Source organism: Anabrus simplex, chromosome 1 (assembly GCF_040414725.1).
Source record: "Anabrus simplex isolate iqAnaSimp1 chromosome 1, ASM4041472v1, whole genome shotgun sequence".
Taxonomy (NCBI): domain Eukaryota; kingdom Metazoa; phylum Arthropoda; class Insecta; order Orthoptera; family Tettigoniidae; genus Anabrus; species Anabrus simplex.
The window spans coordinates 1,787,129,547-1,787,201,635 of NC_090265.1; positions in this window are offsets into that span (position 1 = coordinate 1,787,129,547).

Consider the following 72,089-nt stretch of genomic DNA (forward strand, 5'->3'; position numbering starts at 1 on the left):
CATCCTTTCTCTTTTCCCATGATTATCTCTTATGATCTTACGCTTCCGACGGTTTTACATTTGCGAGGCCTAGGGAGTCGTTCGTTTTCTCGCTCCTGGTTACCCTCTTCTTTCTTTTATCGGTGTATTTTGTTAGTAGAAGGATTGGAGTTCTTCTTAGCTTTCTTATTTTGATTAGAGTTTAGAGGGGTTGGTTCGACGCTCCTTCCATACTTGAGCCGGTACGTCCATTCTTCGAGAGTTATGAATTTTTCTTCTTCTTCCTCTGAGTGGAGGTGGAGCAAAATCATCTCCGCAATCTCTGCATTAAATGGAATAAAGTGTTTAGTTCTATACCCGGCTGACTTTACCCAGGATTTAACTTGCTACTCAATTTTAGTGTTCTTCAAATTTTTCGACTTCCTAATGGGATTTGATCCTCGTCCTTCAGGGTGAATCGAGCACTTCTTTTTTTTTCTCGGCTAGGGAGCTCCATTTATTCTTAAAAGGGGATAATTCGTCATTATAACTCCGTAAATGTGTAACTTAAAAGCCTACCTGTCTGTCGAACACACAATTTCAATATAAACTTTACACTATGACATACATGTAAAAATACCCACATTATTAAACAAGGAATAAAAATACTTACTCTTAAACAAAGACATGTTTCGTCCTTAAAATGACATTATTAGATTCTATCAAGTCATATAAAATATTTGAAAATATTTATGTTTATTTCTGTGAAAATATCTATGAATTTGAACTTACGAACTTCAACTGATTTCAAATTTGCTACTTATGTTAATGAAGCCCTGCATTATCACAGCTTCAGCGTACAATGCGAGGCGTTCTAAAAACCGTTGGTCTTGCATTGGCTCGAGTCCAACCGGCTGCCAGTCTTCTCTTCCCAATTACGTTATATTAAAAAAAGCCATGGTGCAACAGCCCCGTAATGTCATGGACTACCAGGCGAACAATGCTCAGCACGAAGGCTTGCAAATTATGAGGTGTCGTGTGGTCAGCAAGGTGGATCATCTCGGTGGTTATTTTTGGCTTCCTAGACCGCGGCAACCGTTTAACCGTCAGAGAGCTCCTCAAATTTCATCACGTAGGTTGAGTGGACCTCGAACCAGAACTCAGGGCCAGGTAAAAATCCCAGACCTGGGCGGGAATCGAACCGGGGGCTCCGGCGAAAGAGGCGACCATGTAGCCCCTACCCTCTGAGGCTGGCATAACATTATACTGTATTATTTTATTTATTATAATAAAATTATCGCTATAATAGGCAGATCATTATTTGCTCATTAAGAGCCCTAGCGTAGTTCTAAAGCATTAAATTCGAATAATAATAATAATAATAATAATAATAATAATAATAATAATAATAATAATAATAATAATAATAATAATGTCCTCCTCTGTGGTGTAGTGGCTAGTGTGATTAGCTGCCACCCCTGAAGGCATGGGTTCGATTTCCGGCTCTGCCACAAAATTGAAAATTTGTACGAGGACTGGGAGGGGGTACACCCAGCCTCGGGAGGCTAACTCAGTAGAAGGGGGTTCGACTCCCTCCTCAGCCATCCTCGAAGTGGTTTTCCGTGGTTTACCAATTCGTATCCAGGCAAATGCCGGGATGGTACCTAACTGAAGGACATGGCTGCTTCATTCCCTTTTCCTCAACTTTCCTTTCCAATCTTACCATCCCCTAACCAGGCCTCTGATCACCATAAAAGTGAGGCAACCTGGGCTAGTTAATGGTCTCCCTTTCCAGCTTTATCCCCCGACCCAAAGTTTCACGATCCAGGATGTTGCCCTTGAGGCGGTGGGGGTGGGATCCCTCGCTGTGTTCAAGGGAAAAGCCAACCCTGGATGGTAAATTGATTAAGAAAGAAAGAAAGGAAGAAAGAAAAAGAAAGAAAGAAAGAAAGAAAGGAAGAAAGAAAGAAAGAAAGGTAAAAATAATAATAAACATAGCAACGACAGTGATAAAACTAAGGGAACACAAATGGTAAAGCACGTGAAGGGGAAATATAGCTTGTCATTGACCTGACTAGGGTGGAGCGCGTGATGTAATGGAGGCACACTGGGCTGGCAGCCGGTTGGATTCGAGCAAACGAAAGAACAACGGTTTTTCGAACGCTTCGCACTGTTTTGTTGGAGTAGAGATAAAGCATGACTTCATTAAGGTATGTTACAAATTTCAATTTCTTATATGTCTGGACTGAAATAAACACAAATACTTCCAAATATGAATGTGACTTGATAGAATTTAATGATGTTCTTTTAGGAACGATACATGTCATTTTTTGTTTAATAATGTGTATTTTCATTCTTTGTTTTATAATGTGTTTTTATAGGTATGTTGTAGTGTAATATTGAACTTGTGTGTTCGAAAGAAAAGCTCAACAGCTTGTATATTACATTTAAGTGAGTCGACATTGGGAAATACGGGTTTGTTCTTAGAATGTCCGTAAATATGGCTTCTTAAAAACCTAAAAATTATAAGTTATTTAGTTTTTATTACCCTTATTATTAAGAAATACATCGACATTGGGAAATATCTCGGTGGCAATGGTCACTTACAGTGATAATAAAATTAAAACATAAATACCCACCAATAACAACTACAACAAGAAGAATACAACAAGCTATTCCATGGAAAGAAAAACTTTACCAGAAATACTACTAGTTGAACACTCTAAATCCAGCATCATCATATTCGAATTCACACACAACGTAAGTATTTCCAGTGCTTAACATTACAACTTACAATACTATAGGTTGAGCTTACTACTAGGTTAACATTATAAGTTATAATAAACCTAAGTTTAAACCTAACTACCCAACGACACCAACTACAACAAGTGTACAACAAGCAAGTCCATGGAAAGAAAATATTACAAGAAATACCACTAGTTTAACATTCTAAATACAGCATCATCATATATAAATTCACTCACAGTTTGATGATTTCACGGCCCGTGTTAATAGATATGATCATATTTCGGTTATTGTCGTGTACTAAGAGTACTTTAATAATCTATTGTTCTAGGAGATGCTGAGGGTCAGGTTTGATATTTCGCAGGCCTTATATTATTTGCTAGTAAACCCAGCGATATGGTGCTTGCGTATTAGAGCAAATACGACTAGACTGCGCTGGCATCGAATCCGTCAATTCGGGTTCTACCGAGGCCAACGTGAGAGACAGGCCACGGTCCACTAAAGTCACGGTGACAAGACCAGTCCCAGGAATGGCAGAGCGAAGCCGGTTATTACATGTGTTCTTGCGGTGTTATTGCTAGTTTATTGTGGATTATGGAAGGAAATAACGGAGATTTTGTGTTTATTTGAATATGATGGTGTTGTGCAACAGTTCCTTACATTCATAGTGTTGTGTGCGGAAGTGTAAGTAAGTATTTATTTACAAAAATGTGTATATAACCTCAACGTTCTTCACTTCATTCAGCAATGTTGGACTGCAATACACAAGTTGGATAAGTTAGAACTCCACTGCTGAGGATTTAGAGGTAATACATTTTATATCCTATTTAATTACAGCTATAAGAAAATGCCTCGTCGCTGTAGTGTCTTCGGCTGTCGGTCTAATTATGACAATGAAACTGAAAAAACATAGACTTTTTCCTTACCGACGGGTGAAAGCCGCCGTAAGCTATGGCTTAGTTACATTCCGACAGATTTTTCTAAACTGAAAAACCCAATAGTATGCATAAAACATTTTGATGAGTCGTGCATAATTCGAGTGGACAGGGTTACAGTTAAGGGGGAGCTGAGAGAGTTTCCAAGAATAATTCCGAAACTGAGTGAAACTGCTGTGCCAACTATTTTTCCAAAAAACACCTTCATATTGTTCGCCAGGCATGGCGTGGAACAAATGTAAGACTTGTAAATAGCTTACAATAGGCCTACCTTTCACCCTGGATTCAATAAGATATTCCTTACATGAATGTTGTAAATATAGGCCTAATTTTACATTAACCACTTTCATTAGCAATATTTGATTTCTATGACTGTGTATTTTTTACTGCAGTAAGATTTTTAGTTTTTGTCATCCAAGGCTAGTAAGAGACACTAAGTTTCATTTACTTTCTAATTCAATAGGGTGGTTCCAAGATAACTTTCAGAAAGGGAGCATAATTTAAATATTAAATATGATGCTGAAGCCAGGTATGGAGTGGAACAAATGTAAGACTTGTAAATAGCTTACAATAGGCCTACCTTTGACACTGGATTCAATAAGATATTCCTTACATGAATGTTAATTTTAGTTTTTGTTCAACCAAGTATAGTAAGAGACACTATGTTTCATTTGATCTGTAGTTCAGTAGTGTTCTTTTAGTAGGTTAAAATGCGCTGAAATGTATTTTATTTACAGCGCTACGATAGTCTCTCGCGTGAGCTTGGGGATGCATTCTCTACAGTAAGACCGGCTGAGTCACGTGACATTCAGTGTATGACGTGCGCGCCGCGGCCTGTCTTTCTCGTCGGCCTCGGGGTTCTACCATCTGAGCCACTCAGTCTGACAGGAAGGTACAGTTTCTGTAATCAGTCGTAACCTCCACTCGTTAAATTTCAGTTTTATTCAATTTATTACCGAGCCTCTGTAGCTCAGGCGGCAGCACGACTGCCTCTCATTGCTGGGTTCCGTAGTTCAAATCCCCGACAAAGCGGTGACGGGACAGGTTTTCATCCGCGTACTCCGGTTTTCTCTGTCATCATTAATTCCAGCAAAACTCTTCAATATCATTTCATCTGTCAGTTATTAATCAATGCCCCAGAGGAGTTCGATAGGCTTCTGCAGCCGGCACAGTTCCTATCCTCGCTGCTAGATCGGGCTTCATTCATTCCATGCCTGACCCGGCCAAATGACTAGAAACAGACTGTGGCTTTTCTCTTTTCTTTATTAAATTTATTACTTTGAACAAACGGATATTTCGAAGTAAATGAACGTAGATAACACACACGGCTTGATATTCTGATAGATCAAACATTGCGTGCGGCAAATGCAAAGTGTGAATAACAGGAGCATAAAGTGATGAGATCGTGTGTGAGAGCTACCAATTACATTGTTATGAGCGGGCATTGATTTTCTATCCCTCGCTATGACTGCACACAGATACACCATAACAGCTTCCAGAGCTATTTATTCTAATCAAGCTACACACGTTGACAAGCCTTGCGAGCAAACGGCGCGGAGGACGTCTGCTCCACGTAGATACCGGGATTGCAAGCGCAGTGAGGAAAAGAAATATCTCCACACTAGAGAAGTTCAGCAGGTGATGACGTCACTATATATTCAATTTCAATTGCTTGTTCCAGTGCAACACGTCAACTGTTCAGAAAAAGTTGAAGCTCAAATGTGCGGAACTATCATAGTTTAATTCTTTGAAGAATAGGAGAATTGCATTTCCAAAGAAATTTCCTCGAATTAATTATCTATGAAATGCGCAAAATTGCCACATTCCGGACAGGTTAGAGTGACCAGACCTCTTTTATCCGGATATATCCTCCTTCTTAGACCATCGTCGGGATCCGGGTCGATTATTAAAAACCCCGAAACGTCCTCCTTTTTCAACGAATCTGGTTATTTTGGAATATACTGTTTTTAGAAGTGTACTTGATTAGGCAATACATATACATTCGAGTATAAATGTAATTATGGATATACAGTGCATGGGATTATTCTATGCATGTCTTGCAGTATGATAACAGACACTATTTACCATTTTGTATATTGAATACTTCTCTCTCAGAAATACTGCTATGTTAATGTGTGTCAGCTAACAACGTGAGAAGCAAAAGGAGGTAACCGGGATTTAAAGGAATCCGGTTTTAAATGATCCGGCCCCGTAGTGTATGGGTAGCGTGCCTGCCTCACACCTGGAAGCATTTCGTAAAGTGGAGTGAATGAGAGTAAGAAGCAAGAATGAGAATACGAGCTGTACAGACATGCTTTATTTCGATTTATTTATTTATTTATTTATTTATTTATTTATTTATTTATTTATTTATTTATTTATTTATTTTCCTTATATATTTCTTTAATTTTGAAAACATTTCTTAGCAGGAGAGGTAGCGGTCCCCATACTTTTTTTTTTGCTAGTTGCTTTACGTCGCAGCGACACAGATAGGTCTTATGGCGACGATGGGACAGGAAAGGGCTAGGAGTGGGAAGGAAGCGGCCGTGGCCTTAATTAAGGTACAGCCCCAGCATTTGCCTGGTGTGAAAATGGGATACCAGGGAAAACCATTTTCCGGGCTGCCGACAGCTCATATTCCTAGGATATCTTCAACATTGAGTTGCTTGCCTGAAGGCTAGAATTGTGGATTTTCCGTTGCATTAGACTTATCCTCTCTAGACAGCTACTAAACTTCATTCTGTGTTGGTGCGACGACAGCTAGCATACTAGTGTGACTGTCTCACATAGTCCCTAGAGTTCCTTTGTAGTCAGTTACAATTGTGCAATTTTGTCGCATGAAACAACAATCACCACTCCCATTATCGTTGTCAAATAATTAAAATGTATAATAAAAAGGATATTCATACCAGCTCAGGATTCCTCTAAAATGTAGGGAACGTTAACAAATACCTACCCACAACAATTAAAGGACAGTTTTCACTGGATACATGAAAACTGATTTTATAATGCTCTAAAATATTCCTTATTTTCTTGCTGGACCTTTCGTTTTCTGAATCTGGGAATAGTTCTTCACGTCTTTTAGTTGCTCTTCATTTTTCACTCATGTTGCCTCACACACTTTTATTTACAACGAACACAACATGAAATTTCATAGAAGAGGATTAAAGAAAACATATTACAGAACATAAGAGAAGTTTACTTCACAATCAAAATAACCAACAAATTTCCCTCTCATCCAGAACACAAACCGAGGGCGCAGGATGTGGCCGGCTTGAAGAAGACCCATCGCTACAAGGTAATGGCAGAATTTACCTAAATATGTGATCGTGCCTTTGGGTAGTTTAAGGGGAATGTTTCAGCAGTTTTCTTAACATCTTTCCTTTTGGGCTTTAATGTAGGACCTTCTGCGCAGTCTTCGGAAACTATTTAAATTCCCTAATGGGAAATATTTAATGTAAGGGAGGACGAGTGGTGACCCTTATATCTCTCCCCTTCAACTTTTGAGCTGAGTGACTAAAGTTTTCAACCTATACATTTTGGAGATCTTGTTTCTGTTTTTCAATTTTATCCCTTTTAGTCACCCTTTTTAGTATGGTATTAGCCTCTGTGTCATTGGACCTTAAGCCCAGAATGTCCACTAAAGAGTGCTGGTGTTTCATCTCCCATGTCTTTTGTTAATTGTCTTTTGTGTGTAACCTTTTGTTTTTACTCTTAATGCCTTGTAGTATGGGTAGCTGTTCCCCGGAGTAATTTTTATAATTCTTAGGGTAACCATGTCTACGTTTCGGTTGCCTTTGAGAACAGTGCTTAAACTAATCGTGGGGCAACCAGTGTATGGACACCTTGAAATGGGATCACCCTAGGGGTAACTAAGTGTAACGGAGATTGTAAACAGCATTTGACTGCTTGACTGAGGTTAGCCTCCCCTGTATCCTGGAGCTGAGACTCCTATAATATTGTACCAGGCAGGAACAATTATGTTCTTTCGTATGTAAGTTAACGACTGGGAGTTTTTCCCATTTTGTTTTGTACCCGATTTAGAACTTCTAAGTAGGAGCTGATGAGCTTGTTATTAATATTTCAACTGTTCCTGGTTATGTCGTTGAATTACTCTCTCTGAATTTTAACAAAGGAAAGAAATAACATTTCCAAAGTTGCTCTATGTGATCACCTGCCCAAGCATTCAACCCAGACCATCCCTATTCTCCTGTGAGCCACGGAATCACAGTAACATGGACGGAGCATAATTATGATAATCTAGGCTGCCATATATTTTATTTCGATTCTACTATATTAAATAAGAGTAAACTCGTCTCCCCTTATTTTTGGAGGTTGTACAACTCTTTTCAGACACATCCCCAATGGAGGGGAGCTACATATATTTATTTTTAATCACATATTATTATTATGAATAATGAACGTGTAAATAATATAAAATGTTCTTATTTTGGAGTTCTAACTCCACTAACAGCATATTTTTTACAGCAGAGTCAAAATGAACTGAAACTTTGTTGCAAATGTACATGGACATTTCTGCGTCCTTATTTGTTCAAGTAGCAATCTCGGCGTTTATTCGTCGTTTGGATTTTATACTTCCTCAGATCTACGCCCCAAGGATTCAATCAGGATGTTTTCGCTGGCGCAACCACGTAAACATGAGGTCAACGGTTTGTGCCTCATTGAAATTTACACGTTCCCAGGCTCCTAGTCGCGATTACGTCATGAATAATCTGCCGCGGTGGAGAGAAGCTGTGAGTTCTCTTCTTGTTTATGCAGCAATTTAAGCCACATCCACCGTGATAGCGCAGCGCTGCCTTGAAACTCGGCTGAAGTAATAAACTGACAACACGTTCTGTGGAAAAACAGAATGAAGCTCACAATTTAGGAGATAACTTTGCTCTTTTCATGTGCAATTATGGGCATTCAGCACGAAGCAGAACTTTATACATAAACTTAACAAGACCTGCTCGTTAGAGTTATATATCGCATTAATCAATTCTAAAGAATTGTACTTACCCGTTTGATCAACTTATTGGTGACTAAGTATTGGAAAAAACATACAAGATACAATTCAACCCATATAAGCCTTTCACACTAACACAGTTTTGTTGAATTTTGTTCCTAAAATAGGCTACCGTACATATTTGAATTACAAGTTCTTTACAAAAAATGTACTACATTTCGTTCTGATATACGTGTTTCCGAAAGATACCAGCACAGTCTTATTTATTGAGCAAGTTTGTCCATTATTCGACACAGCGAATGATGTAGGTATCGTAACTAAAATATTTTAAATGGCTCGTAAGTAATTATTACGAGAAGGAATACGAACTATGGAAAATATTAAGATTTTAAACATAATACTGAAGCAATTTATTTGAAGAAGATTCGGTTAGATGTTTCAATTAATGTGTTTCTATCAGGCAATTGTTGCTCTCCTTGGAGAGGCACAGGTGCATACCCCATTTTATATAGCAAGGTTCAGTTCTACTTGAACGTCGACAAATGTTAGACCTGGAACCAGCTGGCCAAACACTTTAACTGGTGGGAGAGCGATATAGAAACTTAGGAGTATTCTTGTTGTAGGAATTTTTGACAAACAGGAAGGTATGGGGACGACCCGAAAGAACTCCACCTACCAAGCGGGACAGGAGGTAGAAGTGGAAGAACTAAACCAAAATGAAGAGATTAATTCAGGACAACATGGATGTTTTAAAACCAGCCTGTACCAGCTTCTCTCAACGTTATCTGCTTCTTTCGTCTGTTGTTAAGGTTTTCTTTCCGATACGACTACAAACTTGGGAGGGAAGCATATTAGTCCCATTTTCTGACAAGTGGTTGGGTGAGGTGAGGTGCAATATTATGCCTTGTTCTTACGACCGGTTAACCTACCTGTCACCATCGTCAGCCGAGTAGCTAATGAAAATGACATGAACGATGGTGGAAAAAACTGGGTAAGGAGGAGGAAAGGAATCGTCTGTGGCCTATGGATGGGCATTTGTCTGGAGGTGTAAAGGGGAAATTTACACAAGACTCTTCTCTGGATGGTCGACTGTGGGGTTCGAACCCACAATCTCCCGAATACCGAACTTAGATAACTACATGCCGGGCTGAGTGGCTCAGACAGCCAAGGCGCTGGCCTTCTGACCCCAACTTGGCAGATTCGATCCTGACCCAATCCGGTGGTATTTGAAGGGGCTCAAATAGGTCAGCCTCGTATCGGTAAGTAAAAGTACACCTACGGGACAAAATTTCGGCACCTCGGCATCTTCGAAAACTGTCAAAATTATTTAGTGGGACGTTAAATCAACAACATTATTATTAGTAATATCATTACATAAAATACAACATGGTGAAGGACGAGTGATGATGTGTCATTTCACACAAGTTTCAAAACATTATTTTAATTTATTCAATGAAAATTATCTTAAGATTATTCTTCTGTATGCTGCGCTTGTTTTTCCGGAATCTATGCCTATGTCCTCAGTGAAATCTTAATTTATTTGAAGGGTAACTCTCTGGTAGGGCTAGGTACTTAGGAGTTTGACGTACCCTCATATGTTTGTGTGCTGGCGAGCTTTCCTGAAAGTTATCTGTTTACTTTATCTCTCCTTAAGGTTTTCCTTCCGATACAACAGCCAACTTGGGAGGGATGCGTGATCAAGCGACGATTCCAGTTAATATTTCAACAGTGGGGAACACGTTAAATCAATAATCAGTAAAATCGAATGTCAATATAAAAGTTATATTTCAGTGACTTTGGAGTGCATCGAACTTAACAACAACACAATAATAATAATAATAATAATAATAATAATAATAATAATAATAATACGGAAATTACTCGGTCCACTAATAACTACAGAAATTTGAAAATCAAGAAGTAACGATAAAATGTATCAGAAGATAGAAAAAATAACAGAAACAATGCGGAAGGGGCGATTGATAGTCTTTCGGCAGTTGTATAGAATGGTTGACAACACGTTAACCAAACAGATCTTCAAATATTTTGGAGCAAGAAGTCAACAGCAATTTCGATTCATAAAATCAAGGAAGTTTTCGAAATAAACAATATGAGAGAAGAAGCGCCAACGGCGGTAGCCGTGTTGAAACACCGGATCCCGTGAGATCTCCGAAGTTAAGCAATATTGGGCGTGGTCAGGATTTGGATGGGTTACCACGCGCTGTTGTTGAGGGTTATAGAATGGAGGAGTGGAAAGGAAGTGGCTACCCTACCGTACGTACCGTACCTCAGTGGATTTTCGGACCTGCCGTCAGGCAGATTACACACATACCTTAGAGAATAAGCAGCAGTAACACACAGAGGGAGAGAATTTTAGAAAGAAAGTGTTAAAAATGGAACGATTCCAAAGTCGGTAGGGAAGAAAAACAGGCTCAAAACGGTCCAAGGGGTGGAAAAGCGAGCTGTTGGAGGAGTAGTGGAAAAAGAAGGAACAACAAAGGATGAAGCATTGAAATTGTCTCGTAGTCTTTTGAATAATTTAACGGAGAAATAATAATAATAATAATAATAATAATAATAATAATAATAATAATAATAATAATAATAATAATAATAATTGTACCGGGCGGTACACCTCCACGCCGCTAATTCAATCATTGCGCCAGTTGAAACTCCTCTACTGGAGGAAGCCTGAACTTTAACCACCATGTTAATTCTAAAGTTTCTCAGAAGATGTCGCTATTGTAAATTTTGAAGAGTTCTGAACTGTGTCTTTTTCGATTTATATTTGTTTTCTCTGTAGTGAGAAGTGTGAACATTCTCTTCTAGATGGCACTACTGAAGAACTACAATTGTGCACCCTAGTGCGAAGTGAAGGAACTGCTTTTTGAGAAATTTTGTGTTCATAAGTTTGTTCTTTGTTAAATTTCTTTCAGTCATTTTTTGGGTTGGCAGTATAACCCTTCTCTTTCCGCTTGTTTTGAATTTAGCCAATCCCGAATTTCTCTAATTAATTTTTGACCAATAACGTATGTCTTCTCCGATATGGATATGTTGCTTGATCCTAGCCAATAAAGTTGAGGGGGGTGTGGGTTCTCATTCATGAAACGTCTTGAATTTTCCGCGAGGATATATAAACTGCTGATTTTCTGGTCTCCTCGCCACTTCAGTAACATCTTTCCTAGTGTGATTATATAGCAGGGGGCGGGAAGCGCCCCTTTCTTCAGGCGGCAGTTCATCCATCAGGTAATGGCCTTTTAATAACTTCTTTGTTTGCTAGCTCAGCAGTTTAACCCTCGGGGCAGGTTCAAAACTTTTATCATGTAACCTTCCTTTAAAATGTAAAAGACACTTGGTATAAAGTTCTATCTCTTTAACTACAAATTGGGATAGAGAGTGCCTAACCCTCTCGAGCTCCCACTCATGGTGTTTTGAGGTGACTACGTTTTCATAACAGTTTCCCTTCTTTTGTAATGTAATAAAGTTTTCCTATCGTGTCACCTCCGTAGTATGGGATTAGCCCTTGCATAAGCGGCCTAGTGCCATATAGGTTTTAAAAAGGTGTATTAGGAGTGCAAGTTACGCCTCCATTCAACTCAGAATTTTGGGCCATGTAATTGACCTGTTTCTTTACTTAATATGCCTCAGTAGATTGGGTATTATTCCCCCTGTTCTTGCGTGCCTGGAGGGCAGCTTGAAGGTGAAGTTTGGTGTGGCCTTTGATGGGCTTAAACTTTGAGAGCGGTTTTGCCAAATGCTCCTTGGCATGATTGGGGTTTTCTGCCCCTTTGTTGAACCTTGTGTATAGGTAAAGTTGGGCTCATTGCTCAGGGATCGTGAATCTGGGGCTCGAAGCCCAAAATACATTAATAAACTGTAATTGTACATTCTTATCTTGTTGATATACAACTGTGATCCTGTTATACTTGTTACTTCTTGATCTCGAAAAGAAAATATAACCTTTGTTAAATTTTAAATTAATTTTAATTTCGTAAGTTGAGACCTATTCATCCCAGCACCTTCTTTCACCTCTAACTACCACGGATAACTCCGTAATAATAATAATAATAATAATAATAATAATAATAATAATAATAATAATAATAATAATAATAATAATAATAATAATGATAATGTGATCCTCCCTGGCTCAGGTAGCAGCGCGCCGGCCTCTCACCGCTGGGTTCCGTGGTTCAAATCCCGGTCACTCCATGTGAGATTTGTGCTGGACAAAGCGGAGGCGGGACAGGTTTTCCTCCGGGTACTGCGGTTTCCCTTTCATATTTCATTCAAGACATTGGCTGAGCAGCTTAGTTTAATTACTTTAAAGCGTCGATGAAAATTTTAATTTTTCTTCTGAATCATTCTATTCGATTATCGCGATCTCACGATTACTTTGCAATGGCTTCCATTTCTTCTCGCCATAGAGAGCAGTTTTTTTGCCGTTCTCGTGTATCTCTGAAGAATACTATTTACCTTGTTCGAGCCTTGCACTAACTCCTTCAACTGTCGTTTGAATTATCATCCTTTCAAGCCCATATTACCTTAAAAGATGCCCCAAAATACTTGGCAATGCGCTATTGCATTGTTGTACTTCTGCATACTTTCCGTTTGAGCTCATTTACTGTACCGTGAACGGATTATTACTCTTACAAGTACACGAAATTATCAGCATCCGCCCCAAAATTACAAACCTCGGGTCTGCCTTCTTTGAGGGCCCAGAATTCTGGTGCATACATGTATAACGAGAAAACTAGGGCTTTATTCAATCGTACTTTTGGTATCTTTGGTGATATTACGGCTTTTCCAGATCTTGTTTAGTTGTGCCATTTAAGTTTCATATGTATGACCTGAGATGTTATAAATCTTGCTAAGATAAACTCGTTTCGATAAATAGCCACCATGAAACACATAGATAGGAACCACGCACCACACCCTAGGCAGCTAGACACGTTATGGCAATACTACCATTGTGAAAATGAAAACCTTCAACCTGTTTTCCATTCAGTGACCGGGGCAGGGATGGAATGAAAGAAGCCCTCATCTTGTGGCGAGGACAGGAATCGTGCCGGCTGCCGTAGCCTGTCCCACTCCTCTGGGGCAATGATTAATGACCAACAGATAAAACGGCATGATATTGATGAGTGTTGCTGGAATGAAAGATGACAGGAAAAACTTGAGTACCTGGAGAAAAACCTGCCCCACCTCCACTTTGTCCAGCACAAATCTCACATGGAGTGACCGGAATTTGAACCATAGAACCTAGCCGTGAGAGGCCGACGCGCTGCCGCCTGAGTCACGGACGCTTTATACTATCATAGTCAAGAACAAACCATTCTGCACCGATCGAGTTGGCCGCGAGGTTAGCGACGCGCAGCTGTGAGATTGCATTCGGGACATAGTGGATTACAACCCCACCGATGGCAGCCGTGAAGTTCGTACTCCGTGGTTTCCCATTTTCACACGAGGAAATTTGGCGACTTAAAGCAAATTGTAAACATAAATAAAAAGTGTCCGTGTTTCAGGAAAAGTATGTGGAAATGATTTTTTAACTATGTCTTACTAAACGTAAACAATCATTTATAGAAATTTGTGCTTAACATCTGACTTCATAATTTATTCATGAAATTCTTATCTTATAGAACGAACATATGAACTTCTAAAGTGTTTGATTTGTAGAGTTCAATCTTCATTTAATTAACGTGATGGGAAAATGAGCACCAATAAAGAACACAGCGGCTGTCTCAACCCTATCTGAACCGTGAGCTTATAAGTCAGCCATGTTGAGGATTTTCTACATACTGTAACGCTCCGCTTCGTAGCCATTTGTGCATTTTATCGGCGCCACTAACCAGAGTGCTCGATCTCTTCTGCACTCATTTTATTTTTCCTAATTTACAGGAGCGGCTGTTCATGGCAGCTGCCCTTTTAGAAAGGGAATCTTAAAGTAGATTCTGTGGAGTCGGTGAATTTTAACTGCTTCTGAAGCGTGGCACAAGAATCCTTCACCCTCTCTAAAATATTATGTACATTGATATGCACATTCATATAAAAATGCAGAGATAATTTCCCAAGGTGTATTGTGAATGTTACTATATTCTCTAGCTAGGAGTGCTTTCCTTCTTTTTACAGTTCTCTTCTTTCTCTCCCTTTAGCTATCTCAGTCTTTCATTATATATATATTGCTAGGGGCTTTACGTCGCAGATATGTCTTATGGCGACGATGGGGTAGGAAAAGCCTAAGAGTTGGAAGGAAGCAGCCGTGGGCTTAATTAAGGTACAGCCCCAGCATTTGCCTGGTGTGAAAATGGGAAACCACGGAAAACCATTTTCCGGGCTGCCGACAGTGGGATTCGAACCCACTATCTCCCGGATGCAAGCTCACAGCCGCGCGCCCCTAACCGCACGGGCAACTCGCCCGGTCTTAAGTAATCTATCATGCAGTTGTCTTTGAAAAAGTTTCCACTGTTTAAATAGGAGGCAGCACACAATAAGCGAAGGAAGAAAGCTTTTATAAACATTGGTCGCAAACGCAATAGCTTCGGATTTATGGTCCGTTACCACTACAATAAATTATCACGATGTTCCAATAATTTATGGAGGGTCGTATGCAGCTGTGATACCTCCCTATTTACACGTTGGCCGTAAACCTACTAGCGTGTTGCGTTATGATGGGGCACCGACCCATTTTCATCATAAGGAAAGGCGACACCTAACACGGTTCTTGCATGAGCGATGGATTGGTCAGGCTGCGCCAATACTTAGGCCTTCCCGTTCTCCTGACTTAAAGAGGGCAAGGTTAAATAAGTAAAGTTTATGTTGCTCCATCTTAGGAACCAATAGAGACAAGTCTCTTCAATTTTTAAAGCTGATTTTTGCATATTATGATTGTGTGCTGAAGCAAAATTAAGAAATAAGATAAAAAATAATTTTTTCAAGATACAAAATTTTAGACACTTTATTTGTACATGCAAACCCTAACTTCATGTCTTTGCAAATAAAGATGCTATAATGATGCTTCAGTAGGAGTAGTGAGATTACACAAATTATAAAGCAGTTCCCAAAGTTTCATGAAGCTATCAAAAGTAGTTCTTCAGTTACAGGAAAATTAAGTGTGAAAAAGGTTATTTTGAGAAAATTAAGTTTAATTTAAAATGTAATCCAGTAATAGTTTTATATAAAAACCGAGAATTAATCATCACACACAGATTTTTCGCCATTGTACCCCAAAACGTTGCTTCTTTGGTGTTTGACTTGGCTGCACGACGTGCTTTGGCAATATCCTTAATTTGTCTGGATGTTGTAGTCCCTAACGGTATGACAGACCGCGCCGTTATTGAGATGCACTATCATTCTTGCTTCCATCATTAACACAGCATTCCTGACTCCCCATTTTGATGTTTTTAACCTAGCAAATACGTTCTCACGCACTCGAGTCCATATAATATTGTTGGACTCATCACAAGATCCTGAGTATTGCGCACACGTAATCAAATTCTGGGATATGGATGAACTAGGTCCATGTAGATAGGCATTGTCGCCTCCATAACAGCTTTAGGAAGAATTTTTTACGTTCGAAATACCCTACTCTATTAATAGGCGAAAACCACAGCCTTCTACGTGGACAATTAAGTAGCTTGACAGATATGCAAGTAATGGTATAACATTAAAAATGAAATACTTTTAAAGGACGAAAAGTGATAAATTTTATACCATTTTTCTCAGGAAACATTTAATAATATTGTAAGAGATATTTTTTTAATGTCAAAATAATCACATTTTTGCCTTTCAAACTCCTCTTAACCATTTAGAGTTTTGGCTTCGGGTACATGTAATGACCATGGTATATGCGGTACCCATAACTGATGTGGATACACTGTGACCGTTCTCGATACTGTAGATAACATATCGGGACACCCTGTAACAATAATATGCCGTTTTCCGCGTCGTTCTATGACGATTAGTCGCATAAATAGCAAACTCTAGCACTACACGGGACACGAACGACTCGCCAATTTTTTTTTTAGGGACGAAAGTCTCTTTGCTCGTAATGACCAAAGTGAGTCATACGCTAGCCAGCAATTGAAAATTTTCTCTCTCTTGTGGGAGTGCGTTAGAAGAAGCAAATATCACGTGACAGCCAGTGGGCTGTACTTAATTAAGTCGGGTTAACCAAGGGAAACGTAATTCCCTAAATTCATGTTGGTGTATTCAGTGATGCCAGCCAAAAACCTTCATTTGTTTCAAAATTTTCAACGGTGAGAATAATAATATTAATCACGTGACTCCTGACATACGCACCGACTATTTATAAGTAAGTGTTCGTCATAATCAGAGAATTTTTTAGTTAATTATGGCAGCAAAACATATTCCAATTAGTTAATGTACCATTAATTACGCGATGTGTATGGGTGCGGCGAATTACGAGAAGTCGTCATGAGTCTGGCCAAGCGAGCCTATGTTGGATTTTGTCGAGGCGTAGTGTCAACCATTGGAAAAGTGCCAGGTGACTCTTTGATGATTATGATCAAACCTACGATCCTACAGGAATAAGATTCGATCAGTAGGATATAGGAGGTCAGAGATGTAAATCAATTCCGACAAACGGTTATTACCGGAATGAGATATCCGAGAAGTAGGCGTCGATTTTTACCCTCTTCACCATAAAATAAGTTAGATTGACGACTATCTAGTTATTATCTACTGTGTTCTCGGACCATTCAGACGTGTCGTTCGCACGGTTAATTGAAGATGTGCAACATATTTATTTGTGGTGCAGTGTTACGATTGTAACATATAACTGGCGAAACACCATGTAAATTGTTACCTTGAGTACATTAATTACTCATATGCCACAGATTGTGAAGAGTTTGTATATTTACGATATTCCCTACTATGTTGTAATAATCGAAGTTAGTGAACCAGGAATAATCTACCTACAGTGAGCTGCGTGGTATCTCAACTGTGTGTGTGTGGCGCAATTGAAGTACAATTGGTCAAATACAGTGAAGTGTCGTGAATACGTAGTCAACATTACGACTATAGAGTAGAGACTACAGACTATAGATTAAGAATAACGGTTCACCTATAATAATAATAATAATAATAATAATAATAATAATAATAATAATAATAATAATAATAATAATAATAATAATAATAAACGGGCATCATCTGCCGAACGTGATGAGTGAATAGTCTAATATTTTTGAGGTATTGTAAACTAGGCAAAATTCAGAACCTTAACATCAAGTCACAGTGCCAATGTGCGTACGCGCTATTTCAATAACATTTAAGTGTTAATAGCTGTATATGCAAATTATAGGATCAGGGTAATGAAACTGTGGAACACTATCGTTACCGGGTTGGCTTACTTAAGTATATGAGTAATTCTAACCATACCTGATTGTAATGCATATCATCTAATTAACGCAACTATAATAATATTTTTCCTTATCGCATATATGAACGGATGATCGTCGATCTTGAGAGGAGAATCTACGAGTTGTGTACCTAGTCTTCGTCATAGTGGATTAGGAGTTTTCAAGACCATCCAACCCCTGCTCAAAATCTACGGCATGGAATATTTCATCATGGAGACGAATTCAAGACTCCACAACATCGAAGACGTCGCGATGGTAGTTCAAGTCAACATGGATGTGCCCATCTCGGAGAAGAATGATCACAATAGATAAGTACATTTCAAAAATAATTATGTTGAAAGTCATTGTCCACCTGTAAATAAGTAAAATTTGCATGTTAATAACGTAAAATGTAAATGATAAGGTAAGGTAAGGGTGTATTCTGCCCGAAGGCAGGTCCGAACCTCCGCAGAGGTGTGCTAGAGCCGGAGTTTATGTACGGGAGGGTGGCCAGTTCCTTTCCGCTCCTCCATTCCCTTACCCGCCACAAACAGCGCGTGGCAACCCATCCAAATCTTGACCACGCCCAATGTTGCTTAACTTCGAAGATCTCACGGGATTCGGAGTTTCAACACGGCTACGGCCGTTGGCAATGCAAGTGATGATCGCAGGCTATTTCAAGGGGATTATGGTTTCTTAGTTTAATGAAGTAGGAATTTGTTCACTGGTATAAAAACCAGCATTTTGTTTAACCCCTTGGAAAGATTAATGCATGTTAATTATAAGATTTTAGTATTGATATTTTTTCTACGTGACCCTGTGTATAAAATAAAGGGTGATAGACATAAAGCTGAAAATTACTGGCCAGTAAGTTTGACATGCATTGTATGTAAGCTTTGGGAAGGCATTCTTTCTGATTATATTAGACATGTTTGTGAAATTAATAACTGGTTCGACAGAAGGCAATTCGGTTTTAGGAAAGGTTATTCCACTGAAGCTCAACTTGTAGGATTCCAGCAAGATAGAGCAGATATCTTGGATTCTGGAGGTCAAATGGACTGTATCGCGATTGACATGTCTAAAGCATTTGATAGGGTGGATCATGGGAGACTACTGGCAAAAATGAGTGCAATTGGACTAGACAAAAGAGTGACTGAATGGGTTGCTATATTTCTAGAAAATAGATCTCAGAGAGTTAGAGTAGGTGAAGCTTTGTCTGACCCTGTAATAGTTGAGAGGGGAGTTCCTCAGGGCAGTGTTATCGGACCTGTATGTTTTCTTATATATATAAATGATATGAGTAAAGGAGTGGAATCGGAGGTAAGGCTTTTTGCGGATGATGTTATTCTCTATAGAGTGATGAATAAGTTACAAGATTGTGAGCAACTGCAACGTGACCTCGAAAATATTGTGAGATGGACAGCAGGCAATGGTATGTTGATAAACGGGGCTAAAAGTCAGGTTGTGAGTTTCACAAATAGGAAAAGTCCTCTCAGTTTTAATTACTGCGTTGATGGGGTGAAAGTTCCTTTTGGGGACATTGTAAGTATCTAGGTGTTAATATAAGGAAAGATCTTCACTGGGGTAATCACATAAATGGGATTGTAAATAAAGGGTACCGATCTCTGCACATGGTTATGAGGGTGTTTAGGGGTTGTAGTAAGGATGTAAAGGAGAGTGCATATAAGTCTCTGGTAAGACCCCAACTAGAGTATGGTTCCAGTGTATGGGACCCTCACCAGGATTACCTGATTCAAGAACTGGAAAAAATCCAAAGAAAAGCAGCTCGATTTGTTCTGGGTGATTTCCGACAAAAGAGTAGCGTTACAAAAATGTTGCAAAGTTTGGGTTGGGAAGAATTGAGAGAAAGAAGAAGAGCTGCTCGACTAAGTGGTACGTTCCGAGCTGTCAGCGGACAGATGGCGTGGATTGACATTAGTAGACGAATAGGTTTGAATGGCGTCTATAAAAGTAGGAAAGATCAAAATATGAAGATAAAGTTGGAATTCAAGAGGACAAACTGGGGCAAATATTCATTTATAGGAAGGGGGGTTAGGGATTGGAATAACTTACCAAGGGAGATGTTCAATAAATTTCCAATTTCTTTGAAATCATTTCGGAAAAGGCTAGGAAAGCAACAGATAGGGAATCTGCCACCTGGGCGACTGCCCTAAATGCAGATCAGTATTGATTGATTGATTGATTGATTATAATGAATGGGAGTACTATTTATTTAAATAATCTCGATTATTATCATGAGATGAGCTGTTGTGTATCCTCAGAAAGTACGTAGACTGCTTTATACTTCATGCGAAGACAGAGTATTTTAGAAGATACAATCATCATCATCATCTGTTTACCCTCCAGGTTCGGTTTTTCCCTCGGACTCAGCGAGGGATCACACCTCTACCGCCTCAAGGGCAGTGTCCTGGAGCTTCAGACTCTTGGTCGGGGGATGAAACTGGGGAGAATGACCAGTACCTCGCCCAGGCGGCCTCACCTGCTATGCTGAACAGGGGCCTTGCGAAGGATGGAGAAGATTGGAAGGGATAGACAAGGAAGAGGGAAGGAAGCGGCCGTGGCCTTAAGATAGGTACCATCCCGGCATTTGCCTGGAGGAGAAGTGGGAAACCACGGAAAACCACTTCCAGGATGGCTGAGGTGGGAATCGAACCCACCTCTACTCAGTTGACCTCCCGAGGCTGAGTGGACCCCGTTCCAGCCCTCGTACCACTTTTCAAATTTCGTGGCAGAGCCGGGAATCGAACCCGGGGGTGGCAGCTAATCACGCTAACCACTACACCACAGAGGCGGACTAGAAGGTACAATGCCGGATGCAAGTATGATTTTTAAATCGTGGATATAATATGTACATTTTTAAAATGTCCTGAAGGATAAATTCTTATACAAATATGTGTGTGTTTGGAACATCAAAGTGAGAACGATGGTCAGATAATACGTCGCTAATTGATAGTTTGAAGCAAAATGGAGATGTGTCAGAGATAATTTATGTAAAGTGTGAGGAGATATGCCACACTAATGACGACAAAATGAGGTTGAATAAAACCAACAAAATATGTTAGATTTGTACTCTAAGGGGCTACATTAGCCCGAATTTTAATATCGAGGCAGCTGAGGGGAGAGAGATATCCTTGCTTAACTGAGTTGAAAGGGAGACAGTGCAGATTACCGTTACGTTGAGTGAAATTGTCAGCTGAATATGTTTCGAAGAATCACGGTAGGGGTCTGAGGAGAATGACCAGACCGCAGGCTTCACAACTTTTGGGATGTTGACTGATTGTTCGTTTCTGGTAATACACGACAAACACTCACACACAGAATAGTTAATTGTAATTGTTGTAATTGAATTAACATATTAGGAAACGGAAGAATTCCTCCCAACTTTTATTTCATTTATTTGATACGATTTAGGTATTTTGAAACATGCATGCAATTGCAAGAAGACTACGGGTTCTATCCCATCTGAGGGCGACGAATAACATCACAGTCATTTTGGTGATGTAAGGATTACTCCTTCCATACATTTGTGAATGCATTAAAAGTGATATCGTGTGTGTTTATTTTCAGATAATTGTATTATTACATGTGAGATTATGGTATTATCGTCAATATGTTGTCCATAGGTTCAGCGTGGTTTCTGTATTATATTATTCCATGGTATTAGTCATAATCCCGGCGAAATACGCCTATCCAATTATTTACATCATTGTAAGTAATAATGAGGTTAGTTAGTAGGAGTTATAATGTGACTTTCAGATGTTATGGGATGTGCTTGTTATAGTTTGATCAACGCCTTAAATCACGTGATCATATAATGACATGATCACAGAAGATCATGATACAGCGAACTTTAACTCCTAAATATGAAGTCATGATAATGACATAATATGTAATTACAACTGTGCCTTTTATTGTGTATAATTAATTCACCGATCAATTAATGAGTGTTTCTAACAATAATGATGAGGGAAATGCCTCTCAAATATTATGGGTTTATTTGGTGCAGAATGCAAATTCTGAAAGGACAGATGAACATCGATTTAAATCCCTCATATATCTAATTAATGTTAAATTTTATGGCACAGTCCATATTAAAATTTGTGAGTGTCATTTTCTCAGTTTAATAAAATTTATGTTTGTAAAACCTTAAAAACATCATTATTCTAATTTAGTAGTGACGCTGTGTTCCTCTTATATTTAAAACCCTTACTTATAAATATTTCGTTTAATATCCATTATAAGGACGCACCAGCAGCCCGTTTGTTCTAAAATCTAGTCGCGGTTACTGTGAAGTAGGGGTGATGAGACTTCGATTCTAGGGTTGTTCTTCGAAGATCTCATAATGAACTTTCCATTCAGGTAATGCACTTACGAATGGACAGGTGCAACACTACGAGAACGCAGTTCATTGCCTGTCAACAGCCAGGAGTGTTCCAATGAATGCGTGCTTCCCTGCGACTTATGGAGGAAGGCTATTTTGCAATGGATGGCGGTTACATGGAGCATATGTTGTGAAGAGTAGATCAGAAATGATGGTCATTGATGATAGAGGTAAAAAAATAACCTTGTAAATCCCCTAAGGACTATCACCTCATACAATACAGGGACAGTGCTCAGTTTAACCCATCAGATGAGCAGGTCCTGAGGAGCATTATTATATTGGTTATTATCTAGTTTCTTTCGTGAGAACTTATTACCTCCGAGTCGGTGCAATTGTTTCTTTCGAGATCAACAATTCGCGAATACGTATTGTTGCATTCTTGACACTTGTACTGTTTTTCCCCAGGGAGGATTGCGATTCCATCTTTGTGAAAGCATACCAATGCACGTTTCGTTCTTGCATAGCTTTTCCTCATAATGTTTGTTGAGGCACCTTTTTAATTTCTTGAGCTTCTCCCCACGTGGAGATTCTCTACTGCATACTTTGCACTCGCGTGTCCTTTCTTCCCTATGACTTAAAAAATCACCCCTTCATTTTTTTCATTAGCTGCCTCTGTGGATCAGTGGTAGAGTGTCGGCCTCCGGATCCCAAGATAGCGGGTTCAAACCCGGTAGAGGTAGTCGGATTTTTGAGGGCGGAAAAAAGTCCATTCGACACTCCATGTCGTACAATGTCGGCATGTAAAATATCTCTGGTGACACATTTGGTGTTCACCGGACAAAAGTAATTAAAATCTCAGCCACAGACGCCCAAGAAAGATCCGGTTTACTCTGTCTGCCATCTAGTGGGCCTAGAGTAAAACGGAACGTCGAAATTGACGAGCAGACAGCCAGATGGCGTCAAATTGAAATGTCTGCACACGGTAGCTGAGGCCATACGATTATTATTATTACCCCTTCATTCGAACGTCGAAGCGTTGATGCTTCCCGAGTGATCAGAATATGACCTACATGATTCCCTCTACGTTGAGGCGTACCATCGCACGTTGTATATTGTCCTGAGGACGAAACCTTAACTCCGAAGATGTCGGGTTTGAGACCGATGTTTACAAGACTTTTTAATCTTGGACTGTTGCATGCTGTTTCCTCTATAAATATTTGAACCTTTTTTTAAGTACACCCTGTATACTCTGTTAAGTTCTACATGGGTGAACAAGTGGAATGAGACCTCCTGGCACAAAATGAGAATCGAACACCGTAACAACCAAGCTACTCTAGCTCATCCTCACACCGTGGTAATAATCAATAAGGTTTATTTTCATTTCCAAGCTAGTTACAAATTTTTCTCCTAGAGAAACTTTCGCTTGTAATTTGATTTTTCACATTCCAATGAAAGTATCTGAATAATAGTTTTAAAGACTATGTAATTGAAATTTTTCCACAGTTTCATACACGAACGCTGAAGTTCCGTTGATTAAAAACCTATTAAAATTAATAGAAGTTTAATGACTTTTCTCTGAGAGGCCCTGTACTTATCTCATCGAGTCATGTATTAAAGAGAAAGTTTCATATTTCCTACGAGATATTGAGTTCAAAAATCTAATAAGCCACTCTCAAGAACGAGCTGTAGGATGCACTTTAAGGTTTATTAAAATATGAGGGCATGTCATTAACAAGAAAATACAATTCTTTTACTATAGTTTAATGAAGCAAGCTATCATGTTGCCATGTCTTTTATCTTTATGCCCGTATTTAATTTAATTATATTTCCCTGAATCAATTTTCACTGGCTATGTTACTAACAATATGTACAATACAATGCATGGGATGTATGTGCATTAGTGTCACATATTTCGAGAACATATTAGGAGTATCTGTTCGAAAGGTTCGCCTTAAGGAAGTTATGGGATAAGCGCGAATAACATAAAATAAAAGGCATATGGAACGTACCCATGATTAGGGATGACCGAGCTCGATAGCTGCAGTCGCTTAAGTGTGGCGAGGATCCAGTATTCGGGAGATCGTGGGTTCGAACCCCACTGTCGGCAGCCCTGAAAATGATTTTCCGTGGTTTCCCATTTTCACATCAGGCAAATGCTGGGGCTGCACCTTAATTAAGGCCACGGCTGCTTCCTTCCCACTCCTAGCCCTTCCCTGTCCCATCGTCGCCATAAAACATATCTGTGTCGGTGCGACGTAAAGCAACTTGCAAAAAAAATTTTTAAAAAATGATTAGGGAGGGGACAAATGGTTACTTTCCAGTATCATGTTCCTGTGTATCCGTTACGCTGTAGTATTAGGCTGGAGTATTAGGATATAAAAGTAACTTAATACAAGTTGCAGGTCAACTTTTGGAAGGAAGATTCCTTATACCTGTTGCCTCTTGTAGCCCCTAACCGCACACTAGTAAGTACTTATAAATAGCAATACCATATGTTCATCTCGCTTTCTTCTCTCCCACTGTCCCTTTCGCCAGCTTGTCACTCACATTATTAACCATTCCTAGAAAAATGTTTGCAATTACTCATTTACATTCCGAGAACCAATACTTTGGAACATTCATTTATAAAAAGCACCGTGACTGCTACGAGATATTGAGTTCAAAAATCTAATAAACCACTCTCAATAACGAGCTGTAGGATACACTTTAAGGCTTATTAAAATGTGAAGGCATGCTATGTGCATTCATAGATGTCCAAGGATCTGTAGTTAAACAGACACTAGGACCACACTTTATAAAATATGTTGATGAACGAGTGTCATATACACTTTAGATGCCGCCGGAATAGGTCTTGAACGAGTACCCCTATCAGGCAAGACGTAAGCAGAGTTTAACTCAATACATTTCTGTTATTTTCTTTACGCCGTCGTACAGACACAGACTGATCTTACAGTGACGATGGGATTGGATAGGACATGACTAGAACGGAAACAACCGTGGCCTTAACTGAGGATCAGTCCCAGCATTTGCTTGATGTGAAAATGGGAAACCATCAAAAACCATCTTGAAAACTGCCGACAGTGGGGTCCGAATGCACCATCTCCCGAATAGAATTTAACAGCTATGTAACACAAACCGTGTGGGATTCCTTCTCTTTTGTAGTGGTAACAATTATGATAGCAGCTTTTGCTGCACTGCCTCACAGGTTGCAGTCGATGACGACATTTCAGGACGCATAGATTGACGTCATGACACTTGCGATAGTTTTTTACGACCTGATATTCGAGGACCATTTATATTATCAGAACTATATGAACCGGTAGAATTTTAAATTTTTTAAAAAATTATTACATCCACTCACTCATCGTCCATAACACGGAGTGAAACTCGAGATGCAAGGTGGGAAGACCACGTATAACTGTTCCGAGGAACTACGCTACTGTATATATCACCACCAGTGAGCCTATACGGTTCAGAAGTATTCTTTCAAAAATTTTATATAGATGGCACAGGAGTGATATTGGTCTGAAATTGTTCGGATCCGTAGGCTGCTTACCAGGTTTCAGGATTGCAACCACTTTAGTCTTCCTCCAGATTTTAGGGATTTGACATCGTTCCAGTCAGTTATTGAAAAGCTGTAGGACCCATTGTTTGGTAGCATTCCCAAAGTGTTGTATCTGCTACATACGCATGTCATCTAGACCGGCTGCCTTGACAGTTTTGCTCATTTTATGGCGTTTTCCATTAGATTGAACAGACTGGATGTTTCTTGCTCGATATATCTTTGAAGTTTTGGTGGTCTTTTTCGCTTAACTGTTTGCTGTTTAGTAGGAGCTGATGAGCTATCTGGTTAGAAGTAATGTTGCTATGTAGATGACTTTTCGTGGGGCCATTGTTCAGACGTCTAAGTAGCTTCCAACCTTCTCTGCTGTTTCTTGCCGTATCTAGTTCTTCCATCAACTTAACCCAACATTCTCTCTTTATTTCACCCCTGGAGTGGATTAGTTGTTGACCAGCCTGAATATTGTACTCACTGAAGGGATTTTCTTCATAGAGCAGTAGATACTCATTTAATTTATCTACTGTACTGGCGTCTAGACCCTATATGTACTGAGACTTACACCCTATTGGGATTGACGTGCGAGAGCATTCTTGCACGGCATCGATGAACACATCGTACACCTCTGGAACAGGTTCGATGTCTGCTACCATTGCATCTAAGCGCTTTGTGTACTTCAACCAGTCAGCTTTCTTAAAGTTGTACCGCCTTCTGAATGGCACAGAATGTGGATGAACTGCTGAAAAAATTGGCACATAATGGGTCTGTGTTGTGTGTTGGGTATAGGTTCGCAGGCAGACTTCACATACTGCTGTGATATAGAATCGCTGACAAAAATTAGATCTGGGTTGTATCCACGTCTCCATCGACGACTGTTGAAAGAAACGGGAAGTTTACTGTCGTTTATTAAGGACAGTTGACTAGATTGTGACCACGTAATCACAGCTTCACCGTCTTCATTGTCTTCTCTATATCCCCATAAGCAGCTATGCCTGTTGAAATCTCCCACGATGACACGAAATTCTCCTCTTGCCCTACAGCTGAATCAGTAAGGTGGAATGGAACGCTCGGTGGTTTATAGGCAGATGTTATGATACAGTTCGATAGCTCCACTATTAAGATTTCTATATCATTGTTGTCTGAAGATGAGGTGGATATTACGTTCAGCTCTGGCCTTGTGAATATAGCACTACCATAGTTTTCATGCGGCCTCTCGGCTATCAAACGCATTCCTAATACTCTTGGTCGACTTTGGTCGCTACTTCTGTGAGTTCTTGAACACAGGGAACGTCACACTTGTGTATTTGGTAAAGTTGTTGTAACAGGGTTTCCTTGTTTGATGTTATGCCTTCTATGTTAACGGATACTACTGTACGCTTTGGTCCTGAAAAGGACCACTTGTTGTGTTTATTAACCATTGAAATTGATCTTGGTACTTCTGAAGTGAGAGAATCAGCCGTCTAGGAAAAGTCCTAGTCCGTTGCGCAGGAGACACCCGAATGTATAACAATATCACATGCAAATACACCCTACTAGGAGGTTTCTCTCGTGTATAACACGAGAGGTGGAAACTTTTCTATTTCCAGAGCAGCCTGGATTTAGACCAGGAAGGAACTGCTGTACACAGATCCTTAATCTGACACCGCACATAGAAGATGGATTTCAGCGTGGTGATATTACTGGAGTGGCTTTTGTTGATTCTTCTTCAGCATATGATACTGTACAATACCAGATAGTTCTAAGGAAGTTTTACCATATTACTATGGATTTCAGGCTCACAACGATTATTGATACGCTGTTGCACAACCGACGTTTCTTTGTTGAATTCCAAGGACAGCAGAGTAGATGGAAAGTACAGAAGAACGGCCTCCTACAAGGCAGTCTCCTAGCACCTATGCTGTTTAACATATATACCAACCACCAACCTGTTCCGCCTCACACAAGGCGCTTTCTGTGCGCAGATGACCTGGCCCTGGCAACTCAGAGTAAAAACTTCGAGCAAGTGGAACAAAACCTTACTGCTGCTTTGAAGATGCTCTCAGATTATTATGAGGAAAATCACCTCAAGCCAAACCCATCGAAAACTAATGTGTGCGCCTTTCATTTAAAGAACAAAGAAACCCTACGGAAGCTGCGTGTGAATTGGAAAGTAATGGAGCTGGAACACAGCAATACTCCAGTTTACCTTGGTGCTACCCTGAATCGTTCGCTGACCTTCACCACACACTGCACCAAACGCAAGGCAAAAGTTTCATCACGAAACTGCCTATTGGGGTGCCCATCCCCAGACAGTAAGGACAACTGCCCTAGCACTCTGTTACTCTGCTGCTGAATATGCTAGTCCCGTGTGGTACAAATCAGCTCACGCAAAGAAAGTCGACATTGCCTTGAATGAAACATGCAAGCTAATTACAGGCTGTTTAAAACCAACACACACACACATAAGTTTTGTTCACTTGCAGGTATAGCCCCAGCTGATATTAGACGTGAGGTGGTCGCTAATATTGAGAAACAAAAGGTTTGCAGTATCTCAGCCCATTCCCTTTATTAACATCAGCCACCACCAGCTCGACTGAAATCCAGGAAGAGTTTTCTACAGTCTTCTGTTCCACTTGATTCTCACCCAAAAAAAGTCCAGGGTTAAGCTGTAGAAACAAAGGTATCCAGATCATCCGGAACGTGTTGAAACTGAAGAGAAGTTGAAACCTGGTCACGAAGAGGGATGGTGTATATGGAAGTCGTTAAACAGACTGCGGACCGGCGTTGCAAAATCTAAGGACAATCTTGTGAAATGGGGCATCGTGCATGGTGGGGACTCATTATGCGAATGTGGGGAGGAACAGACTTCGAGGCACCTCTTGCACTGTCGTCTATGCCCAGATTCATGTACAGGGTTGGAACTGGCACTGGCTGGAAACAATGCCATCAATGTAGCCAAATACTGGTCACAACTTGTGTAAATTATGTATATATTGTAGATATTTTCATGTAATACTTCCTTTCTCCTTTCTCCTTTTTTATTTTTATGTATATTCTTCCATTTGTTATACTTCATATGCAAATTTTTCAAGTGCTTCATTCATAACTATGTACGATTAATTTGTTCATGTACATCTTTCATATTCAGTACATATATTCACTATCACTTCCTTGTATATACTGGTACCTCTGACACGAATAAATAAATACCAGCAAGCCTAATACAAAGCACTTCGAATAACTAACGATTATCTGTAATCGGCCAGCAAGTAACAGGGTAGGAACACCAGTACTGCTACTCGCTCGCGCCTGCGCAGGAGTGCATGCTTAAAGCGAGCTGCATTGCTTCTTAATATCCGTTAGCCAATCAGAAGCTCCCTACCCTTCTCTTCGTTTCGCTCACACAGTTACTTTTGTAATAGGGTCTCGGGAGGAACATAATATTTTTGGAAAATAATGACTTAATCTCTGAACGGTGAAATAGACTTCTTGAACACACACTCCTCATATTTCTAAACACAAAACAGCAACAAAGTTACAAAATTATGAGCTGTGTTTCAAAAAATACTTAGTTTCAGAGTTATCAAGAACAGGATCCTTGCTTTGAACCTTGGTTATCAATCAGACCAAATTGCTTTCATGTTGTAGGAACCGTTTCATTTTATCAAGTCGTAAGATTTGTTTTCTATTCTTGTACTGGCCTATGGACCTCTGGAGTTGTTTAATCTCTGTGAATATTTGAAAAAATAATTTTACACAACTCACTTGTCCCATTCTGACGTTTGGAGAAAGCGTATGCCGAATGGATTTGAACAAAGACGAGACAGTTTCTTGCGGGGTACACTAAATCATGAAAAACAGGTTCAGGGGATGGATCATCTCAGATTTTTGTAATATATTTTCCTGTATCAACTGCCAGACAAGGAAGTTGAAGCATCGGAACGGGGATAAGCAAACGAAATAAAACTTGACGTGTTGAGAGGGTATGTGATGTTATTTCAGTGATTACAAAATCGAGTCAAATTTACTAAGAACTTGCAGTTCGAGCCCAGTTGTCAGTGTGATGTTGCGCCCCTCTGGCCTGGATGCATGCACTAATACGTTTGGAAAGGGTGTCATAAAGCCGTTCTATCCTCTCCTGAGGCAAGCTGTCCCACAACGGTTGTAACAGGTCCTTGATATCCTGGATACTGGCACTAGGACGGATTTGACGTCCGATCTGTTCCTGCACGTGTTCTAACGCGGACAGATCTGGTGATCTCGCTGGCCACCTCAACATCACGCAGACTGCGTAGGACATGTGGATTTGGCGCTGCTTTACGGCTGAATACCCTTCCTGACGCTACTATTGCGTGTTTTTGTGCAAATTGGTAATGTGGTGTGCTATCTAAATATGAAGAGGGGAAGGATGGGGAAGACACAAATACTTAGTCTCCGAGCCACAAGAATTAATCAGAAGTGATTAAAATCCTCGACGCAGCTGGGAATCGAACCCCAGACCCTCTCAACCGAAAGGCAGTACGCTGACCATTGAGGCAAGGAGTCAGACTGGAGGACCACTCTATAAATAATTCATGGCATTCTTGGTTAGTAGGCTTATGTTAGTTTGATGGATACTTGATTCAGTGTTTAATAATGCTTTTGGTTTTCTTCTTACGTTTAATCTTCTCCATTCTGTTATAAATAGTTTCTTACCAACTAGAAACATTGTCACTCAATGAAATATGGGACAAAAAATGGATATTTGCAGATGAAATGTTTATAGGTATAGTGGTGGTTCTCGAAAGCCTGACGTTCTGATCGCTTTAATTGATGTTTGTTGATCCAAAGAGCAGGCGCTGATCCTGTGGGAAATCTCTAAGTTGAATATGTTCTAAGGTCACGATCCGTCTCGTTATTCCTCACTTAAAGTTTATGAGTAGTTGAAGATCTCCCCGTCGGGCCGAGTGGCTCAGACGGTTGAGGCACTGGCTTTCTGGCCCTAACATGGCATGTTCGATCCTGGCTCAGTCCGGTGGCATTTGAAGGTCCTCAAATACGTCAGCCTTGTGTCGGTAGATTTACTGGCGCGTGAAGGAACTCCTAGGGACGAACTTCCGGTACCTTGGCGTTTCCAAAAGTCGTTAAAAGTAGTTAGCGGGACGCACAAACAATCTCTATATTAAAAGAGTTTTCGCAGCTCCGTTCTACTGGACCGATTTGCTTTATTCTTGTTTTATTCTCTCCAAAATTACCTGCCGGTGAATCGTGAGACATTGATAGGACTCTACGTTTAGCAAACTTTGAGTAATTATAGAATCAAATCATTTAAAAGATCTCTCCAATAACTGAGGGCGAAGGCATACCCTGGCCCGCAATATACTCTCTGCTTAGCAGGTTGCTAAGCGACTAACACTGTCATTAATATTCTGATATTATGTGATTTTCATCCTTTGTAATGTGATTGCATGCAGCTATGTTCTATTGCTACCTGTCAAGCCAGGATATATACAGTTCCTCTAATCAGGGAAGAATACTATTCCCTCCTAGATACTCTTTGATTCTCTAACCTTTCCAAGCCCTGCAAATATATTCAAAAGATGGCTGAGCATTCCTAATTACTTACATGTTGCTAAGAGAAAGAAAGTCTACATACAGACCCCAACATGACATACGCCTTAGATATTATGTGGAACACCTATCGAAGTTTATCCTAGCTACACTAGAGAGAGTAAAGGCCATGCATTTCAAAAAAGTTCTCCGTCTGGCCAAAGAAAAACCAGTTCCTCCGAGACTAACCCATGCCTTCTACGACACAATACCAATCTTTACATCAAGAACTGCAGGGCAGAAAAGCGAATACATGGATTGATTTTTACCAAACAGACGGCATGATATCGTCAGAATTCTGCGGTATACCACAATGCGCTTCTTATTAAATTTTCATAAAAACATTGAAAAGGGCAGGCCAAAAAATATCACTACGACAGGCTTATCAAGACGAGTTATCTGACCTGTTTATAACGATCGCTGCGTAGGAGCACGGGTCCCCTAGTAACATTATATTTATCATTTTGCAATCGGCTATACATCGCATCGGCTATACATCGCATCGACTCAGACAGTTCTTATGCTGACGATAGGATAGGTCAGGGATAGGATAAGGGAGGAAGTGATCTTGGCCTTAATTAAGGTGGTCCGGTGTGAAAATTAGAAACTATCTTCAAAGAGCAGGGCTCGAACATACCTTCTCTGGAAGATAAGTTAACAGCTACACTACCAGATCTACGCAATGAAGACGTAGAAAAACCGAGTAAAAGACGGAGTGTAGCCGGAACAGGTCATTGGGCCTCATCCTTGTCAGGAAGAAGTAGAAGAAGAAGTGTCCAGTGAAAGTAAACACCTTGCTCTTCTCACCTGCTCGTGTTTACGTCTGTTAGCGGAAGCCGAGTCTTTGGACCACTCGTATTGATCCCAACCTCAGCCAACCCCCGACCAAGAGAAGTGCTGTGGGCTGGGGTAGAGGGAGTTGGATAATAGAGGAAATAGTAAACCCAACGGAATTCAATAGTAGTCGCGAGATCACTAATAGAAGCCGACACTTTCACATAAAAGTGACTGTGGAAGCTATTTTCTTGCTGCAACAAATCATCGAAATTGCACGGCGAGAGATGGTGAGAATTCTAATGGCAACCCCTTTCAGTGCTGCATTCACCTTTAATATTTCATTCCTGCTCAACTATATATCTCTGTTTTTGTGTATAATGGAATGAAATTCTGGACGTAGAGTTACTCTTTACAGCGCTAAAGAATTTCTACCACAACTTTGCAGTAAAGGAGAATTTCGACCCGTTCAATAAATTTAAAATTACAGAATGTAATAACAATGGCGAGGATAGAGTCATTCGCTTGGCATCGATATAGTGAAATAACATTTTTAATATTAATATATATTTGCCCCATATTATATATAATATTCTTTTGGTGGATATTACATATCCTGCCCTGTGGTGTAGGGGTAGCGTGCCTGCCTCTTACCCGCAGGCCCCGGTTTCTATTCCCGGCCAGGTCAGGGACCTTTACCAGGATCTGAGGGCTGGTTCGAAGTACACTCAGTCTACGTTATTATAATTGAGGAGCTATCTGCGGTGAGATAGCGGCCCCGGTCTAGAAGTCCAATAATAACGGCCGACAGGATTCGTCGTGCTGACCACATGACACCTCGTAATCTACAGGCCTTCGGGCTGAGCAGCGGTCACTTCGTAGGCCAAGGCCCTTCAGGGCTGTAGTGCCATACGGTTAGGTTAGGATATTACATAACATTTGTTTCCTTTTAATCATTTTAATTCCCTGCAGTAACATTTCTTTGCAATGTAACTCGCTGACTCTTGTAGAGTTTTGTCTGTACATTGATCAGAATTTAAAAAGAATGGTATTTCTGTATCGGTCGTGTCTACAGTAACAAGGAAATGCACTTTTTGATTTTCCGTAATGTCTGTCTGTGTACCTGTATGAATGTATGTACGCTCATCACGAGAAAACGGCTGAAGAGAATTTAATGAATATCGGTATGTAAAGTCGGGGAATAAGTTGCTACAATCTAGGCCATAAATAATTTTATTCATACTGAGTGAAGTGGTAGTTTAACTAAAATTTAATTCTCAAATAATTATATTATTATTGCTAATGTCGATAAATATTACGTAATTAAAGGTATACAGAATTATATTTGCTATCATTCATGTCTTATACATTTTTACCTTACCGACTATGATAACAGAGATATTCATGAATTGGTATTTTTGTTGCTAAGTCCAGCGCCGAGTATTTGGTATAACAGCTTGCCTGAATATTGGCGGGAAGTAGTTGGAGTGTTATATCTCTCTCTTCTTTAGCATGCCATTGCTCTGGTTCATAAATTTTCTGATACTTCTGGTACTTAAGACACTAGTTCATAGTAGTATTCCAGCTGCTGGATCCCTACTGTGAGGCAGTGATAGGAATGAGCACTGTGCACATTTAACGGAATAATGGCAGAGGAGTGTTCACGACTCTCTGCGGCCTAGTCAATCCAGTATTGAGGCTTTGGACTGTTAGAAATACACCTTTGTAATGTTCGTTAAAAGTGAAAAAATGTGTAGTTTTTCATTTGATTGAGTATTTTGTGTGATAACGTTGCTTTTAATCGCTAAATTCCTACTGACGTTATTGCAATGTCCTATGTTGACTTCAGTTGCTAAAAACACAAAGACAGTCTTTCTGAGAATTCCGTAGCGAAACACAGGTACATACCATGTGAGTCAGCCGCCCCTTCCAATGTAGTTTTATGCAACCCGCAATATTCATTCCGACCTGATAACATCTGCTCTGCCGGTATGCTCAGACAACAGATACGAATGCCTACGTATTCACTGCCTGCTTATACTCGTATTAAACAATGGAAGGCATCCTTTACCTGACTGAGTGACTGATTCAAAAGTACTGGACATAAAGAAATTAAATTTTGGGGAAACATTTATGTTACAGCGTAGTTGCTCACTAAGAAAGTATTTTTGGATATTCCGTCGCTAAAGGGGTTGATAGGGCTGAATGTTTAGAATGAGTATATATCTCCAAAACTTTGCAGTTTAAAGAATTGAAAAAAGCTGTTGAATTTTATAAATGAATACATATACAGTAGACTCTATCTAAAAACTTAACACGTTATAGACGTGAAAATTGGTTTTTGGAATCTCCTTTAAAAGCAAAGAAACGCATATCTTTGTTTTCCGGTTTCATGTTCAGAAAAAATATAGCGTTTAATTTTTGCTGGTAAAATTGTCATGTCCTTCCCAGTGTGTTTCAGATATGCAGTTACTGCAAGTTTTTTTACTTCCTCAGTCGCTGCATGTTTTCCTGTCTGCAGATGTTCCATGTACCACTGTTCAGAGTTTCGAACACCTCATTTCCAGTTGCTTGTATGTGGTGTTCGGTTTCGGACACCGTCATGGCTGTTAGCCCATTTCATACCGTCAGATTCGGACTCTGAGTATCGCCCATTGCTACTCGGATCACTTGTGGGTTCCATATCATTTCATTTGCTCGTAATAGCTGAGAGTTCTGGGGGCTCCGCTTCTGTGCTTGAAAAGAGGTCGCTTTTAACGTGAAGAACAGGCGCATTTGGTACCCGCTCGTAGCCTAGAAAAGATGTGCTACCCGATGGAATATAACGGCATTTTATCCACTGAGGGACCACGCCACCGCCCGAAGACGTTGGTCCTGTTCGGGAGTCGGAATACTTCCCGCCACCCAACACTGGGCGTGAGTGTGATTTAACAACATTGAAGTGTCAGTCATGGGAACTCTTCTGGACCTACGTGTAAAACAAAGGGGTTCACTAGGACCTGCATGTGACTTAGAAGTATTCATCTGGATGAAACTGTGAGGCTCTCCTAGGCGGGAACCGGATTCAGAAGCGGATTTGTATGATGCTGAAATAGCATACCTCAGCCACATATAAATAGTAATTTCATATATTACACTAAAATCAACCAGTGGATACAATGAACAAAAAGTCGGTTGGGAAAACAAGAGCCAACATTCAGACTCTTATCCATGGTGTATCTTATGTGCTTTAGACTGACAATTTATGATATCCAATTTTCAAGGATCACAGTCAGTGTAAATCTGCATTGAAAACTATTCTGCTGCGTAAACATTCTCATTTGAAATATCCGAATTCCAGATATAAGAAACGCCTTGCTGATTAAGGTGAAAGACAACGAATACACTAAACAAGATTATTAAATTTCACTTAAGGAAAATAAAATGGTCATAAATATATTTTCTAATAAAATGTGTGACGTGATGTTACCTAGCAACCGTGGAGGCTGTGATGTGACATACATATCCACGGCCTGTGCAGGGCTCAAGGTACTGTTGCTAGGTAACATCACGTCACAAATTTACTATTCCGTTACGGATACTGTATTTTCAGATAACCCCCACCTTTAAGACGTATTTATATCAAAGGTGGCCAGAACTGGATATCAATATTGTAATCTGTGCGCTTACGCCGGTTAGAGCGGATTAGAGGAGCGCAAAGAAAATGCAAGAACATACAGTAGTTTCTAAGTAAATAGGCTAAGATAAAATTGTTGAGGTGTTGAAAGAGTCCAAAGATCTGGAAGGTGTATCCGTCGCTCAGGTAAGTGTTCAGAGGTAAAATTAGAAGGGAACAAATATCTCTTAGTTTTCAAATTGCCGTTGTGACATTTACTGATACATAAAGGAACTGCTGAAGGACACATTTCTGGCACCCCAGAGTCTCTGAAGACCTAAACATAAGTAGAGGAATTATTATTATTATTATTATTATTATTATTATTATTATTATTATTATTATTATTATTATTATTATTATTATTATTATTATTATTATTATTATTATTTACGATAAGGCCTGCGAAGGAGCACGTGTCATTTTAAATTCATTCCTACCTGTTGTTTTCTCTCCCGTGCTTTCCACTATTCGTTCTTCATTGCACTATGCTTTATTCTCCTCTTCTCGGACCACTCTGGACCGGGCTTTGTTTCCATTCTCCCTTGGAATGCTTTCATTCTTAAAACATTCTTTTTTTAAAATGTCTCTTTCAATAGTTTCCTCTTCTATTATATTATTTCTTTCTAAATTGTTCTTCATCTCTTGAATCCAGCTTTTTCTCCCTAAGGTACTTGCATATCTGTTTTGTCAATCTGTTATCATCCATTCTTTTTTATATTGGCTTTACGTCGCAATGACACACACAGGTCTTACGGCGACGATGGGATAGTTCTAGGAGAGGGAAAGAACGGCCCTGGCCTTAATTAAGGTACAGCCTCAGCATCTGTCTGGTGTGAAAATGGGAAACCACCGAAAATCATCTTCCGGGCTGCCGACAGTGGGGTTCTAATCCACTATCTCACGAATGAAATTTCACAACTACACACTCCTAACCGAACCATCAACTCCCTCGGCGTATCACCCATTCTATAGATAGGTCCAAAAATATATAGGCATCTCATTTTTCTTATTTTTTCTGTTATATTGTCTACGTTCTGATATATATTTCTTCTTACTTCTTTATTTCCATTGTTCTGTTGCTTTCTCCTTATTTCTACAACTTGCTTTACGTTGCACTGAAACAGTTAAGTCTTATGGCAAACGAATGACGGAATTCTGGGCTCAAAAAAAGCCAAGTTCACTGATAAATGTGACGAGACAGCATGGTCCTCGATACTCCCAGCAAACAGATATATAAACAAATAAATAATAATCTATATATAAACAAAATTGATGAAAACTAAAGTCAGTCAGTTCGGTCATTCTATCCGGTCGATTTCCTTCATTCCTTTTTAACTGAAAGATATTCAGGCACTATAAATCACTCAACGTTCGCCTTCCTCAAATTGTTTGATTTTTCAATTTTTGTCCCTTTGAAGCTATGATATCTTTGGCTCTAATTGCGGTCCGGAGTTTGTTTTGATCTAAGAATACTCAGTGGATCAAGATCTTTCATTTCAGCTCTTAACTATTCAAATTGGTTGATTCTGAGGAAAGTTATGAGTGCACATTCAATTTGACGTCTCATTTCTTCAACATTTTGTTCTGATTGAAGCAATTAAATCTTTCGTTCTAATTGAGATACGCAGTTCGTTTTGGTCTAAAAACACCCAGTGGATCAAGCGCTTTCTTTTGAGGTAATAATTACTTAAATTGCTAGATTCTGAGAAAAGTTATGAGTACATTTGTCTCCATGACGAAGATCTTTCAAGGACTTTTCAACAATTCAGGCGCGTAGTGTTGTTCCAACGAACGTTTAATTCAATTTCTTTGTGTGATGTATTTTCAAGTGTTTTTTTGACATAATATTACATTCTATTACTGCAGCAGATCATGTGCTTTATTTCATTAAGTCGGAACTTTGCAAATACATCCGTGAGGATAATAACGAACAACACCATACATTGTACATTGCCGGCGGAGCCAGCGGGAAACTGCTAGTAATAGTAATAATAATAATAGTGTACGCCTCTGTGATGTAGTAGTTACTTTGATTACCTGTCACCCCTAGAGGCACAGATTCGATTCCCGGCTCTGCTACGAAATTTGAACAGTGATACGAGGGCTGGAAGAGGGGCCACTCAGCCTCAGGATATCAGCTGAGTAGAGGTGGTTCGATTCCCTCTACAGCCATCTTAAAAGTGGTTTTCCGTGGTTTCCTATTTCTCCTCCAAGCAAATGCCGTAAAGGCACCTAACTTGAGGCACCGGCCGCTTCCTTCCCTTTTCCTTGCCTATCCCTTCCAATCTTCCCATCCTCCCAGAAGGCTTCTGTTCGGCAACGTGAGGACACTTGGTTCTCCTCCCCAGTTGTATCCCCACGACCCAAATTCTCACGCTCTAGGACACTGTCCTTGGGGCGATAGAGGTGGGATCCCTCACTGACTCCGAGAGAAAGCCAACCCTGGTCAGAAAACAGATTAAGACAGAGAGAAATAATAATAATAATAATATTAATAATGATCATCATCATCATCATCATCATAAAAACATCGTTATGCTCCTGTTGGTGAGGAGGAAAATTGCATCCGTGCCTGTCGTCAGAAGCGACTAAAAGGGTTGATATCTCAGGGGTTGTCATGTACGTTCTGAGCGTGATGTTGCAACCATTGTGTCACTAATTAGGCGTTATTTACGTGCACTAGTGCCAAGCTACTCATTTTCAAGTTTCATAACCGAATTCCCGTCGTCAGTTTTGTTCCCCTACGACTTTCAAGCCGTCCGTGCCTACTTCTTCCCTTGAGGCCATATCTTGTGTGTAGCGGAACAGAGTGTTCGTACCTCACGTTCGGCTGTTTTTATCCCTATGAATTGACTTAGTACTCATTTCTTGTGGCTCTGAAAACAGCGGAGTCTCCGTGGCTCACGCGACAGCGCGCTGTTCTCTCAACACTGGGTTCCGTGGTTCAAATCCCAGTCACTCCATGTGAGATTTGTGCTGGACAAAGCGGAAGTGGGACAGGTTTTTTCTCCGGTTACTCTGGTTTTCCCTGTCATCTTTCATTCCAGCAACACTCTCCAATTTCATTTCATCTGTCATTCATTAATCATTGCCCCAGAGGAGTGCGACAGTCTTCGGCAGCCGGCACAATTCCTATCCTCGCCGCTAGATGTTAGCTTCATCCATTCCATTCCTGACCCAATCGAATGACTGGAGTCAGGCCGTGGATTTTTTTTTCACTGAGAACACCCTCAGATGATATGTCTCTACTGAAGTGTAAACTTCCTTTCTAACCTGTTCGCCTTCCTGTCTGGGAAGCTAACCCACGTCCTTCTGGACGGCCCGCTTAAATCAGAACTGAGCACATGAGGCAAATTCAATTCAAAGCGTGACACAGATTTTTTAATTCACTGTTGAATATATTAGGTAAAGCTTTATTGAAATACTGGCATCCACAAGTAAAGATTAGAAACCTCTCTAACTCCTTTTGTTTCCACATTTCTGTGTTCTTTACCACAGATGAAAAAAAGGGGGGGGGGGTAAAGTAACTCCTTATAAAGCCGAACGTGCTGATAAAACACTTGGTATTAACTTGCAGAAGTTGGTAGTGGTAGATTTCAAAACAAACCCAGACTTCCAGTCACTGGCGGACTCAATTAAAAAGTTTCCCTCCCTTTCACAAACACCACCCAAGTTTGTGTAAGACTTAGAATCATTTTCCACAAATTCTAAAATTAAGTGTTATTGAGGAGAAAGGCATTGTCTTCAGGAAACCATTATCCCACTTCGTTCGTTCTAACAGTAAAGACTACGTCAGTAATGGGGAGTGTTACTTGCAGGATTGTTACTGGTAACCAAATGAAGAAGACTTGGCTTGGTAAAATCAAACTGGTCTACCATATTCGTGTCATAAAGTTTGTGACGAACTGGATATCAGATTCCACGCAAAACATTGGAAATATTGCTTTAGGAATTTACTACGAGACCTTAGCGTATACAATAGCAAACGAGTTCTTAGGCTAGAAGAATAAGGTTTGTGGTTCTTCGCAACTCCTCGGTCATAAATAGTGTGGAAGCATGATTATCATATGAAAATTCGTCGTTCTTTCTTTCTTTCTTTCTTTCTTTCTTTCTTTCTTTCTTTCTTTCTTAACCACTTTACCATCCAGGGTTGGTTTTTTACTCGGACTCACCTCTACCGCCTCAAGGGTAGTGTCCTGAAACATGAGACTGTGGGTCGCGAGTATAACACTGGGGAGGAGGACAAGTGCCTCACCTGCTATGCTTAAAACGGGGCTTGGGAATGGGGGGATGGGAAGACTGGAAGGGATAGGCAAGGAATAGGAAAGGAAGCGACCGTGCCCTTAAGTTAGGAACCATCCTGGACTTTGCCTGGAGGAGAAGTGTGAAAAGCACTTTGAGGATGGCTGAGGTGGGAATCGAACTCCTCTCTACTCATGTGACATCTCGAGGCTGAGTGGACCCCATTCCAGCCTTCGTAACACTACAAATCTCGTGCCAGAGCCGGGAATCGAACCCGGGCGTCCGTGGGTGTCAGGAAATCACTCTAACCACTACTCCACAGAGGCGGACGTATGAAAATTGTAAGTGGATATGTTTTTTCGCTTCTTGGTGGTTTCTTGCAACGGGTGGATAGAAATGGTTAGGACTTGGAAGGTGGTGGCCGTAGCCTTAATTAATGGAGATGGGATATCACGGAAAACCATCTTCAGAACTGCTCTTGGTGGATTCGAACTCACTAGCTCCCGAATGCAAGCTCACAGCTGCGCGGCCAAACGTTCGATGGTAGTGGCTTACCGTTGCAGTAACTCAGATAGGTTTGGTGTGATTGTAGGCTAGCAAAGAGTAAAGGAAGTGACCGTAGCCTGAATTAAGCTTCAGCCCCGATACTTTTCTAGAGTGAAAATGTACAACTTTGGAATAGCATCTTCAGAACCAGCGACGTAGAGGCTCGATCTTACCATCTCCCAAATACAAGCTTACACTTTGGGGATCCGTGCCAGTTCACCAGCTCTCTGGTATTTTTCTCCTTTCTTCCAGTGCGTTTGAACTGGTTAATTTGGTCTGAGTGCCTCCCCTTCTTCCTGTCTTTCCAAAATCATTTCATGAATTCTCTGAGGTGTTTTTCCATTCTTCAGTCCGTTATTTTCCAGTGGTCTTTTCAGCTTTCACTATGAATGTGTGATTTGCAACCAGAATTCCAAAGACTTTACGATATTTTATGCTATGTAGCGTTTATTTCCTGAAAATCCTGCTTAATTTCTTCCAACCAGTTGATCTTGACGTTCTTTGAATTGATTAAGGTTAATAGTTTTTTAGAAAATCTATTATTGCCCATTACCTCGTATTCTTCTTATTCTTATCCTTACTAGTTCAAGTGGGACCACTTTGGACCACGCTTGTTCAACTGTTGGACTCAAGTATTGGCGCGTTTTCTGCCGGTGTAACTCTTTCTTTTTTCCATCTGTTCAGTGGGTGCCTTTCTTCCGGGGATCTTCCTGAAATCCATGGACTTCTTCCAGGGTGTGTGGTAGAGACCGTCTATCTTGAAGGTCCAAAATTCCTAGTTCTTCAACGTCCTTCTCATTTTTTGTAAGCAAGTAGTACGAATAATTTATTTTCTCATGTAATTATTATTATACCCACACGTTATCCTTCTACATGGATACAATTTACTCCTCGATAAAGTTCGGCGTTCAGAACGGCATTCTTTCGAACTTGTGTTCGCCATGCTCCTGCCTATACCTATAACCCATTGTTCTTAACGAATACTTTCCAATTTTTCATCCATTCTGACATTCGTCAGAACCAATTTTTTAACTTCTCTCCATCTGCAGCCCACTCTTCGTTACCTCCATAAGATTTCTTCAGCTTATGGCAGGTCTTTCTGCTGTTGCTGGACCCACCGCGGCTCATTTCGGTTTCGGCTCGGGGCCGGATACTCTTTCTAATATTAAAGTCCGGCCTCAACCCGGTTTGATACCTCATTCCGTGTTGTAAATTAGTGGCTAAGCCACTGAGCTGATCACCTCCATATTTTCTTTATTTCCACATTTCTGATTTCTGATTTTACCTCCAATTTACAATTCAAATCGGATCTAGACAGCATAGCTCTGTGGTTTAATGTACATAAGATGTGTATAAATGTTAAGAAGTGTAAATATATAAGACAACCACTCCAGAACCAGCCTACACTATGTGGAATCCAACCACCGCCTTCTAACTCTATCAAACTGATCGGTGAACCTAAAATGGAGTAACCACGTGGAGGAAGTGAAGTGTAGGGCATACTGAGCACTAGGTTTCGTCCGTCGATGTCTCTCGGGAGGAAAAGAAGTAAAGTCCTAATAACGGCTATATATTTCCCTGGTGTGGCCCATACTACTATAAGGTTTTCCTTCCTGGCACCCAACGAAGACGGAAAAAAAGAGTAAACTAGATGTGCGATGACGAGCGGAACGTATAATAAACAAACATATACCTCTAAACACAGTCAGGCCATTCTCACCAGTGAACTCGTTAAGTAAAGAAAGAGACGTAGCATTCCTTAAGAAATCCCTGGCAGACAACACACACCCGTCCCCTTTCCATCGCCTGCAGCTTAATTTCCGCTCTGTTAAGAGGGGTCAATGAATTACTCTTGTCCCCCTCCCCTCGCAGGAGAACCTCATTTTTAAAATGGATTTTATGCACGTTTTGCTCGTCTCTGGAATCTTCTATCATGTGAAATAAAATTCCTTTCCTTTTCTCACTTTCTCCGCGCACTAAAGAAAATGTACATACACTTTTTTTTAAATGTGATGTAAATAATGTGTATACATTCTGATGTGTGAAAGAATAGTCGAATGTGGGCGAATGAGTATGGTGGTGGTGTGATTTCTGTTTTAAGAGGAAGTACTACTAAGCATCCATCATCAGTACAACACTAACCAGATAGATAAAAATGGAAGGGATCCGATACTTCGAAAAATGGAGATACCGGTCAAAGAAAGACAAGGGCCACGAAGGGCGTGAAAATAAAATATTCCTCAGGCCTCGAGTGCTTTAATACCGTCGGGGTCGAAAAAGAACAAGAGTTGACCAAGGGAGGTCGGATAGGACAGATGAAAGTGAAGAGCCTGTCACAAACAATTGGACGCAATACGAAGACTCAGCTCAGCTCCCCGTGATCGCCAATCAACGCTCCCATGTTGAGAGCCCCTAGGGCCCGTTTTGTCGCCTCGTACAACAGACAGGGGTACTGTGGGTGTTATTCTACCGCCCCCACGCATAGAGGAATGCGGGTGTGAGAGTGGCTGTCAATTGAGTGGGTATGAGTGAGGGTGTAAGTTTCTTACTCTAATATGTACAGCATAAAAAAAGATCATTGTTATTCTAAGAGTACAGTGTTTTGAGTATGAATATGTAAATTTAAAATTGTCTACACGTATGTAAATATTCAGTATAGTTTATGTAAACGCACATGTGGTGATGGAGGCACTTCCGTGCGTGTGGGACTTGGCATTTCTCCATCTACCGCCCCTACCATGTACAATTTAAGGAAAACATCTTTCTAGTTAGTAATTTCCTCATCTGATTAAAATAAAGCCTGAAGTCGTATTTTCAACATGAGAATTTAGAATCATTCCGTTCATGGAGGTTATCGGTATTTAAACCATTCTCCACTCTGAGCTCGACATTACTTCATACGTTGGATAGAATTCTCATTACGAGAAAGCTATGCGCTGTTCGCTGGAAGTTATTCAGTGAACGTGGTTAATACTTGGCTCGCCGTTGTCTCTTCGCAAACTACTGCGTGACAGCAGCTTGGGCCATCTCGGCGGCATGTTTGTTACTAACCTTGCTCCCTAGTTTGGCAGCTAATGTATTCCAGCAACACTGCTAAGTTTAGAGTTTAACTTGAGAACTTGAATATGACAACAGCCTTGATCATTACTGGAAATGTCGAAGTTTCAACCTCTGCTACTGGCATCTTTAGGATGTCACACATATTTTTGACGTTGGTGAACTCATGCTTGCAAAATTTGAGTGTTGGAGACTGTCTCTTGCGTGTAGAGTGCACGTCTTGGACGTTATATAATAATAATGACAATAATAATAATAATTGTACCGGAAGGTACACCTCGACCCTGCACATTTAAAAGAAGCGCTTTAAGGAAGGCTATCGCTCATACAAATCATGAAATAGCTAGTGCATGAATTTGGGACATTAATCAGAAGATGTCACTCATAAATAACAGAGTATTGTGTAATTTTAAAGTTTCCTAAACTGATTGGATTTATTTGTTTTGTTTTGGCATACATAAAGATGTTTGAACTTTTCTCTATAGATCTCCTTACAAATAACTGAGGTCATGCACTCTAGTGTAAGGTGGAAGAATTAGTGATTTAGAGAAGTTTGGTGTTTATAGGTTTTCTCAAGTAAATTGACTTTCATTCATTTTGATTCTTCAAGGTTTGCAACAGTTCCTTCTCTTCCCGACAGCTTTGGAGTCTGGCCAATCACAAATTTTCTGTAATTTATTTCAGCCTATCAGAGGCTTCTTGTAGCTTTTGGGTGAACCAATTAAAATGAGAGTGTGTGTCTGGATTTAGTCCAGAACCTTCTCGAATGCTCCTCTCGGATATATAAGCTGTGGCTTTTTCAAGCTACCTTGTCTTATTGGTCATTGAATTACTGAATGTGTGTGTTAAGACAGGAGGCGGGGTGCCTCATTCTTCGTCAGGTAGAACATCAGCCCAGGTAATGGCCACCAATAGTATATCTCTGTAGCTATCACCGCAAGCTTACCCGAGTAGAAGGTTTCAACCTTTAATGATGTAACATTCAATTTTCTAAACATGCAAATTTTCTTCTTTCTATTTCGAAAACTTCATATAATTCCTAGCGACTTTAGCGTTAAATCGGGGATAGAGTGTGCGTTACCCTCTCTAGCTCCCCTTCAATTTATACTGAGGTGGCTACGATTGTATAACTGTTTCTCTTCCTGTAAATCATTAATTAACCTTCCTTCTAGTCACCTCAATAGCTTGGGATTAGCCTCTACAACAGCGGGCCGCGAGCCCAAGTAGGGTTTTATACTTTGTTTTCTTTGAGCGCAAGTGTACGCCTCAATACACTTTGAGGGCCTGTAATTTAACCTCTTATTCTTTTCCACGAAGGCCCAGTTGTTTGGGTAATAGATACCCCTGTGTACAAAAATTGTAAATTGTAGGTTGGGCCTAGAGAGGCCAGAAGTGTAAGATTTTTGTGTAATGTTGCCTTGAGTAGGCTGTAAGAAATTGGGAGCACAGCCTCCTAGGTTGTTTTACTCCAAGGGATACCAGAGGAAAGGACAATCTACGGCTGAGTTAAAATTTTGTCGACTGAACACCAACTGTGTCACCACAGAGCCGACATCGTCCTATAACTAGTGTCGAAAGAACATTTTTCACCCTTCATATATCTGACTACAACTTTCAGGTTTGAAGCCACAAACTTGGAACTCCGAGGCCGACGTTATGCCATTGATTCACAAATGTGGCTCTAATTGCCTTTATTTACAAAAGTGAGGTTCTTTAAATAACTGTTCCAATTCACAGCTATTAATGTCCTCCAAATTCTCGGTCGAAGGGTCTTCCTCTAAAAAATACGGTAAGTTTCCCCTCATCCTTCTTCATCAACGTCCTTGTCTCAGACCCGATATATATTTGAACTCTATTCGAAGCAATTATAAATCTGGTTGTATCAGTAAGAAAGTGAATGTTCAATACCTCTCGCAGTTCATAACAATATTTGTTAGTCATATGAACCATTTTCTTGCTTTATACTTTGTTATTATATATTAATTCCACTTTTAAACATTGCTGATGTGATAAAGAGAGGGAATCAAAACCCTGAGATTTGTGGATGATATCGTTATTTTAATTCACTCTGCAGAAGACCTGGTGAAATTTCCAAATGGCATGGGCAGAGTCCTGGGGAAGGAATCATCATCATTAGTAGTTATGCTCATTACTGAGCGTCGTGACCTCATAACTCCATCATTTCCGTGTTGCAACCTTGAAGAAATGTCTCCATCCCGAGCGGTTTTCAAATTTCATTAATATGATCTGAAGTGGTAGACCAGTGATCATCTTCGCCCGATCTATCCATCTACTTGCTGTTCTTCTACATGGTCTACTGCCTCCCATTTTGCCTTGTAAAATGATCTTTTCCAAGTTCTCTCCGTCTCGTCTGAAAATGTGGCCAAGGAACTGGAGGTAACACTCACTCACACGGGAAGATAGGCGTTTCTTGACGCAGAGTTCGTCCAGAATGGAAACATTAGTTCTTCTTTCTGTCCAGGGTACACGTGGCATTCTCCGCCAACACCACATCTCAAAGGCATCAATCCGCTTTTTGTCTTTGGCATTCATGGTCCAGGTCTCACAGCCGCACAAAAAGACGGAGAACACTAGTGATTCTACCAAGCGCATCTTCGTAGCTTTTGATATTGCCCTGTTCTGCCAGATCTTAGTAATTTTAACCATCGCAGCACGACCTAGGACAATACGTGTTTTTACCTCTTTATCACAGCTTCCCGTGTCATTGATGACTGACCCCAGGTATGCAAATTCCTTTACTATCTTCAGGTCCTTTAGGCATACTGCAAGTTGGATTTGACCTCGCCGATCAACTACTATTAGTTTGGTCCTTTTGATGTTTATCCCTAGACCATACTGAAGACTAGTGTTCTTCACCCTTGTAAGCAGGATAGAAAGTTCCTCTTCACTAAAGCGGTGAGGGAAATGTCATCTGCAAATCGCAGGTTGTCAATTTTTCTGCCACCAATAGAGATTCCGCCATTCCATCCATTGAGAGCTCTTTTGATGACACACTCTGTTTAGGTGTAGTAGAGTTGAGGTGATAATATACAACCTTGCCTTACTCCATTTCTCACATTGAAAATGCCTGAGAGATCACCAGCCACCTTTATGGTTGCTGCGTGGTTTTTATACAGGCCTTTCAATAACGATATTAAATGCAGTGGAATCCCAAATTTCTTTAGCACCTCCCACAACTTGTCCCACATAACGCAATAAAAGGCCTTTTTTGTAGTCCAGGAAATAAATAAAGGCAGGGACACAAAACTCGCGACATTTCTCAGTTATCTGTCTCATTTTAGGATAGACTCTTGTGTTCCTTTACCCGCAACAAAGCCTGCTTGTTCCATGGATATCTGAGGTTGCAGGAATGGTTTTAGGCGTTGATTTATTTTGTAGAGCATAACTTAGCTTGCATGGGATGTTAATGCAATAGTACCATAATTGGAAAATTCCTTATAGACCCCTTTCTGTGAAGAGGGATTAGTATTGATGTTGTCCAGTCCTTGGGCCATTCACCAGTCTTCCACACCATATTACGTACCGAATGTAAAACACGCATGCCCTGCTCCCCCATCACTTTCAGAATTTCTCCCGAAATACCATCCATACCAGGGACTTTCCTTTTCTTCAAATGATTGACTGCATTCACAATTTCAGTGAAACAAGTAGGTTCTTTGTCATAACTCGTAGACATTTCCTGTTCGGCAGAATTATTTCCTTTGCAATACAGCAATTCACAGTACTATTTCCACCTTCTATTGCTTTGTTCTTATCAGTAATAAGGTTGCCATCTTTATCTTCAATTACCAATGTGCGTGGTTTGAATTCACGGGTAATACTGTTGACGTTTTAAAAAGATCACGTGTTTGATTCAGCCTTTGATGTTGGTCTATTTCATCAGAAATACTGGTGAGATACCGTGTCTTCTCAGTTCTGCAATTGAGCTGTACTTCACGGCAAAGTTCAAAGTTTGGTTTGGTTTGAATGCCATGTTTCTTCAGTATGCTCCTCTCTTCTATCAGCAGTAGAGTGGTGTTCGATATCCAGGGGTGCTTAGCTTGGGGAGAATTAGTAAATGGTTCAGTGAGAGAAGAGCTAATGATTGTCTTGCGGTTGCCCCATGTTTGGGAGGCTGATCCTTCCTCCTGTACTTGCTGGAGGTTTGGCCTTATTCTATCTCCAAAATCTTGGGCAACATTTTTGTCAGTAAAGCGAACCTGTGTCACTCTCTTATTCTTTGTCAATTTCAGTTTGATCCACATTTCCATGGATAGTATAAAGTGGTCACTATCACATTCTGCTCCACGATAGGTCTTGCATTCCAGTACAGTAGTCTGCCTTCGTTGATTCACCAAAATGAAATCAATCTGATTTCGAACCCTGTCGCCAGGAGAAATCCATGTGTATCGACGCTGTGGGTAATGCTGGAAGAGAATATTTCAGACAGACAGGTTATTACCAATACAGAACTCCAATAGACGCTCACTACGCACATTTCTCACACCTAGACCGTGCCTTCCACACACACACACACACACACACACACACACACACACACACACACACACACACACACACACACACACACATGTCTCAAATGATTGTCTTTAATATTCACAACTATCTTCGCATTAAAATCACCCTGAATGACTAATATTTTCTTCTGATGAATCTTTCTGATTGTGTGTTCCAGCAACTCGTAGAATTCATCGATTTCTTCATTCAGTGCAATTGCAGTACGAGCATAAACTTAAATGACGTTGATCCTACACGGAGAAGCACTCATCTTAGTGGAGATGACTTTTTCAGAGACAGGCTTGTATCCCACGACAGGACTGGCTAGTATTTTAGGAATCACTACAGCGGCACCATTCTGACACAGGTCCTCACTTCCAGAAAAATATATGGTATTACCTGAGTGAGTGACAAAGTGGCCACAACCTTTCCAATGTGTCTCGCTGAATCCAAGTATGTCCAGATCATGTAGGCTCATTGCTCTTTCAACGATAGCCAGTTTTCCTGTCTGTAAGAGACCTCGTACATTCCAGGTTGCAATCTTTCTACCAAGCGCGAGGTTGGTTTGGACTGATCTGCTCGTTCAGAGACTCCTAGCAACCATGTCTTCCCCGGAGAAATAACTCGGGACACTGGTTTATGACTGAGTAAAGCCATGAGGTTGTCTTGGAAAAATTACTAGTGGTGCTTTCCCGTTGCCTTAAACAACCTTCCACTGGGTTGCTCCGCTTAACAGGGGCACCACGTGTAGGTAGGAAGGTTAATTGAGGTGAGAGAGGCTAAGAAAACTCTCTTGTTGTGTTCTTATAATCGCATCACACCTCAATTTAGCCAGAGTCTCAAGGTGGTCGCTCTCCTTAGGTCAGTTCCCAGGGCCCTGGGGAAGGAATACAAGATGAAAATAAATAAGTCCAAGCAAAAGTACTGGAGTGCGATCGAACAAAGTCAGGTGATGCAGGAAATATTAGATTAGGAAATGAAGTCTTGAAGGAAGTAGATCAATATTCTTACTTGGGTAGTAAAATAACTAACGATGGTAGACGTAAGGGGGACATAAAATACAGACTAGCACAGGCAAATAATGCCTTCTTTAAGAAAACAAATTTGCTCGCTTCGAACATTGATATAGGAATTAGAAGAAATTCGCCTGGAATATGGCATTGTATGGAAGCGAAGCATGGACGATAACTAGCTCAGAAAGAAAGAGAATAGAAGCTTCTGAAATGTGGTGTTACAGAAGAATGCTGAAGGTGAGATGGATAGATCGAATCACGAACGAAGAGATAGTGAATCGAATTGGTGAGAGATCGTTTTGGCTAAATTTGACCAGAAGAAGGGATAGAATGATTGAACACATCTTAAGGCACCCAGAACTTGTGCACTTGGTTTTTAAAGGAAGTGTAGTTGGTAAGAGCGGAAGGGGTAGACCAAGGTATGAATATAACGAGCAGATTACAACAGATGTAGGATGCAGCAATTACGTACAAATGAAAATATTTGCACAGGATAGGGTGGTATGGAAAGCTGCATCAAACCAGTCTATGGACTGCTGTCTCAAACAACATGAGTAATCTAAAGTTATCCACACTTTATGATTAATAACGTACGGTTTCGGCCATTATACCTTAATCAAATGTTTATTTTCGTTATAAATACCACTTAACGTACTTGACATTTTCATGTTTTCACTGTAGTGACAGTGATAATCATCCCAGAACATATCACTGTCTCGGGAGTGGAACGCTCAGACTTCGTCATTCCACAACATCAGAGCTCTCCTGCCCACTTCCTTTATGAACACATCGTAAGAAAACAGAAAGTTGCATTCAGTGTCATACAGCGTCCAGAATTTCTTTCTTAGCTCTTTTCCACAGTTTTTGTATTGGATCGACCTTCCTACAAACTTCCAGTAATTCTAACAACCATATGCACATATTTTTATGTAAATTGTGAATCCACTGTCAATATTACACAGCCTGGAACTGTGGCTTTGTAGTCATGTTTTAATCCTGCATTTAAATGACAAAATTAAATTTGCATTCTCTGCCTCTGTCTGCGGCAGAAGAGAAATCCATTCGGATTATATTTTTCTACGGAGCACTCTCAGCTGTACAATACAATATTCGGGTGTCCTGGGATACACTGCATATTGCCTATGCTTGACAATGGCTGATAATGCAAAGAGAAAACGAATACATGAATCGTATTCCCGACATCGCATTTCTTTGTTTTTGCATTCTTTCCTGGAACACCAGCATAACAGTAAGTCATAGATTATATTGTCATATCCCTGTACAGTTATTATTGCAGTCGAGAACAAATATTACATTGCCCGCCCCGGTCGAACCGCATTGTCAGAGGACGGTAAAGCAGAAGATTGTATAGAGATAGGACAATATACGGTGTATATTTTGCTGGCAGCAACTGAACCGTAATGTTAGTTTATTGATTAAGTTTCAGTAAAATTAAATTCTACTCATGGAATATCGTAGGAGAAACAATGAAGCATAGCTCCCAAATTGCGTGTAAATATTTAGTCGTTAATTTAGTATTATCAATTTTTAAGCTCACCGGACAAATATTAAATTAATGACGTTTGAAGAAATCATAACCAGCATCATATAATACTGTGTAACTCTGCCTCTGGGCTTGATAACCGCCTGCATTTGGTTAGGAAGTGAGTCCAAGACGTCGCATCCAGGTTAAGCCACTCGCTGAGGATTTGATCGCGCACCTCTCCCAAATTGACGGATGCTGATGTCGGTGTTTTCCACAGAATTTCAGCAACACCGGATCCTGTGACATCTCCGAAGTTAAGCAACATTGGGCGGTGTCAAGGTTTGGATGGATTGCCGCGCGCTGTTGGTGGGGGTAAGAGAATGGAGGAGCCGAAAGGAAATGGCCACTCCACCGTACGTAAACTCCGGCTCAGGCACACCTCTGCGCAGGCTCGGACCTGCCTTCGGGCAGAATACACCATTACCTTTCCACAGATTTCCAATAGGGTTCAAATCCGGTGATTTTGCAGGCCAACCGAGATGTAATACGTTAGGGTAGAGTTCATAAAATCAGTCACATGTGCGTCCAGCCCGATGTATTTTCTGTTGTCTATACTAATATTATAAAGAGGAAAAATGTGTTTGTTTGTAACGAATAGACTCAAAAACTACCGAACCGAATAAAAAAATTTCTTCACCTATAGAAAGCTGCATTGCCAGTGAGTAACATGGGCTGTATTTTATTTTCAAAACAATTCAAGGTGGGGGGCACGGTGGAGAGATATAAAAATAATAGGCTAATATCCCCGCGGTCCTCAGTAGGCCCAAACGACAAGAAGAAGAATAGGCTAATATAGGCAAAATATCGAATTTGTCCTATAAGGGCGAGACAAAGCTCAATTTAATCCTCTTGACGCAAAGAACAAAACTCGGTAAGCCTTACGGGCCCGAAAACCGTGTTTTAAGGCCCTAAAACCAACTGTTACGGAGATATTGGCACCACACTACCCCTGCTCTAGGAATCGGATAAAAGAAATGGAACTGCCGTAACCATGGCAACGTCAGCTCCAGGATTCTAGAGCAGCGAGATTATGTACTGTATGTACGTTTGGGCATAGCTGCCAACTAAAATTGGTAACGACTTACTATCTGGACAAAATATACTGTTGTGTAAGGCACTCATGCGACACCTTTGGGGGGGGGGCGGATGGAAAGGGGGTGAAGTATAGAAATCTTACTATATATAAAAATGGATGTATGTGTGTGTATAAATGACACATCTCCTCCTAAACCATTGAATCAATTTCAGCCAAACTTGGTACACGTATTACTATCGGGAGACGAGCACTGTGGGGGTGAGCCATCCCTAACGCCCTTAAGGGAGGGGGTCAGGGGGGTAGTTTTAAAAATAAACGAGATGAGTGTCGAATTCATAGTTTTCGGGGTCGCTGACTTGAAAAGTAAAACTCCAGAATTTTTTAAATTACAAGTTCAGCCCCCTTTTAGGTGGGGAGCGAAGGTGGGGAGGGGGCATAGAAATAATTAAAAACAGTTTCGAATCCACAGATTTCAGGGTCTCTGAGATGAATAGTAATACTCCGGATTTTTTGCAAGTCCAAGTGGGGGCGAAGGGGGTGAGATATAAAAATAATCGAAAAACTATATATAAAAATCTGATATTCTTCTTCTTACTATATATAAAATGGATGTATGTGTGTGCGTGTGTGTGTGTGTGTGTGTAAATGGCATATCTCCTCCTAAACAACTGGAGCAATTTCACCAAACTTGGTACACTTATCAATTAGTATCAGGAGACAAACCGCCTGGGGGTAAGACACCCCTAGCACCCTTATGGGCGGGGGGCGAGGGGTGTAGTATAAAAATAATCTAGAATATTATCGAATGCATAGTTTTCGTCGTCGCTGAAATGAATAGTGACACTCCGAAATTTTTAAAGTTCATGTTCAGCCCCCTTTGTGGTGTGGCTGAGGGGGGTGTGAGATATAAAAATAAGCGAAAACAGTGTCGAATCTACAGTTCTCTGTGTCACTGAGATGAATCGTGACAATCCAGATTTTTTATCTCTTAAGGGTGGGGGGCGAGAGGGGGACAGTCTCATTGACAGTTGAAATTCTGTACATCGTATCTATAGTGCGACGGCTAAATACATATAGTTATCACTTATTAATTTTTGACAGGATCAGATACTTCCTAATCGATTCGAGCTTCCATAAGAACTAAGATTTTTTTTTGTTTTTTTTTTTTTTGCTAGGGGATTTACGTCGCACCGACACAGATAGGTCTTATGGCGACGATGGGATAGGAAAGGCCTAGGAGTTGGAAGGAAGCGGCCGTGGCCTTAATTAAGGTACAGCCCCAGCATTTGCCTGGTGTGAAAATGGGAAACCACGGAAAACCATTTTCAGGGCTGCCGATAGTGGGATTCGAACCTACTATCTCCCGGATGCAAGCTCACAGCCGCGTGCCTCTACGCGCACGGCCAACTCGCCCGGTGAACTAAGTTTTACTCGGAAATTAAATAATCTAAAACTTGAAATCAAACATATCTAAACAATTCTAAAATTACATAATAGATCGTAACATATCAATCTGCAAGTCAAACAGGAATTCCATAAAATTCACATCAAATATAACTAACTGGTAATGCAAATCTTAAAGGTAAATATTCAGAAACTATCCGGGCAACGCCGGGTACTACAGCTAGTCATCTTGAAAAATCGGGGTATTAATAGCATTCTAATCATGCAGATGTTGGCTGATAGGCGACACCTGATCATTCAGAATGTTTAAATGAACATGCTGGTTCATGTTAGTGGTCACTTCAGTGAACGGGTCCAATCCGTGACAAGAAAAACACCCTCAAAACATCACAGATTCATCCTATGTGTTGAACCTGACCTTGTACACATGTAGGATGAAATGCTTTATTTGGACTTCGGTGCACTCGACGACGTGCGTCATTGGAATACAGGCAGGAAAGTGATTCGTCAATCCACGTTACATTCAGCCAGTCAGTTACAGTCCACGTTCGATTACTTTTAGCAGCTTTATGTGCCCGTCAGTGTTGCCAACTTATATTTTCAAGATCCGCTAAATACTACTAAAAATGCGCTAAACTTCCGCCAAGAAATTGGATCTCAAATAATGAGTAATACTACTACTACTACTAATAATAATAATGAAATGGCGTATGGATTTAAGTGCCGAGAGTGTCCCAGGACATGTTCGGCTCGCCAGCTGCAGGTTTTTGATTTGACTCTCGTAGGCGACCTGCGCGTCGTGATGAAGATGAAATGATGGTGAAGACGACACATACACTCAGCTCCCGTGTCAGCGAAATTAATTAATGATGGTTAATTCCCGACCATGCCGGGAATTGAACCCGGGTCCCCTGTGACCAAAGGCGAGCACGCTAACCATTTAGCCATGGAGACGGAAATAATAATAATAATAATAATAATAATAATAATAATAATAATAATAATAATAATAATAATAATAATAATAATAATAATAATAATAATAATAATAATAATAATAATAAAAGTAAATGTCTGCAGTCACCTGATCTGTGAGTTTCACTGGGATTAACCCCCTGCCTGCGAGCCGGCGAGCTAAAACTTGTAGGCCTTTTACTGCCGGGTGCAAACTAGGTGAATCCCCTACCTCAAGGGCCACACACAGAACAGGCCAGTTCATTAAACGGTCTTCCTTCATAGCATAAATATAAATGCTACTCCCTCAGTCTCATTATCTGTCGTCATTCGCTAGCTAAGAGATAAGTAACCTTTCCCCAAGCATTACACCATGATCTCATAACATCATATCCAAATAACATGTTTTCCTCATGTGACTGCTAGCTCCTGACAAGAAATACGGAATAGCTCGGACACAGACTTGAGTACTAATTAAAAAGAATGTAAAATGGATAAATATTCCGCTATAATAAATCTAGAATTCCGCCAAAAAATCCGCTGTCCGCTAAATGATATATTTCTCCGCCGACAGTCTTCTAATTCCGCCAAATTTAGCGGAAAATCCGCTAAGTTGGCAACACTGGTGCCTGTGTGATCAACGGCCTCTTGCGAGGTAACCTACTCCATATGTTCATTGCTTACACCTCCCCTCACAATGTTCTCTCCGCAACAGGTTGCGCTGGACCTTCTTACACTGACTGTAGCAATTGCTATCGGATTCGGAAGAGATTTTGATTCACAAGCCGTGAACCACGTTACCGGTCCTTCTCATTCAGGATCCTTTCCCGACGAAAATTCTGACGTCGCGTTTACCAATGCGTGTTTCTGTTGTGTTTTTCAGTGCAAAGTGTTGTGTTAAGACGAACAAAAGCAATCAGTCCCCTACCTAAAGGAAGTCATAATAATGTTATTGGTTTTACGTCGCAATAAGTATGAGGGGCGATCTAATAGTTTCCGTTCGACGGCCGTACTGTCCCGAATCAAAATCGCATTGAGACACTAATCCCACCACTGCACCAGGTTGAAGATCTTCATGTGGTAAAATGCTGTGTCCTGCTGCCGTGTCCGTAACCGCCTGCTGCTGCATGTATACGTCTGGCTGGAAGCGTCGACAATTCTAGGCCATTTTTAAGGGGGCCGAAGGCGTGATAATCACAAGGGGAGGGATCAGGAATATAGAGCCTCATCGCCCCATCCACCGCCCACTTGTTGTTCTCCGTAATAGATGAGACTGGCCTCCCAGATCGACCGGCGTGCTGTAGCGAAACGCGATCCGCACGAACTTTGTCCACGATTCCACGAGAGTGGTTTTCGACAGACGTGCTGTCGCATACACACTCCAATAGATGTCCAACGGTGTTTGCCCTTCGGCAGCGAAGAACAGAATAACATTGCGTTGGTCCTGTTTGGACGCATTTGGTATTAACGTCGCCTAGTCAAAGCGGCCGCACTTAACGCACGCACCTCGGAACAACACGACTGTCACACGAATCCCTTTGCCTACATGTCCTTGCTTATGAACCCGCATCGGAGTCGCGCTACGTTGCATGTCCACTGCAGCAACGTCCTCAAAAGGAAACTTTTGATCACGGGTTATACTTTCACGGTTTACGGAGATCCCGAGGTGCCGCAATGTTTGTACCGCAGGAGTTCCTTAATTTGCCAGCAAATGCACTGAGACGAGCACCTTCAAGTACCACCGAACTAGGCAGGGATCGAACCTGCCAACCTGAGCTCAGATCGACCGCCTAAGCTACCCAGGCTGCCAGGGGAATTTATAAGATGCGAATAAAATCCCTAGCCCCGCCAGGAATTGAACCCGAGGCTCTTCTGAACCGAATTCTAGTACTTCAACCATTCACAGCTAAGGAACCAGGCAGTAACAGTTGTTCCACTGTATCAGTATGATTCTGATTATCATTCTCAAAATGTGACGTACCTCCAATATTTCCTTAATAGTGTATATTTAGCCGAATTTCTGTCCTATTCGTCAGTGGGATACTGTCTATGATGATGAGGATGATGATAAGATGTGGATATCATGAACTTAAAGTTGGAGAAATGTAATTGAATTTCATTTCTACGTACCTCATTCGCTGAATGCTCGTCACAATGTGTTTTGCCTGCGAACAGACGAAAGAGGACAGGTAGATCAAGAATCAGATTGCAGTAAAAAATGAGTCAATAATGGAACAATGTATGCAGGAAGTTGTACATTATATTCTAATGTAGTTATTTAAGACTGCCGGAAAATATTCGTATAACCTCAACTACCATGTGCAGACATATTACTTTGACGCCATCTGGCTGTCAGCTCCTCAATTTTGACGTCCCGTTTTACTCTAGGCCCCCTAGATGGCAGACAGAGTAAACGGAAACTCTCTTAGGCATCTATGACTGAGTATTAATTAATATTGTCACGTAAAGACCAAACGGGTCACCTAGAGATCATTCACACGTGGATATCGCACGACATGAATTGTCGAATGGACGTTTATTAGCCCCTTCAAAAATCCGACTACTTCTGCCGGGTTTGAATCCGCTATCATGGGATCCGGGAGCCGACACTTTACCAATTATCCACAGAGAAAGCTATGTGCGATTGAAGCACTGTGTCAATAACAATTGTGAATTTGTTCTACAATACTGAAAGACCTGTGTGTCAAAATTTGTTACCCCTTGCAGTATATTTGTTATGATCAAATCACCAATAGCTTGATTTTTTGAGATTATCATGACAGTATGATAAACATTTCATTGATTTCTGTTTTAAAAGTGCGGGAGAAATTTCATTTGATTAGGTCATCCGTTATAAAGTGTTACTCCATGACCAGAAGTAAATCCCCAAGTCAGCATTTAATAGGAAGGTTCGAGAAAACTACACTGAAAACCAATGCCAAGACTGCATCACCGTGATCATCCATTTATCATACAACAGATACTTTCTCACAAATATCGAAACAATTCTGCAATTATAATATATTGAATAAAGATTCTCTATAATTATGATTATATCTGCAAGAACTAACTTTGATCTCCTACGCCAAGCACAGTCCTTCAGCATACTGAAACTACTTATCAAATATTTAACTGAAGAAATTCAATGTATCTAACAGAGTGAAAATTTCTGCTAAAGGGAAATTAATCGATAGACTGTTGCTAAATGAGCATAAAAATACCTTCCTTAAACGAAATTAATTTAAGTTCGAAAGATGAAAGCTCAACACACTAACAAAGCAGAGTACTATTCTAAGTAATAACATTTCTTGAAATTGTAACGTTGGGATGAGTAGAATAATTTCACAGATTTATCACTTCAACTGCTCGAGAGAAAGGGAATGAATTAATAACATTTTCCATCTAAATTAAAACTAATGCCTGCAGTATTAACTGCGAAGTAGTTAGTCTGTGGTAATAATATTTTATTACCTTCCGAGGTTATTAACATTAAAATTTATCGCAGAATCCGACTTGAGGTAATTTCCAATCCCGGCAAGTGATAATTCTATAATGAAAACTGATTCCTCTCGGCACGTAATTTAATTACCAATACTAAGCTTTTACATATGGTAAGTCGCAGGATCTATTCTAAGTTTTGGATTGTGTAATACTTTGTCCATTAAATTTAATGGAATGTTTATTATCGTAGAAGTTTAGGAAAAAGTCGAATTACCATGCAAATGACTTGTTTAAATTATTAAGAAAAGTGCATTGTACTGCTGCTTGGTTGAATGGTCGGTATACTGGCCTTTGGTTCATGCAACCCTGGCTTCAATCCCAGGCCTGGCGTGGCCGGGAATTTTAACTGCGTATCACCATACTGGGGGACTATTGTTATAACGGTAGATTGTTAAAATAAGTCAAAGGCATTTATATTAACAATTGGGCTGCAGTGTGAACTTGTTTCAGAGTACTTACAGAGGATAGACAAGGTTGTAACATTAATTTCACCTTTGTTGATCGGAGGTTACACGGATCATCTGCTGAAAGGTATAAAGTTGGAGGGAGAGATACGTTAGGTGGAAATGTAGTAAGCAGTCTGGCCTATGCTGACGACTTGGTCTTAATGGCAGATTCTGCCGAAAGCCTGCAGACTAATATCTTGTAACTTGAAAATTGGTGCAATGAGTGTGGTATGGAAATTAGCCTTTCGAAGACTAAATTGATGTCGGTAGGTAATAAATTCAACAGAATTGAATGCCAGATTGGTGATACAAAGCTAGAACAGATCTATAATTTCAAGTATTTAGGTTGTGTGTTCTCCCAGGATGGTAATACAGTATGTGAGATTGAATCAAGGTGTCGTAAAGCTAATGCAGTGAGCTCGCAGTTGCGATCAACAGTATTCTGTAGGAAGGAAGTCAACACGGACGAACCTATATTTACATCGGTCTGTTTTCAGATCAACGTTACTATACGGGAGCGAAAGCTGGGTCGACTCAGGATATCTTATTCGTAAGTTAGAAGTAACAGACATGAAAGTAGCCAGAATGATTGCTGGTAAAAACAGGTTGGAGAAATTGTATGAAGGTATTCGGAATGAGGAGATAAAGGCATAACCGGCTTTGGTGTTGTGCATGTGAGGCGAATGGAGGAGGATACGTTACCTAGGAGAATAATAGACTTTTTTAGGAGGGTAAGAGAGGTACAGGGAGACCAATAAAACGATGGTCAGACTCAATTTCTAACGATTTAAAAATAAGAGATATAGGACCGGGCGAGTTGGCCGTGCACGTAGAGGCGCGCGGCTGTGAGCTTGCATCCGGGAGATAGTAGGTTCGAATCCCATTATCGGCAGCCCTGAAAATGGTTTTCCGTGGTTTCCCATTTTCACACCAGGCAAATGCTGGGGCTGTACATTAATTAAGGCCACGGCCGCTTCCTTCCAATTCCTAGGCCTTTCCTATCCCATCGTCGCCATAAGACCTATCTGTGTCGGTGCGACGTAAAGCCCCTAGCAAAAAAAAAAAAAAAGAGATATAGAACTAAACGAGTCCACAGCACTAGTTGCAAATAGACGATTATGGCGACGTTTTTAAATTCACAGAGCCTTGCTGACTGAACTCTGAAGGGCACAACGGTCTATAATGATGATATATCTATGTATATTTAATTCCGCTGGCTCGTGAATTCAGTGTTTGTGTGTTCAAAATAATTAAAATATATGCGCTACTGTTGGGCGCTAATTGTAATGTAGATAACATAACTTACGAATAAATGAATGTAATTATTAATCGACTTCCAATGAAATCAGATTCAAAATAAGTGAATAAATTAATAAATGGCGATACTGATAACAATAATAATTTATAATTTGGCCTAAATGCAGGTAATTGGGCGCCAGAGGTCAACATAGGATTCACCAAACTGGAATATAAATAACAAGAGCTCGCCTCTGTGGTGTAGTGGTTAGCGTGATTAGCTGCCACCCCCGGAGGTCCGGGTTCGATTCCCGGCTCTGCCACGAAATTTGAAAAGTGGTACGAGAGCTGGAACGGGGTCCACTCAGCCTCGGGAGGTCAACTGAGTAGAGATGTGTTCGATTCCCACCTCAGCCATCCTGGAGTGTTTTTCCTGGGTTTCCCACTTCTCCTCCAGGCAAATGCCGGGATGGTACCTAACTTAAGGCCACGGCCGCTTCCTTCCTCCTTCCTTGCCTGTCCCATCTAATCTTCTCATCCCTACTCAAGGCCCCTGTTCAGCATAGCAGGTGAGGCCATCTGGGCGGGGTATTGGTCATTCTCCCTAGTTGTATCCCCCGACCCAAAGTCTGAAGCTCCAGGACATTGCCCTTGAGGCGGTAGAGGTAGGATCCCTCGCTGAGTCCGAGGGAAAAACCGAACCTGAAGGGTAAACAGATTAAGGAGAAGAAGAATAACAAGAGCAATAATAATAATAATAATAATAATAATAGAACATGAAATAGTCTATTCGGGTTGTGTTCATGGAGCTGCACAACTGGCACTCTGCTGATTGGGACTTACCTAACCCCCTAAAAACGAGTAAACTGCTAGGACACTGCACATAGACTCCACAATAACTTCTCCACTAATTGAAACATACTATCTATATTTTGACGTAACCATAATCTGTACGTTAGCATTTAATTAACACACAATAAATATAACACAGCAACTCACTCAATAAATGTTCACAACTGCTGGAAGACTACCTATACAGGATGAAGCGAAATTCGCGCACTCGGGCGTCGCAGCTCGACTCCTCACATACCAGCAATAAAAAAATGTCTGTCACAAAAGTTCGTTCTGCGAGTATATCCGGGGGAAAAAAGGACGTTGACCGAGCTCGATAGCTGCAGTCACCTAAGTGCGGTCAGTATCCAGTATTCGGGAGATAGCGGGTTCGAACCCCACTGTCGGCAGCCCTGAAGATGGTTTTCCGTGGTTTCCCATTTTCATACCAGGCAAATGCTGGGGCTGTACCTTAATAAGGCCACGGACGCTTCCTTCCAACTCCTAGCCCCCCCTTCCCGTCCATCGTCGCCGTATGACCTACCTGTGTCGGTGCGACGTAAAGCAACTTGCAAAAAAAAAAAAAAAAAAAAAAAAAAAAAAGGTTGAAAAGTGGAAATCTGGCAACACTGCAACCACATGTACGATAACTACCTCTGTCAGCAGATGTTAGCCGTCCAGTACAGTTGGTGCAGTGGATGGAGTTTGGGGTTAGCATGCAGGAGGTCGAGAGGTCGATCCTGGGTTGAGGCGTATGTTTTTTATTTCGCAGATATAGTCCAGGTGGTATGGTATCTGGCATCTTAATCGTCAACAGCGATTGCAGCGGGTCCTCTAGAAACCATTTGCACTTACATACTACGGTCCTAGATAGGCACGAACATTCCTTTTCATTGGTCAGCTTTAAAAGACGCCCTTTCCACGTCGTGGGCGTGAATTTATTCGCACCATTTCATCTACTAGGTGCGTTACAACGTATACAGCGTTACTAAATTTTGTAAATGTAGGATACATGTGACTTAAGAAACGGTGTCTTACTGTATTACAGTACATAATGTCCGATGAAAATCAGCAAATAAAAAAACGCACCTCAACCTAGGATCGAACCTTTGACCTCCTGCATGCTAACCCAAAACTCTATCCACTGCACCAAATGTACAGCACGCGCCACACGTGCTGACAGAGGTACTTAGCCTACATTCGGTTACAGTGTTGCCCGGTTGTCACTCATCATCATCATCATCATCATCATCTGTTTACCCTCCAGGTTCGGTTTTTCCCTCGGACTTAGCGAGGGATCCCACCTCTACCGCCTCAGGGGCAGTGTCCTGGAGCTTCAGACTCTTGGTCGGGGGATACAACTGGGGAGTATGACCAGTACCTCGCCCAGGCGGCCTCACCTGCTATGCTGAACAGGGGCCTTGTGGAGGGATGGGAAGATTGGAAGGGATATTCAAGGAAGTGGGAAGGAAGCGGCCGTGGCCTTAAGTTAGGTACCATCCCGGCATTCGCCTGGAGGAGAAGTGGGAAACCACGGAAAACCACTTCCAGGATGGCTGAGGTGGGAATCGAACCCACCTCTACTCAGTTGACCTCCCGAGGCTGAGTGGACCCCGTTCCAGCCCTCGTACCACTTTTCAAATTTCGTGGCAGAGCCGGGAATCGAACCCGGACCTCCGGGGGTGGCAGCTAATCACGCTAACCACTACACCACAGAGGCGGCTGTCACTCATCAACGTTCTTTTTCTGTCGGGTATACTCGCAGGACGAACTTTTGTGAGAGACATATTTTTTTATTGCTGGCATATGAGGAGTCGCGCTGCGACGCCCGAGTGCACGAATTTTCACTTCATTCTGTATACATTCATTAATCCTGGAACAGAAACAGTAGGAAACTACAGCGAGGACTGCACCACCTTTAGTAGTGATCACGATCCACAATTATTGCAATGCATATACAGGATTAGGTATTATACGCACACTTTAAGTTGGTGCATTTACACCCTAGTGCTGAATCGGTCGACCTCGGCGATCTTCGAGATTCGTACTGGCAACCTTTGAAACACACACTATGAATCGCCTAAGCATCGTTGTGCGACATCTGGCGTACAGTTTACGTACTAGTACTGTTGTTGTTTACATAACAAAGCCAAAGTATAGAATTCATGCTAGGAACAAGATTCGCATCGAGAAATGTTTTATAATGTTATATAATGTGTATGTGACATAGTTGTTACCTTAAGATGATAACGGTTTAGAAACTTCGTATCGATCGATCATATTCTTGATTCAATTCAGATTTCATTTTCCTTCGGTTGGCAGCACTATCGATACCGGGACACCTCCCTCCTTACTCCTCACCGCCATACACAAATGCACCAACATAAAGTGTGCGGACTATACATTGCCCTGTATCAACACGAATTGCCGTCTCTCTCTATCAACACATGGTATACCTTTTTGATACTGTACCTCTTTTTTCACTGAAACGAACAATTACTTTTAAGGACATTTTCGTTTGCATGAACAGACGCGGTTATTCTATGCCTTAAAACCGAGGCAATGATTACGGAAAGTTGCCACTACTTGTACTATCAATCAATCAATCAATCAATCAATCAATCAATCAATCAATCAATCAATCAATCAATCAATCAATCAATCAATCAATCAATCAATCAATACTAGATCGGAGCACTGGCACAAGAGCTGTATAAGTATGAAAAAGCAGACAATAACGTACACTCGTTAATGTTCACAGTAGAAAGACATAGTAGATAATATTCACAGTAAAAGTCTCCATAAAGTCTACGCATGGTATTCCTCTTTAAATTGTAGCTACGCTTAAAACTATATTTCTTCGGGGCAGAGGCGAAGCCCGCTCCCCCCGCATGACCATCAACTCAATATCCATGGCCTCCGACATGCTATTAATTTCTAAGGAAAGGGATAGCAGGGAATTGTGGGAAGTGATACTACAGGAGTATCTGCTTGTCCCTATGCTCAGCATGTTACCAGGCCAGATGTGGTGGTGGGTATCAATAGCGGGGTAATCGGGTCAGGAAAAAAACGCATAGGCGGAAATAGAAAGTTGCCCACATGTAAAACCTGACAGTTTGAAACTCGTCCTACCGAACTATAAATATACTTCCTCCTCCACTGACTGAGCAAATGTCGTGGGATAGCGGAGCACTGATGCGCAGGTGTGTTGTATGCGCACCACACGCCCCCTGTGCCAGCGGCAGTTGTATAGGAGACCTTGTGAGCAGTGGCTGTGCATGTGACATGTGTAACATGGAACGTCGTCGTGAGCTGACATCGTTCGAACGGGGTACGGTGGTCGGCGCCCGACAGATGGGAAGTGCGATTTCGGAAGTGGTGCGGGAATTGGGCTTCACACGATCAACCGTGTCGAGGGTGTATCGTCAATGGTTGAATGCGGGTGTCACCGTCCACAATAGACGAACGGCCGGCCGTCCAGCCACCCTCGATGACCGTGACCCCCGACATTTGAGACGGATTGTCAATAGTGACAGACGGGCAACCGTGCAATAAATCACGGCTCAATTCAACACAGGCCGTGCTTGACACGTCTCCCAGTGGACAATCCGGAGGAACATGGGTTCCATGAGGTATGGGAGCCGGCGCCGCACACGGGTGGGACTGTTAACCTAACGTCATCGGGCACAACGACGCGCATTTGTCGCCAGTCACCAGGGATGGACACTGGAACAATGGCGTAACGTGATATGGTCGGACGAATCACGATTTCAACTGCATCATGCAGATGGGAGGCACCGTGTATGGCGCAGACCACATGAAGCGATGGATCCCGCCTGCCTTGAAAGTGAGGTCCAGGGCGCTGGTATATTTGTTATGGGCGGCCGCTCTGCAAACGATTTGGTGTCAGCTGCGTCCCGAGGATTACCAGGGACTTGTCGACTCACTTCCACGGCGTCTCACTGCAGTTCGCAGGGCCAGAGGAGGCCCCACACGCTATTAGGTGACTATCCCATGACATCTGCTAAGTCAGTGTATACTTCCTCCTCCCCACTCAGTCTCGAAGTGCGTAAGCTCGTCCAGGATTGTCTGTCCAGTCAGGAGCAAGAGATAACCCCCGTCATTGTAAGACGTGGGTATATCCCAACCACGACCACCGAGGCCGACTTCAGGATACGCAGGTGTCAAGCTGGACTTTGCGCATGACTCACTGAAGTTTCTCTTTGACGTTTTGCTAAACCTCCAAATAACTGTGTATTTCCCAACTCTCTAAAAGAAGAACCAAATTACTGACATCTAACATGGAGACCTTCCAGCTTCAAATATTCCTACTGTAATACAACAATAAAATAATATGAATAATAACAATAATAATAATTGGAATGGTGGGCGGTAGGTTGTCACTATTGTAATTGGAGGTTTTCGTAGACTTAATTATTATAAATAAAGGCAAATATTATGTGGATAAAGCATTTTATTTATAGAACGGGGTACATTTCGAAAGTGGATTATAACGCCGTGTAGTATGGGTCTGCCATATGAGAAATAAGGGACATATTTTAAGATTTCGAGAGTAATATTACCAGTAAAAGTAACATCAATAAATGAATTGCCCAATGTTCTTCGATAGTTGTTCGGCGCAAGATTTAAATTAAAGTGGTGTTTGGGAAAATCAAATGCCTTTTCTTTTCTTTGGAGATCGTTATTTAAATCGGCCATCATGACGATGGGCTTATCAACTGCAACATCAAACTCGTCACCAATCAATGAACTTGATTTGGATTGACGTATGAGTGCTATGAACAGCAACATTTTCAAATCGTCAGAATTGATGTTACGATGAATATGCACGGGAGATAATATAAATCCATATTCACAACGACAGCTGACCTCCAACTGAGCGCGCGGGTCAACACAGCGCCATCTTATAACAGAGTGTGCGTGTGACGTCACATATTTAGTACAACATTTGCCTTATGTTAAAGTGTTATTTCTAGAAAACTACGTTTTATATTGTCAATTTATTTTGCAACTTTGTAGCCTCCTTTTTTTAAATTTGGCAATTGATACATTCAACATAATCGTGAGTTACATACATTCAGCGATAAACATGCTCAACCCGAAAGCTGTAAACGTCTTAAAAGTTTTCTTTCCATCTACCACCAGTTGTCGAGGAACGTAAAACTACGTTAAATTACTAGGAAGATGCTATTCATATAATGAAAGCTCACTGTGGGCAAACATCAAGGAGGCAGAATGTGTTCGTATTTACTGTACACAACTATGTTTTCATTGTATAGAGAAACTATTCATAGTTACAACTACATAATTTTGTGACTTCTTTATGACTTGTACTACCATCACACAGGCTACATATTCCGGAATGCTCATCCATTCATTCAGTTCTTGCTAACTAATAAACATGTCATTCCCGCTTCACAACTAGAAGGGCTGAATTATTGCAAAACAGCATTCACTAGTAATATTGGGAGAGCAGGTGACAACTGGGTCTTCCTCCAGACACGATATTAAACAGCGCGTAGCCCTCCCGCCTTTCTGTGAAGGCTGCAATATCGGAAACCATTCTCTGAGTTTCCCTTTGCAGAATGTCTGGTGCGCACATTTTGCTTAGTAGTTCACAATATAGTCGGATACTTCGTGGTATTTCTCTCTTAATTTAATTCGTGCTCAGGGAATAGAATCTTTTGAAAGTGTGCACATGATAAATTCTTTCTGTAGAACAGAGTTTATTAGGCAGAAATCAACTTGTAAATGTGAAGAGGAGTCATCAAAGTAAATACAGGGTGTTTCCAAGATGATGTTACTTTCAGGATTACTGGAGAATGGGGGATGCATCAGTTTGAGTTAGGGATCTCTTGTCCAGAGGCGTCTCGATCTTCAGGTATAAGACAAATTTGTTTTGGGATATCTATAAAGTGGGGGTAAATAACCTTACCAGCCTTTGCAAGAAGATGTAATACATTTCTTTACTTGCAGTACCTACAAATGACACAATGACGTTTACAGCTGTTGTTTAGAATGGCGTCCCTCAGCTTCGATGCAGGAATGACAGCATCGGGGTCGGATCTGGTATAACCGATCAAACAACTCTGACGTCGTTGTAAGTGTATCACAGGTAGCGACAATTCTTGACACGAGGTCGTGTAGACTGCCGACAGATATCCTACAAATAGGACTCTTCAAAGCATCCCACAAAAATAAATTAAATATCAAATTTGACAAATGAATTGGCCACGCAACAGGATCTGTTGTTATCTTCTTACTTGTTTGGGAATGAGTGAGTAACATGGACTCTGACCCCACCATGTTGAACCCATTTGTGATGACGAACATCCAGTCTACGAAAAACCACTTTGACGTAGCAGGTGAGACTAAAAGGTTTGTTATCTCGAACTGATACACGTGTTCTTCTCCAACATCTCTGAAAGTCTGTAGGTTATAATAATCACGTGAACGCTCTGTACAGTATATGAATGAATTAAAATTTTATGCGTAAAAGTCGAATTTCTGTCTCATACTCCGCTTTTATCTCAGGTGATGTATAAAACAATTCGAAAGTTTGTTGAGATCAATTTTTTAACACTGTTAGCTTGTTCAGTCAGCCGAAACTAATTTTGAGTAATAAATTTCTAAACTATCTGGAAGAAAACATACGGTAACAGTATTATACCTGTAAAATGAAAGGGGAAAGGAAAGGGCTAGGAGTGGGAAGGAAGTGGCCGTGGCCTTAATGAAAGTTCAGCCCCAGAATTTGCCTGGTGTTAGAATGAGAAACAACGGAAAACTACCTTCACGTCTGCTGAGAGTGGACCTCGAACGCAGTCTGTCTTTGTGCTTGTCTGAAAATCACTGGAAATGGCTCGACGGAACTTCTTGAAGCTGCGTAATTAAGTTCAGTGATATTCTGAGAGTGTTATAGAGTAAATGTTATTTGATTAATATGCAGTGGCATAGCAATACCAAGGGGACCAGACCAGTAAATATCAAATATCTACCTTGATATTTAGCTATAACGAAATCCTGTACATTTTAAAAGTTGTGCAAAGTACTATTTCTGAACTGTTGTGTCCCATGTATTTTACAGAACGAATAATAACGAAGATATCCGGGATTAGTTCATTATTGACAAAATTCGAAATACGGACTTACCAGTTCTATCTAAGGTCTGTTATCTAAGTTATAAAAATGACAATTCCCCGATCTTTGATGTCTCACACAGGATGGAGCTCCATCATATAAGACGTTACACGTCCATAACCAGCTGAATGATACACATGCAGGAAAATGGGTAGAAATAGGAGAACCTTTTTTTTTTACCCGCTAGATCTTTTTTTCTTGCTATTTGCTTTACGTCGCACCGACACAGATATGTCTTATGGCGACGATGGGATAGGAAAGGCCTAGGAATTGGAAGGGAGCGGCCGTGGCCTTAATTAATGTAGAGCCCCGGCATTTGCCTGATGTGAAAATGGGAAACCACGGAAAACCATCTTCAGTGCTGTCGGCAGTAGGGCTTGAACCCACAATCTCCCGATTACTGGATACTGGCCGCACTTGAGCGACTGCAGCTATCGAGCTCGGTACCCACTAGGTCACCGGATTGAACGCCATTACACTTCTTCCTGTGAGGGCATTCGAATTTTTAATGCTAATACAAAAGCGATCAACACCAATCACTGATGTTCAATCGTTATGGTGACGAATTCTGCAGTGATAGTTTTTGTTACAGTCATTGCTTTCATAAGGTGAAAAAACGTGTGGTTACCAACCCATAACCCCCTGTGGGTGGGGGCGGTAGAATAACACCCACGGTATCCCCTGCCTGTCGTAAGAGACGACTAAAAGTGGCCCCAGGGGCTCCGAACTTTGGAGCGTGGGTTGGCGATCACGGGACCCTTAGCTGAGTCTTGGCATTTCTTCCACTTACTTGTGCCAGGCTCCTCACTTTCATCTATCCTATCCGACCTCTCTTGGTCAACTCTTGTTCTTTTCCGACCCCGACGCTATTAGCTTTGCGAGAGCTAGGGAGTCTTTCATTTTCACGCCCTTCGTGGCCCTTGTCTTCCTATGGCCGATATCTTCATTTTTCGAAGTGTCGGATCCCTTCCATATTTTCCCTCTGATTAGTGTTATATAGAGGATGGTTGCCTAGTTGTACTTCCTCTTAAAACAATAATCACCATCTTACCAACCCATATTATGAAGAGCACCATCAAAATAAGAAGGAAACCTGAAGTAGAAGATGAAGCAGGAAAAGGAAAACGTAGAAAAGGGAGTCATGAAACGAGGACACTGTATATGATCGCCCAGCCAGATGAAAATCTATGGTGACAGCCTACTACGTCTTAATTTTCCAAAACTTATCGTCAGTAAAAGTTAACTGACTTAAAGTTGCTAGTGATGGGGTGTTGTGTCTCTTCGGCTGATACTCATCTATGCTAAATGTCATTCTAAAACTAACCCGTCAACGACGACGGGTATGTGGTATCTAGAAGGCACCAAATCTTTAAGTATTATATATATGGCCCTTCCTCTCTCTGTTCATTGTACGACAAGTGCTGCAGGTCTATGGCATCATGGACCATATGGATGCCAACACTTGATCGCCCTTTTCATCGATTCGCTTTATTACTGAGGCTTCATATATTTTCTTAATTTTCAAACCGAAAATTGAATGCGCACAATTCTCCTCGTCCACTGCACTCTGTTCTCGGTTGTAGACCTTGGATGTTAGTGGAGTTATAGTGTCCTGTGCTCCCCCAGGACATGAACTCAGGTCAGCAGCTTCCTCCGAGGATTGATACGTACGGAAGTAGGAGGAGCTGCTGTAGCCTGACATATTAGAGTTAACTGGCAGTACTTATAAATGCAGTAATTTTAAATATGTTAAGACATGGTAAGACACTTTAATATGAAAATTCATATGATTGTACTTGTTGTTGAAAGGGTGATATTGGGAAATCTTGAGCAAGAAGTCTGTCGCGAGGCGTAGAGTAACAGTCATGACACCGTGATTAACGGGTACACAAGGCAGAGGTGAGACCGCTGACAATCTTGAGACGTATAGGAATTATTCAGAGAATACAGGTCTCTGATAGGCTGGAACCATAAAACGTTCTACGGTGACTTCTTATAAAATATTCTAAGAGCTTCGAGAACGTTGGATGGGGCCGAAAAACCTACACCCGGCAAACCCTCCTCGGGGTCTTCTGTCAGAATGCGCGAGAGCAGTTGTTAGGGTAATCGTTGTCGGCAGACAAGACGGTTACGCAACTAGTAATAATAATTTCTCTTAACTTAGCAGCCAAGAGTTAAGGCTTGCCTGGACCGACTTCAACTCAAGACTCAATCACTGAGAGTACATAGTGTACATATTCGATTCAGCAGAATAGAGCAATTTCTTCAAGGGACTTCAACATCTTCTTTGTATCCTTCTTCTCAAACCTTAGTTGGAGCTTCCTAATACACACGCTCCAACCCCTCGGGAACTTGCCATTCTATCATTCACCCAACCTATCCACCTCCTACGAGGTGCAAACCCTGTCCATTACGACAATAGTTTAAGATGCAAAGTAATTTGGTTATTGGGAAGCGTCGTCTAGCCCGTTCTTCCGCTATGTAGTGAGAGTAACATACATTGTAGGGTCTTTTAGGGGCCTACTGCCTAATATTTATGCAAATTTCATAACATCATCGTTTTGCAGATTAGATTATACCTGTTACTCGATTCAGCGCATCTATCTCCTGCACTGTAGTATACATCTCCTTGTTCCTCTCCTGCATGCTGTATCATCCCTTCCATTACGTTAACTGTGTTTGTAGAGACGAAAAGTTAACACATGTCTTCTTCTCACCATTCATACTTTCAAACTAGTTCTTCATTTGTCAGATATGTCTTTGCAAAAAATGGAAATTAAAAATACAAATAAATGGTAAAATTGGCGCAGTAGAATTTTCATTTGTTCTGGGTGATTTCCGATAAAAGTGTAGCGTTACAAAAATATTGCAAAGTAGGGGCTGGGAAGACTAGGGAGAGAGGAGACGAGCTGCTCAACTAAGTGGTATGTTTCGAGCTGTCAGTGGAGAGATGGCGTGGAATGACATCAGTAGACGAATAAGTTTGAGTGGTGTTTTTTACAGTAGGAAAGATCACAGTATGAAGATAAAGTTGGAATTCAGGAGGACAAATTTAGGCAAATATTCGTTTATAGGAAGGAGAGATAGGGAATTGAATAATTTACCAAGGGAGATGTTCAATAAATTTCCAATTTCTTTGCAATCATTTAAGAAAAGGCTAGGAAAATAACAGATAGTGAATCTGCCACCTGGGCGACTGCCCCAAGTGCAGATCAGTATTGATTGATTGATTGATTGATTGATTGATTGATTGATTGATTGATTGATTGATTGATTGATTGATTGATTGATCGCAAAAAATGTATAATAGTAATAATTTTTAAAAATGACGCGTGGCTTCAAGAAGGGCCTGGAGCAGATATTTACAGTTGACACCAATGGGTGACCTGCGCGTCTATGATGATTGAGCCCTAGCTAGGATGATTCCTAATGTTCAAAACGACACGCACACCCAGACCTCGAGCCATCGTAAATAACCAATTGAGGTTAAAATCCCTTGCTCTGCCGTGAATCGAAGCCGGGACCACTTGGGCCAAACGCCAGCAGGCTAACCATTTTGTGGGAAATAATAATAATAATAATAATAATAATAATAATAATAATAATAATAATAATAATAATAATAATAATAATAATAATAATAATAATAATAATAATAATAATAATAATAATAATAATAAAATTAAATGTAACCTGATATGTCTATGAGAATAAAAGACATGAGGTAAAAATATATTTCTGCGGTATTAAGAACATCATTATACAACAACGAACTTAGCACAATAATTTTTTAATGATAAAACACTGATGAAAAACGCAGAAAAATTTGTTACATTTTCCAATAAAAGGCCCTGAAAATCCGGAAATTTAAGTACTCCGTAAACTTCACATGGCATCGTGTTCGAAAGGGAACGGGTATTGCTCAACGAAGGAAGGACAGGAACGATGGAAATGGGAAGGATAGCGCATTTAGGTGGAAGCAATTTTAGCTTGAGACGAGGCTCTACGGACTCCACATAATTTCGGAATTTGTGAGAGTCTGCAGGATGGAGTCATCGGTTTTGACAATGAACGTTTAATCCCAGGATTGTCTGGTGGAGTGGGGGTCACGCTCAATACCTCGTGAGTATATAAACACAATAGTGAGGAAGGAAAACTGGAAATACTGCGAGTGGAAGGGGGTCGCTGTCTAGCGGAGGCGGTAAAAGTGTGGATGGTTCACATGAAATGACGTAGACTCTTGAAACATTTAGAAACGAGGATATGCAGTGTTGCCAATTTAGCCATTTTATAGCTGTTTTGAAAAGGTACTTGCTGTAAAAAGTTTGACTCTATCTATTAGCTACACATTGTCGTTACGTGAACTAATTTGGTTATGTCATTTTTTAATGTTCTTCTTTAGTAATTAATAAATGTTTGTAAATATTCACGGCGAATTACGAGTCGTACAGCATGTTCAACTTATAGACGACGAAATGTTGCAAAAGTTATTGATTACATCACTCATCACACTCTGGTTTCAGGACTACATCGCATCATTACGCTCTATCAACTAGTCCATTACTGGATGAATTCCTAAATTCCATAGGTAAGGTTCCTGGTTGGCTGACAGATTTATATTCAGAGTGAGACCACGTTTAAACCAGTGCAATTATTAAATTAGTGAATTATACGATTAAAATTCTTAGTTAGTAGTGTAGGTTTAATAAAATGTGAAAATGCCTCCTTACACAA